The 72,089-nt window shown below is 35.5% G+C and overlaps 1 non-coding gene across 1 annotated transcript; it reads right to left on the bottom strand.

Moving 5' to 3' along the window:
- Window positions 1–28,865: 28,865 nt before the first annotated feature.
- Window positions 28,866–28,937, bottom strand: TRNAF-GAA (transfer RNA phenylalanine (anticodon GAA)). The gene has a single exon. It is a non-coding gene; the product is annotated as a tRNA-Phe (tRNA).
- Between the last annotated feature and the right edge of the window lie 43,152 nt (window positions 28,938–72,089).

The following is a 72,089-nucleotide window of genomic DNA, read 5'->3' as shown; positions in this document are numbered from 1 at the left end:
TAGAAATACTGGGAAAAAGGTAATGAAACCTTACAATGCTTGAATCAGTGAAGGAGGTTTAATTAAATTTTCGTGGAATTCTAGAATATCGTTTATTATATATATTTCGCAGACGATCAATCGTATAGCTGTATATGATGGTACGATGATAAAGAAATTAATAAAAGTTCAAGGATGAAATTAATTAATGAAGAGGGTAAGACAGCAATGTTCTTCATCATCATCGCCTACAATTCTTAGAATTTACACTAATGCAGCTACTACTGAATGGCAAACTCAGTTAAGATCACAGTTTAAATTGGGAAAAATGAATGTAGATAGATGCTTTTTGCAGATGAGCAGGCGATATTTGCAGCAACAGAAGGTGAGTCACAATTGGAAATATCATACAATGAGATTATAACGATATAATTTAGATATCACCGAATGAAACATAATACAGCGTTCTATGAAAGCATTAAATTGCCTGTTTACAAGCAAATCATATTAAGTTCAAAATATTACTTCAGAGAAAAAGGCGTTTGAAAGTTCTTCCTATACCTGAATCTCCATAATTTTATATATTATTTTAATGTACCGAAGTACATATGATATTTCCATGCAGATATTCTGCGTCATCATACGATGAAAGAGTAATGGATCGGAGAAAAATTCTCTCCGGCGCCGGGATTTGAACCCGGGGTTTCAGCTCTTCGTGCTGATGCTTTATCCACTAAGCCACATCACAAATAATATATATATGATATGCGTAAAGCACTTCGTGATTTAAGACGGCGCTTATTCCCTCGGATCCCGGCCAACTAGTCACTCATAACGAGTGCACCTCAGCACATGTATGGACTTCGGTCCTACGTTCATAGACATCTATGACGTAGTGCAGAGGGCGGCCACTAGAGGGAACTCAAGAGTTGGAGCTTAATCTGAAACGATTCTGTCCGACGCCGGGGTGGTATCCGGTGTGGGTTAGTGGATAAAGCATCAGCACGTAGAGCTGAAAACCCGGGTTCAAATCCCGGCGCCGAAGAGAATTTTTCTCCGTTCCATTGCTCTTTCATCGTATGATGACGCAGAATATCTGCATGGAAATATCATATGTACTTCGGTACATTAAAATAATATATATGATATGCGTAAATCACTTTGTGATTTAAGACGGCGCTTATTCCGTCGGATACCGGCCAACTAGTCAATCATAACGAGTGCACCTCAGCACATGTATAGACTTCGGTCCTACGTTCATAGACATCTATGACGTAGTGCAGAGGGCGGCCACTAGAGGGAACCCAAGAGTTGGAACTTAATCTGAGACGATTCTGTCCGACGACGGGATGGTATTCGGTGTGGCTTAGTGGATAAAGCATCAGCATGTAGAGCTGAAAACCCGGGTTCAAATCCCGGCGCTGGAGAGAATTTTTCTCCGTTCTATTACTCTTTCATCGTATGATGACGCAGAATATCTGCATGGAACTATCATATGTACTTCGGTACATTAAAATAATATATGATATGCGTAAATCACTTCGTGATTTAAGACGGCGCTTATTCCGTCGGATCCCAGCCTACTAGTCACTCATAACGAGTGCACCTCAGCACATGTATAGACTTCGGTCCTACGTTCATACACATCTATGACGTAGTGCAGAGGGCGGCCACTAGAGAGAACCCAAGAGTTGGAACTTAATCTGAGACGATTCTGTCCGACGCCGGGGTAGTATCCGGTGTGGCTTAGTGGATAAAGCATCAGCACGTAGAGCTGAAAACCCGGGTTCAAATCCCGGCGCTGGAGAGAATTTTTCTCCGTTCCATTACTCTTTCATCTCCATAATTTTGTTTTTAGTAAGTTATTTTTTATGTTTATTTTATTTTCCAATTCTAAGTTCATACAGGTCCATTATACTAGAGCCATCTTCAGTTACAAGCCGGAGCATGGGTAGGTTTGGCAACGCTGAATGGAGGCGGACGGAGGCGAAATAAAGGCATGACTTTTGACGTTTTAGTGCTTTGATTTCGTTGTCACATGTAATTACATTTTCGACATTAAGTGATACAAAAATAAGTGCATATGATCAAGATTCAGTGTGTTGATGTACGTAATTTATTACAGAATCCGAAATGGTATTTTGAGTTTCAGACAAAAAAACCTCAGAAAAACCCCAACCAGGGAACTTGTCCCGACCAGGATTTTAACCCGGGCCCACTCGTTTGACGGCTAAGAAGACTAACCGTTACTCCACAGCGGTGTTCGATAAAGTGGCTAAACCTATTATATTTAATGTGTGTTAACAAGAATAACAAGAAAGAAGAGAAGAAATAAATAATAAAATCTCGACATTTCACTTCCCATAACTAAATATCATAATCTGTGTCACTACATAATTTTATTAAAATTAAAGTAGGCCTAGTTTATAAAACAATTGAGAACACAGTAATATTAACAGCGATATAAACAGAAAGGGAAGTGACACGTGACCATGACTCCATGGCTAGAACAACGCACGTGACCACACGCATAGAAACGTGCTAAATTGGTTCGCCTTCCAAGTGACGGACACAATAGCAACAGACAAAACCATTATCTACTCGGCATCACAATCAAACTATGTCAACAGTGTAATTATATGAATAAAGCAAAGTTCAGATGTAAATAATATCTACCAGTTACACGCGTAAAATAGAGAAAGTGACGCACAAACATGTAGACGTACAGTACTTTAAGGGGTCACTCCACTGAAAATGAGAACTTTTTTCCTAGTAATTTTTTTTTCAACCAAATTTTGAGACCATGTTCACTATGTAAAGGACTAACAAAATCCAAATTTTGAACTCCCAAATGTTTTTGGCTTTTGATTTTTTATTTTTACTTTATTTTTTTATATATATTTTAAAATCCGACTTTTTAGTAGAAGATATTAATTTCTCAAATTTATTTTTCTTTGTTTACATACACAAGACATAGAGAAACATTTCTATGCATTCATTTTATGAAATATTTCGTTTATAGGCATTCAAAAAACTGTTTGAACTTTTAAAAATGTTATTTTTTAATAATTCATGACAAAAAAAAATTAATAAAATAAACGAGCTGAATTTCTTACAAAATAAATGCATACAAAGAAGCAGCTACTTCACATATACTTGCCATACAAATTTAATCCAGACTGATTCATATATGGCATAAAAAAGTTGGTATTGAATCAAGAAAACTAAACTTACGGAAAAATAGATTTGAAATTAAAATGAATACATTTATGTAACACATATCTATTAAAGTTCTCCTCCGTTACATTAATTTAGTAACTTCAGGGAGCCAACTTTAGAACAAAAAGTTACTAGATTTGTAATCAGTAATTTGTAATTTTGACAAGTCTTCTTCCTGAATTAAAAGAAAAATTAAACATATTTGTAATCAGAATTGAACTAAATCCATTTGAAAATGTACATTCTAAAGAAGTGAAATTGTCAATAAAAATATTTTGGAAAATTTTCATTATCTTCAGTGGAGTCTTTCCTTAAAAGAAAAAGTAGTCAATGTTAAAAAACGTGCAACGGATTGCAAATGTACGAAACGGCTATGGACGATCATCTTTGTGGCTGCTATAAAAGGTTGATGTTACACGGTTAGCGTATTTACACCGAAAAAACGTCATAGAGCAAAATAGGCATTAAAACTTCCCAAACTATAAGCCAAATGGCAGGTCATCACATGAACAATCATTACATCATATCCGTACTATCAATATCATATCAACAGCCATGGCCTGCTCATGGAATTCGCTGCCGCTGGAAATCAGGGGTAGTCTTAGTCCTCAGTTGTTTAAAATTAGGTTGTTTAGAAATATTTTAAATGCACAGAACTAGTTTTTAGGTATAATTTTTATTTATTGTTATTATTATTATTATTATTATTATTATTATTATTATTCCAGTTGTATTAAGTTGTATCTTTACCGGTTGTTCTGTATGGTTGTGAAACTTGGACTCTCACTCTGAGAGAGGAACATAGGTTAAGGGTGTTTGAGAATAAGGTGCTTAGGAAAGTATTTGGGGCTAAGAGGGATGACGTTACAGGAGAATGGAGAAAGTTACACAACACAGAACTGCACGCATTGTATTCTTCACCTGACATAATTAGGAACATAAAATCCATACGTTTGAGATGGGCAGGGCATGTAGCACGTATGGGCGAATCGAGAAATGCATATAGAGTGTTAGTTGGGAAACAGGAGGGAAAAAGACCTTTGGGGAGGCCGAGACGTAGATGGGAAGATAATATTAAAATGGATTTGAGGGAGGTAGGATATGATGATAGAGACTGGATTAATCTTGAACAGGATAGGGACCGATGGCGTGCTTATGTGAGGGCGGCAATGAACCTGCGGGTTCCTTAAAAGCCATTTGTAAGTAAGTAAGTAAGTATGGTAATGCAGAATTCCTGCATGGAAATATCATATGTACTTCTGCACATCATTGTAATATATTCATAATTTTTTATTAATATTGCGGTATCCCCTCTGTAATATTTATAACATTTTTACAATTTACATCTGATAATTTGTAAATATATCAAGTCTCACAAAACTTTTTTTTTCTCTCCAAACTACAATTTCGTGTCTTGGGTCCTTATGTGACTAGACGGCTCAATTGTATAACTATTTTCTAATGATAAGTTAAATTAATTACTCATTAGTAGACCCCGGAGAAAGTATTGCTTACAGGGAAACGCGTGATGTAGTATAGCTAATGTCTATGAACAGAGGACTCTTGCACGCATCACTGTGCAGGTAGGAGTAGTGCCGACGTAGCTTAGTACAACGCAGTCAAAAGCAGTCGACACGGGTCTTCAGAATGTCGAGACCAAAAGTACGCAAGTTAGAAGCAATAAGGAAATATGTTCCCCAATATGTAGAAAATGTGTTTTCCATCCTTGGTAATGAACTGTTTTGTATGACAATTTTGAATCTGTAAAGAACGTGATTCAGTCATTTCCTTCCAGCGATGCCGCAGCAATCAAGGTTTCTCAAGAACTCTTTAATAATACAGACATTGAACATGATCTAAAGTATATTACGTCAACTTTTGGGTTTTTGCCAGCTGCTATTGAAGCTTTAGAAGAATCTGGTGCAGAACTCTTGACTCAAATACACTTGGTAACAAATACAGGGACATCATTTTATTTTTACTTCAATTTTTATTGTACCTGAGTTTTTGAATGTACTTCACTCCCACCCCTTCTACTAAGGAAGTTCCAACTCCACACAGAACCAAGACCGCAGATAGTAAGCAGTACTGAGTTACTGAGTATAGTACGTTCCAGAAATATGTTCGCGTTTTCCAGTGACGAAAGAGCTTTCAATATTGAATCATATTTTCGCACAGGTACTGTCCGTTTGCCTACGTCGCATCCCGATTTCCCCCACCTGCTTCTCCTCGCCCCTCTGTAAAAGCTGGGCTGTCTTAGCTCTTTTCTGAAAACATTAATTTCTCTTAGGAATTGGATGTTTACGTAATATTATACAGCTGTTTAATTTAACTTAAATAAAAGGGCCTCGTTAAGTAATTAACTCTCACGTGATTTCCTCCCTTTCTACAATCCTGCGGCATAACCACTTGGACGGACAGTAGATAGCATGTCTGAGTAATTTTATATTTTCGGGTCGGGCAGAAGTGAAGATTGAATTCACAGTACATAGAGTAGGTACAGAATTATTTCAACATGAGTTACTAGTACGAAGGACGAAACTGGCAATTGGAATTAGATGCAATAGTCTATAGTGCGATAATATGCACATAAGAACTGAAGCCTTTATCGAAATGAACGGCCACCATTTTCAAAATTGTGTTTAAATATTCATATTATGATTATTTTTCAATTTAACTTCTTTCTCTATATTGTACGCTAATGTGCTGTAGACAGTATAATATACACTGCATAATGAATACGTTCGCATGGATAACTCACTTCGTGAGTAAAAACACTTATTCTTAATACAGTACTGTACTTGCATTAAAGAAAAACCTAATGAAAATTATCAAACTCAAAATCGCGATATTTCCTAGTTTACGTAAATGGATGAACTACTTTTCTTCCATCCTATACCTAGTAGAGTGATTTGTGTTTTACGCCAGTATCATCGAACTCCAGTCTTGGAGGGGGGAGCAAGCGGTGTTTCCGGTTCTCTAAAGGTATAGACAGGTTAATATTAAAAATGTTAGTAAAAATAAAATGATGTCCCTGTATTATTAGTAACTTGAATCACGTTGAAAATGATGTTGGGAAACGTGTATCTGCAAAGATGAAGACAATGTTGGACGCAAATTATGGATACCAGACCCTTAGTAAAATTACTGATGTTTTGTCAAATTTTCTTCTAGTAGTGTTAATATAAGCTGTAGTGATATGAAATATTTTTAATATGCTCCGGTTGTATCTGCAGATGTGGAGCGTACATTTTCTACGTATGGAACGTTGCTGTCAGATAACAGAAAGGGATTTTCTTTCAGAAATTTGAAAATGATATTGGTAGTTCGTTGCAACGCTTCAATATGTAAATAATATTACTACCAGTATGTCAAGTGCAATGAAATATTTAGCCTAGGTCACTTAATGAGATTAAATTAGAATTGCACTTTGTAAGCTTCATAGCTAATCACTGGAAACTAGCCAAAAGGACGCACAAATAATGAAACTTTCATGTATTACTTCATTTTTCATGAACCAAACTGTACTACTGACAGCGTCACGCTGTCTATCGTTATTTACCCCAACCCTCTCAAAGCAGGTATGCTATGTTGCATACTAAGCTGATAGCAATACCAGCGAATAGGGATTATAAAGAATGGACACTTCGCGTCGGTACCTTTGATGTAGCCGGACCGATTTCAATGACCTTCAAGCCAGCTAGAGCGTCAGATTCTGCTTTCTCCCTAGAGTTGGCGCTGACATCACACCAGCTAGCAGTCGACACAGCGGAAATATAACACATATAATTAATAGATCTAGGTACATTATGTACTCAAATAAAATAAATTGGATCCATAAAATAATAAATCCTTCATTAACTGTAATGTCTAGACTCTAGAGTTCCTTTATAATGAGAGTTCAGACATTGACCCCAACAACAATTAAAATATGTAATGATTTGATAGCGCTGAAAATGGAAAAACAAAACTCTTACGAGAAGTAAAACCATATACCTATATTATATTATATACAAATATTAAACGAATTCGATACCTAATTTTATAATGTATTATATTTTTTTATAATATAATTTATGATATCTGAAATATAAAATATTATTATTACAACTAGTTTGAATAATTTCGAATAATTTCAAGGGAAAAGTTGTTCCGGGGCCGGGTATCGATCCCGGGACCTCTGGTTGAACGTTAACAGAAAACCACAATTCCAAGTCACACAGAGATTGTGTGCACTCGTTGTGGGTCTCTGGCGTTTTGTCAGCCCACGCGAGTCGTGTGGACATAAAAGGGAAGAGTTGAGACGGTGTCGGGTGGAGTTCCCGGGTAGCTCAGTGGTAGAGCGCTGGTACGTTCAACCAGAGGTCCCGGGATCGATACCCGGCCCCGGAACAACTTTTCCCTTGAAATTATTCAAATCTGCTTTACAGGGAGCTTCACCTGAAAGACTAGATTTGCATACAACTAGTTTGTCACTGACTGTACTGTTAACTTTAATTTATTTGAAGCAAAGCGTTACTGGATTATGCAATAAGGTAGGCGATGTTTGGATCCTGTGCCTTAACTCTATTCTCAATTATCTTAGCGTATGCTCGATTACACTACCTCTAGCGCTTGAAAGTGGAACTAGCCGCTGGCGCACAGAGAAACAAAACACAAGAAAATTCGCTCAGTGTCCACTCTTTATAATCCTTAATCGCTGGCAATACTTTTCCCGGGGCCTACTCATTAGATGTGTATGTGTTGAAATTTGCTTTACAATATTGCGGCTTTGATTGTTAGGAGGTTCTATGTATAATTTCTTGTATTTGTTTCTATAATAAACAAGTGTGTGAACAGTAAATTCAAATAAAAATTATAAAAAAAGAAAGCGGAAAATGTTGCTGTTGCTGCTACAATTACATGAGAAAATTTTTCCTTGTGAAAGATATTTTTAATCACCCTGTATATATCGATCTATCCGGGTGTAATACAATTGGAATATAAAAAGTTCACTTAGAAGAGGAAAGGAGGTCATTTGAAGAAGTGGCGCAAAATCACGATCATTCAAATCCTTCCTAAACGGTTTCTTTTCTATTTCCTCTGACGTAAGATAGTGGCGACTGTCCCGTATTCTAGTAAAACTCGCGGGCGAACTGGCTCATAAGGAAATGGCCGCTCTGCGAGCGGGTCTGATCGATCGGCGTGTGGATTGTGGTATCAGCGCTGCGCCGAGGTACACAATGTTGCCCTGCGGCGGGAATTGTGGCCGGTGAAATTGCACAGGAGACGATTCTGTCTGGATCATCCTGTTTGTGCTCACGGTCGCATCAACGGGCGTTCCTTCGAGGCTCTAAATAGATTTCCCCTGCTGATATAATTCTATTCACAGAGTTCATTCTGGCTTTCTCTCAATACGACCAATTCACTATCAGACAGAAACAGTTTTCAGAAAAGCACGTGATTTTCGAAATTTCTGAAACTGGACATCGTAACAATTTCAAGTATTTAGACTGAAATCTATACTAATAATAAATCTGTAGCCGAAATTTTTCTGGTAATTTTCGATTTTCCAAAAATAATTGGTCCTATAATATATAATTAACCACACTGAAACCGAAAATCGCTTTTTTTTTTAATTTTTGTTTGTACGTCTGTCTGTCTGTATGTTTGTTACCTTTTCAAGCGATAATGGCTGAACCGATTTATATAAAAATTGTAATATAAATTAAGTTCTTTGGAACTTAGATTTTAGGCTATATGGCATTCAAAATACATTATTTAAAAGGGGGGTTATAAGGAGGCCTGAATTAAATAAATCGAAATATCTCGCTTATTATTGATTTTTGTGAGAAATGTTGCATAACAAACGATTCTTTAAAAATGATTTCCGATAAGTTTTATTCTTTACAACATTTTGATAGGACTGATATTTAATGAGATAAATGAGTTTTAAAATTAAAATAACTGCCATCTAAGGCCTTATAATGAAATAAAAAACACATGACTTCGTCTATAAGGGGCCTTGGACAGCAACAATCGAAAGCTGTGAAAGATAGCCTACAGAGAATGTTTCTGTGTTTGTATGAAGTAATATCGGAAGCTAAATTAACAGATTTGTATAATTTATTATTATTTCACAATTGGAAAGTGTAGTTTCTCTAGATGGACATATTGCTATAATGTTATTACAGTAACTTCTGATATAATATAATATAATATAATATAATATAATATAATATAATATAATATAATATAATACAATATAATATAATATAATATAATATATGTAATGTAACATTATATAATATAATTTAAGTTATTCGAAGGGTTCAGAACCATAGTGGACCAAACGCCATTTACTGAATACGTAGAAGACAAGGGTTAAAATTAAGTTATTACCATAATTCGATGGAAACCTATAACAAGTAAAATAAAGTACACATATTAAATCTAAATGATGTCAATGTTCATTAAACTGTGGTTGCATGTAATAAAAATTAGAAACATGTTAAAGGAATTGTCATTGCACCAATGAGTGGTCTCTGGACCAAAATGATCGCATTTTAATTGAATCGGTGAGTTGGAAAAGGGGTCAAGTCCATCATTTTTCATACTGGCATTTATTGGTGATACCTGACTGCTATGTCTGTACGCATCGTTTAGTATAACTAGGAGTCATGTCCCGTCCACAGTAGTGTGCATTAGATTAGTATTGAGTTGGAGAAGGGGTCATGTCCAGAGTTTTTTGTCTCTCCTGAACAATTTACTTTTCAGGACATGGCCCCTTTTCCAACTCAACGATTCAATTATTTGGATGCAATTTAAATTAAGTAACATATTAAACGATTTATCCTTCTATCAAACACGAATGTTCCCTGGATCAAACGTCCTATTTTAATTATGTAATTACTTTATATTTATTTCTAACGGGTGCAGCGGAGCGCACGGGTACGTCTAGTCTGTCATATAACCACACTAACGACGTAGATGCAACTTATATTTAAGGGAAGTGGGTGAAATTTTGCTAATTTTCAGTCAAAAAACCGCATTTCCCTTTTCTTGTAAAAAAATGAATTAGCAATGTATTACAGTAGGACCGCGATTATCCGTCACCCTATTAACCGATTGGCGGATTATCCGATTGTCTATTTCTCGCTCTTTTTTCTTTAGAAATAACTTGTATGAAGTACTGTTTTGTACATCATATTAGTAGGTTCTACATATGTTTTTGCTACAGAGTGTTATTACAAGCCTTTATCGTCACACAGCATTGTCTACTGTTCGATTGCCATTGTATAATGTAATATAAATTGTATATAAAATGTCTTCCACGGGTGTTAACAGAAAACGTATTCTGTTAAGTATCGAAATAGTAATATGCGTTACAAGAGCGGTATGTTGAAGTTTTCATGTTCGAGGAAAAGATTGAAAAAACGAAACGTAGTTGAGCTTTTTTAATTTCCGAGAATTGAAAGAAAACATACCCCTCGTGTATCGTACATTATTTTGTGCGAAGATCGTTTATTACATACCTGAAAGAGGAATTTCTAATTAGTTGCAATGAAATCTCCATCTTGGTTTCTGTTCAATGACGGCAAATTTGCAAAACAAAAATATCTATCTTCAACATTGTTGCTTTAAAATGTTTTCTGTGTTTACTATACTCCAGCAGGCCGTGATATACGTCTGTCTTCCCCCCCTCCCACCCAGTCTATGGAATCTTGTTGATTTTTTCACGGCTTCCTTAATGTTACTTGCATCACGAATGCAGTAACTTTAGTGGAGTTGTAGAGTTTACTCAATTTTTGCAAATATTTAAAAACAATAATTAACAGTGAAATTCAGGTGAAATTGCAGTGGTAAGTTTCCAATTTATAATTATTACTATATCGAACGTCTCTAAAAATAATATGTTAAAAGCTAAAGCAGTAAAATCAATAAGTCACTTAAGCGGTAAGAAGAGGGAAATTGTTATGTGTGTTAGGTTGGAAATACTGAATGTGGAATTTTAGACTTTCCGCGGAAACCAAGAAAATACGCACGATCTCGCACAAAAAAATGAAAATAATTTAATGGTTTGAGAAAGAGGAACTGTGGCTCATCTCGCATCAGAATACGAGATTGGAGTTACAACTGTGCGATTTAATAAAAAAAAGAATAAAGTGTAAAAAAGTATGTAAATCTACAACATGAGACCTCCTTTATTCCTATCTTTCCTAAGACAGTCATTACAAAGGGCTTCCTTTTCTCTTAAAAACCCTTCGTTCACAATCAGACTTAAATTAGTGTACTTCTGATCCAATACCTAGCGAGTTAAATACAAGACCATGGAGGAAATTACAAAATCTTTAATAGTATGGATTATCCGATTTTTCTATCAACTGTTCAGTCCATCCCCTTCATTACCCCTGATAATTAGTGGTTCTACAGTATTTATATGTTGAGCAAGTTTCAACGCTCTACAGCGCTCGAAAGCATAAAAATTACGCGATATATAAATGGGTGCACCCTTGAACTTCAATTCCATGCAAATTTTACAAGCTTTTTTCTCACATTTTGTTTCAGCACATTTCGTCAAGTTTGAAGTGTAAAGGCTCTTACAATTTTGATGATAGGAACATGAAATTTTTACTGCATGTCCTATATACTGTGGTTAACAAAATAGAACATTCCCTTCCCACATACTTCACTATCTTGCCATTTTCCTCATCCATGTAGTGGTCCCTCATTCAGTATATTACTTCAATTCTCGGCAGCACATGTTTTCCACTTCCGTGCTGTGATCATTCAAGAAGGATCTTAGGTATATAATTTCCTCCTCCAATCTTTTCACAAGTCCATTGGTGAGTTCGTAACTGTATATTTGTTTAACCACCAACACTTCCAGGTTCTTCAACACACATATTACATTTTTCTCCTTTCTAGCCTAAACACCCTGGCCCCTATTCTTACCCCATCCATTTCCACTGCTTGGGTCCTAGATTTCTGACATTCAACAAGAATCCATTCCTCCGCCCCATATGTCAATCAATTTTATACTTTAATAATGACTATATAGTTTGGGCGGATAGAGGAGACGGCCTCCAGATATGGAGGGTAGCTGCGAATATATTGAATAAGCAGTCGTGGACAGCCGATAAGGGGTGGTCCTCCAGCTTGGGGGTTGGGTGAAGGGTTAATAACACATCACCGTAAAAAATACAGCTTGTTACGAAACCTTACAATAAGGCCGGAGGGAAAAATACCTTTGGGTAAGCCGAGACGTAGATGGGAGGATAATATTAAAATGGATTTGAGGGAGGTGGGATGTGGTGATGGAGACTGGATTAATCTTGCACAGGATAGGGACCGATGACGGGCTTATGTGAAGGCGGCAATGAACCTGCCGGTTCCTTAAAAGCTTTAGTAAGTAAGTAAGTAAGTAAGTAAAATTTGTGCATTTATAGTTGAATTAGATGCATTACACATCTTCCAAAATTGTTTGTTGTTCATGTCTACTTTTTCGACACTCCTTCACACGTTCTTTTGCACCCCATTTTGAAAGTTTTGATTTCACCGGTTCATCATTTTACCTACAATTTAAGGGGATAGTTACAGCTTAACACCTAAAAAAATCGATTTTTCAAGTTTTAAAATGTGCCCTAACTATTCTACTTTTCGAGGACATAATTATTTCTATATCTGCATTACTTTAGAAGTTATGAATTTCGTTCTGCAAAGGAATTTTCCAATGTTACATATGTTCAGATCAAATTTCTGCACATCTAAAAGGCAAAACAAAAAAAATTTCACTCATTCATTTGCTATCATAACACACTGTTCTCTTGAATTTACTGAGCATATTGGGAATTAAACCAATGGATTACCCAGAACACGCTATGAAAGGTTTCATATAGGGTCTGGATGGGGAAGGAAACAACTCACAGAAAGTGGGAAAAAAATAACAGATGTATTGTGATCAGTGAACTGGTAGTTCCTGGCTTTTTCATTGATTATATGATTGTAGAAGGGTCTATACCCATACATTTATAATTTGTTTCGTCTGTATACGTTTTCAAATAAGATTGTGTATTTTCAAAGAAAAACATTTGAGAAACAAAAAAAAATTATCTAAGGATTGTTGGCAAGAGTGAAACATTATTTGTGTTTAAATTTATGACCCATGAAACTATTCTTGCGATAGTTAAACAGGAAAAGCACATGTTTTCGTTTTGTTTCTCCTGCAGTTGTTATTGTTTTCCCCACATATTGAGAAACAAAAGAAGAGTGTCTTATTTTCGTATATACGCCCATACCATTGTTTCTATGCATTATATATTAAAGAAAATTGAAATATTTAAGTTCATATTTGTTCATATTTTCCAACCACAATAGCAGGGTAAACATTGGTAATTTCGTGATAATTTCATGAAAACTAATTGAAAATGCGAATGTATAAATATATCCTTATTCCAATTTTTTCATCTAAAAGACGATATTTTCCTGTACAAATCTGGAGACATAAAAGATTGGACACGTTCTTGAATATGTGCCAAAAACCACTTTTACACCTTACGCTGAAAGGTTGGTTATTTCGTGATAACCTTGGTAATTTCGTGCTATTGCATTGATAATATCGTGAGAGGTAGAAGAATTGTGGAAAAATTCATTAAAGTCAAATGAAATTCTCATTTATTGTTACAAGACTTCAAACATAGTAATTTCGTCTAATATTCATAGCAAGAAAACATAGAAATACATATCAACACATAATAAGAATGAAATCAAAGTAAAAATTGATATTGAAAAGGGATCTTCTTTGCCCTGAAAGGGTGAACACTTTTATTACGGACTTTACTATAGCCTATATTACTAGGGTAACTCCAAAAGTAATGCATAACGTTTGTTTCAAAATTACATTTTTATCCTACAGCTTTGCTATTTTCACAGAATGTAATGCAGCCTTAAGGAACAAAATGTCACTTCTCCACATAATCCCTGTCCCTTTCAACTGCCTTACGTAACCTAGGAACGAGGGCCTGTAGACCAGCACGGTAAAAGTCTGGACCAACACGTCTGAGCCACTATTTAGCAGCGTGCACAAGGGAGTCATCTTCTAACCTCGTTCCGCGAAGGATCCTTCAGTTTACCAAAGAGATGGTAATCGCACGGTGCCATTTCAGGACTGTAAGGCGGCTGTTTCAGTGTTGTTTATCTGAATTTTCTGATGTGGTCTGTGGTCTTGTGACTGACATATGGCTGTGCGTTGTCGTGCAATAGCAGAACATCCTGCTTCTCCTGATGTCGTCGAACACGACTCAGTCGAACTTGAAGTTTGTTGAGAGTTGCAACATACCCGTCAGAATTAATGGTGGTTCCGTGTGGCATGATGTCCACAAGCAAGAGTCCTTCTGAATCGAAAAACACAGTAGCCATAACGTTTCCTGCCGAAGGTGTACTTTTGAATCTCTATTTCTTTGGTGAATTTGCATGATGCCACTCCATTGTCTGCCTCTGTCTCCGGTCCAAACTGGTGGAACTATGTTCCATCTTCTGTCACAATTCTTGCAAGTCATCTAGCACTTATCATTGAAACTTAGCATGATAACAAATCAAACAGAAGCTACACTGAACCCATTGCGTCTCCGTTTTCTTTTTTATTATCACATCTTGTCTTCAGATTTCTAAAATTCCTATTGTAATAGTCTACATTTTATACTATTTTAAAAATTGTAACACTTAATGCTCAACAAAATTTCGCCTCAAACAGCTAAGTTTTCTATCAGTAAATCTAAGCATATATGGCGACTACAGATGTATCTAAAATTCCAAAAACATTTCCTAAAATTTCATGAAGATACAATAAATTTTTGTACCAAATATCATATGCTTGCCTTTAGTAATAAGCCTGTAATGTAATTACAAACATCCACAAAATGTGTACGCCTGAGAAGTCGACGCAAACTTGCTCTCTCCAAACATAAAAGCTCACTGAAGCAACTACAATAGTCACACAAAGCTTAGCTGTATGTTTCTGGAAACCGGACAACATATGCAATCCCTTGGCGGAAATTTGAATCTCGTAACACCATTGGATAGTTCACAAAAGAGCAAAGAAAAAGTATCACGAAATAACCACTGCCACAAATTACCAATGTTTACCCTACTTCAACTTTATATCAAAATTTGAGTTCTGTTATTATCTTCGAAAAGGAAGCAAAAGCGAACAAAACTGCATAAACTTTTTTGTATGAAATATCTCAAAGATTAACCCCTTGAAATTAATGACATTACTTACTGTTCAACCTGTATTATATATATAAGTCCGCCATCGGTCCCTATACTGAGCAAGGTTAATCCAGTCCCTAGCACCATATCCTAAATCTGTCAAATCCATTTTAATATCGGCCTGCCCAAAGGTCTTTTTCCTCATGTCTTCCAACTAACATTCTATATGGATTTTTTTGGATTCACTCATACGTGCTACAAGTCCTCCTCATCTCAAAAGTCTGGTTTAATAATAATAATAATAATAATAATAATAATAATAAACCAATCATCACAGAAGACGGATCCGTCTTCTGGAAATTATGTTTCTTACACCCTTTGTTTCCGAAGACCCGACAGAAGTGGAGGCGTTAGTGTTTTGTTTTGGAACATGCAGATGTGTATGAGAGGGAGCAACAGTTATATCACCTCCCCTTCCAACTGAGTTAGTTTCGATTCCCGCCGCTGGCAATCCCGCAACAAAACAGCTGCACAGTGAGAGCGTAATACCCACGGATCAGAGGCGTGGACATTGACTGAACATCAAATAAAACCCAGAGGAGCGTCTGAAATGAAGCTGTTTAGGCCATTTACTGGACACACTTTACTTGATAAACCTGCGGAAAAACTAAATTGGATAATATTGTAACTGGAATTAACGTGCATCAAGAGAACTGATTGGAGTACTAAAATGAAGCAAACAATAAAATTCCGTGCATATGATACAGATTCTTATATACCGAACCCGATAGAATAACCTCTAAGTGGAAACTACAATACGTAATCCTATCAAACCACTTTTAAAATCAAGCGACCTAATGTCATGTACTGCACATCAACAGATGACAATAATAATAATAATAATAATAATAATAATAATAATAATAATAATAATAATAATAATAATAATAATAACGACAATAACAGTCCACAAACAATTATTGAAAAATCAAAGACAATAAAGATGGCGTACTCCAGTAAATAATGTGAGTTTATTGTGTGTTGTTAATGGGCGCAGGTTCTTTCCTTGAAATCACACGTTAATTGAAGGTTGAAAGAGTAATGGAACGGAGAAAAACTAAGTGGATAAAGCATCAGCACGTAGAGCTGAAAACCCGGATTCAAATCCCCGCGCCGGAGAGAGTTTTTCTCCGTTCCATTACTCTTTCATCGTATGATGACGCAGAATATCTGCATGGAAATATCATATGTACTTCGGTACATTAAATAATATATATAGTTAATTGAAGGGCTTCCTGCAAAATGTAGTTCACTTTTACAAAGTTGTGGAAAATAACAAAAACATTCTAAAAATTCAAATTTTAACTGAGCTTTTCTCCTTATTCAGAGTATGTCCTAGGTACCTCGGAATTTCATTTTATCACTCACTCATTTATTACAATCAGCAATTCATGGGGGGTAAATACAGGATGTTAAAAATATCCAATATTTTAGGAGGCGATAGTATGCATCAAAACAAGAAAAAAAAGTCTAATAAACATGGGTCCTACAACACATACTTTCTGAGACATGAACACTTGTTCATAGGAGATGCTCAATGTGACGTCCATTCATGCCAATGCATTTTTCTGTCCTAGAATATAGCAGACAACCAGATAATCATACAGTAGTTGATGGAATACTGATACGTCGCAAGGAATACTGAAAACAAAAGTTTGGTTGCGGATATGAGCGGGGTTCAGCAGAGATGGTGTTGTGAATTTTCGTAATCAGCATGTGTGGGCTGATGAAAATCCCCATGCAGTTGAAGAAATAAGATATCAGCACAGATTCTCAATCAACGTATGGGCAGGAGTTCTTGGTGATAGATTAATAGGGCCATACGTGCTACCACAGAGATTAACTGGGGATCGTTATCAGGACTTTCTTATTAACGTATTACCTACCTTGCTGGAGTATGTGCCATGTCAGCAAAGACTACAGATGTGGCCCATGCATGATGGCACACCAGCACATTTTCTCCGCAATGTGCGTGAACACCTGACGCTGACGTTTCAGGACCGCTGGATTGATTTGGGAGGACTGCTCGTTCCCCAGACGTAAATCCCCTAGACTTTTGGTTATCAACAACAACCAGGTCAATTTCAAAGAGTGCGTGATTCCTTACGCCGAAGGCAGAGAAATGCATTTCCATGAATGGATGTCACATTGAGCACCTCCTACGAAACAAGTGTTCAGATCTCAGAAAGTATGTGTTGTAGGACCCATGTTTATTAGACATTATTTTCTTGTTTTGATGCATACTATCATCATCATCATCATCATCATCTTCTTCTTCTTCTTCTTCTACTTCTTCAAGGTTTAGGCCTTTCGGCCTCTTCCGCCTCCATTAAAATTGATCTCGCCAACGTTTCACTGGTCTTCCTAATGATCTTCCTAATGGATTATAATTCATGGCTGCTCTCGATATACTTGTTGTTGGCATTCTATTTACATGTTCTTTCCAATTATGTTGATATTCTTTAATAAGTTGAATTTTACTATCTATTTTTAATGCTTTTCTAATATCTTCATTTCTTTTTTTGTCCAATAGTGTATAACCCGACACATATCTAAGAAATTTCATTTCACTTGCTTCAATTCTTCTTTCTTCGTTTTTCTTTAGAATCCAAGATTCGCAGCCGTATAGAAGGGACGGAATTGCCATTACTTTGTAATATTTGATTAATGTTTCCTTTCTCACTTTCTTCCCCAGTGTTCTACGTATTGTTCCACAGAAATAGTTGAAGCGTGCATTTCCATAACGTTGTAAGTGCCGAAACCGGGAGAATCTATTTTTTCACATATATGAGTTGTAGGTGCCCTGTTTGACAATATTACGAATTTTGACAATGTTACGAATTCAGTGGTGTTGTAATTCCGCAAGAACAATGTTGTAAATACCTAGGAGTGTATTTAAACTCCAAACTTTCTTGGGGAGAGCATGTTGATAATGTTACAGGTAAAGCATGGAGGGCACTTCACTTTATTATGAGAATCTTGAGAAAGGCTAGCCCCAAATCGAGGGAAATAGCATATCTAACGTTAGTGCGACCGTTAATGGAATACGGAACTACATGTTGGGATCCCTATAGAATATATCAGAAAAAATCCTTAGAAAGAATCCAGTATAGGGCAGCTAAATTTGTTAAAGGTAAAAGAGAAGATGGGAACGATACGATAAAAGAACTTAAATGGGAAACTTTGGAAAACAGACGTAGGAAAACTAGAATAACATCATTGTATAGAGCACATCTAGGTCAGAAAGCATGGGTAGACATAACGGCTCGGTTAGAAAAGCCAACGTACTATGGTAGGAACGATCATGATTTTAAAATCAAATGTAGGAAACAGAAAACGGATGTAGGTAAATTCTCATTTTTAAATAGAACTATAAATGATTGGAATGACCTACCTGCAGCGGTCTTTGAGGGCTGTCCTTCCTTAAGGAGATTCAAGAATAATTTAAAAAGTTGTGTACAAAGTGCAAATTAAAATTAAGGTGACATTTAACATTTAATTTTTTAAGGTGACATGTATTTATTTAGCCTGACGAGTTACTTCCTTGGTTTGAATTGTAAATTATTTAAAAATGGCGTGTAAGAGGATCTTAGGCTAGAAATGTTTAGTTTAAATCTAGTTCTGCTTATAAGTACAGTATGCATAAGGGTGTAATTATTTGAACTGTTGTATCAGTGAAGAGAGGTGAGTCCGTGAAGTTATGGTTTTACAGTGCAGTGAACAGTTCCGATCAGTGATAATTTATAGCGTCAATGAAATGTGTTCTATAGTGTCAGTGAAATGTGTTACAGAGTGTCAGTGAAATGTGTGCTAAAGTGTCAGTGAAATGCGTCATAGTGCCACTACAGGGAATGAGATGAGAGTAAAGTGAAAGACTATTGAAACTTATGTAGGACCTATACATAATTATGTAGGTTGTGTTGTAAAATTAGGTGATTTATTTTATGTTTTTTATTATTATTGTGTTAAATTGTATTGTGTATTCTTATTGTATTGTGTATAAAATTGTATATGTGTTGTAAATTGTATTATGTATTGTAAATTTTATTGTGTATTGCTTATCATTTTATTGTGTATTGTTAATATTGTATATACCACTGCCACCGGATGCTTGCCCACTTGCAGTGTAAATAAATACATACATACATTACGAAAGGTTATAAAGAAAGTGCTGTTCCAGGTAATAAAGTAATGCACTTTCAGGTTACGAAAGTTACAGCGTTGTATGTACTGTATAGAACTATTTTTGTTCCTACTGTAAACTTTACAAATTGGCACTTACAACGTTCTGGAAATCCACACTTCAGTTGAATTTATTTAATTTTTCCTCGATTTCACATTTTTGCCATATGTTATTGAACATCCTAAGTATGTAAAAGTGTTGATTTGTTCTATTATTTTGTTCTTTATAACCAATTGATGCATACTAGCACCTCCTAAAATATTGGATACTTTTTTTAACACCCTGTATAAACAAGTAAAGCAGCTACTCCTTTTTTTGAAATAAAATTGGATATAATTAGCCACATTTTGCACTGAACACACAGTATATTGTGCGAATATCATAAACTATAGCACAAGATATAGCATATATATTAGCATATACAGAAAGAACTACACGTAATGTCATTAGTTTAATACAATTTTGCTCGTTTTTGCTGCCCTTTCGAGACAAAAATTGTTTTAATTTTATGAAACATTACATAGCTTGTTCTGGGAAAGCCATTGATTTAATTGTCCAATATGCTGAGTCAATTTAAGAGAGCAGTGTATTATGATAATAATTTTAGTTTTGTCCTAAGGGGAGAGGACGATATTTTTTTTACCTTTTTTCCTATTTGGTGTGAAATATTAATTTTTTGTATGTAGAGAGCTCATACCTGTAGAAACTCAACCAAAAATAAATATTTTGAAAAAAAAAATTATTTGGGGGCCCAGATTTGAAAAAAAAAATACCCAATGCAGGATTTTACTAAAACCGATATATCTAAACCATTTTAAATGTAGATTGATCCAGTTTTTTGCAATGTACTTGCAAAACATGTTCTACAAACTTTCTGTAATATAATTTTGATATTAATCCCTACGTTTGTAAAATAAACAATTAAAATTTAATAACACTTTTCTAAATTCCTTTCTTGCAAACAAACGGACGTAGTTTTAAAATGAAATCAATTAACAAAATTCTGTTACAGAGAAATGTTTCCTAATAGTCTAAAGAATGTGTGTTCTAAATTTCGTGCATGTATCTTTAATAGTTCAGAAATTATATCCATTTTTGTCTGGCAATGTAGCAAAAAAATGAAGTTACCGTAAACCGATAAAAAGGGGCGAGTGATTTAAAAATCCATAGCGTAGGAAGTTTATAAATGGCGTCTCATCATCCAATAAGGGGACAAATACCCACTAAATGTTATGCAATGCACTACACACATATCAAAGAGTATTTTAAAGAAAAAAAAAATTGAAAATTAAATTTACCGAAAACAACAATAAAAGGGGTCGAGTGATTTAAAAATCCATAACGCAGGAAGTTAAAAAATGGCGTCTGAACATCTGATAAGGGCACAAATACCCACAAAATATTATGCTATGCATTCCACACATATCACACAGCATTTTAAAGAATTTTGTTTTGAAAATTTAGTCATTTTTCACCAAAAAAATGCCATCCTCTCCCCTTAAATGTGAAGAAATTTGATGCGAACAAAAGTAACATTGTAAAATTCCTTTGCAGAACGAAAAGTTACATTTATTGGAATCACATTTCCACACATTAGAGGACTAAACTGATTTGTTTTCAATAATTTTTAATTACCTATGATATAGGTAATTGTGTACAGAGACCCTCGCCACCATGCATCAGTGCGTTCCTAACTTGATGGTATTCTCAGGGCCGATTGTATAAACCATTTAATCTTAGATCAGAGCTTAAATTTATCCTCGTTATAGCTGAACTTGGAATTTTATGTTGTATAAAGTCTAATCTGAGGTTAATTTGTCTTAAACTAAACTCAACTTTGACTGAAGAAATTTCTCCGATTAAGTTAGATGATCCAAGTTGAGTTATTTCTTTTCTGTTTGAAATATACGAGTGACAGATTGTGCAAATAAAATATCCATTATTATTATTATTATTATTATTATTATTATTATTAATATTAATATTAATATTAATATTAATATTAATATTAATATTAATATTAATATCAATATTAATATTAATATTAATATTAATATCAATATTAATATTAATAGGTATGGTAGGTACATTTATATATATATATATTTTTTTTTTTTCAATTTCTTGCCTTAATACACAAACAATCTTATATTTTATAAGGCTCTATCGTATTCAGCAGTTTCAAATAACATAACCTATAATTATATTATGTTTATAACAACCATTAATTATTAATGGATATGATAGGGACATTCATAAATTTTCAATTAACTGTATTACTAAACGAAAATTGTCGTTTTATAAAGCTTTATTATGTTTAACAATATCAAACACCATAACATGATAACAATTTGGAGAACAGTCAACCTTTTCCTTATTGTCCGCCATTGCACATTGCACAAAACAAACCAGTGTCTCCAACAGAGTGGACGGAAAGTCGCCAAGAAGTAGTTGTAAAGTCGCTAGATTTCTCATTATCAACAAAGAAAGGTTAAATTTCGTCACTATGGGGTGTTAAAAAGGTCTCTAAATTCCTATTCAAGCAATATAGAAGTTAAAAGAAATTGATGTTGAAAAAGAGTTAAAGTCGCTTGATTGGCAACACTGAACAAACCTGTACAACATGGTCCGCGCATCACATATTTCATCTGTTTATGCGATATTGCCAAATCCTTTTCACGTGAACTTAGATTGCAAAGGTAATTTGATCGCAGAAAAGTTTTATACAATAGAAGAAGTGTTTGAACTCGGTTTACTTTTCGATCTTCGATCAAAGTTGATCTTTAGTCAGGGAATTTTATACAATTGGGCCTTAGTATACTAAATCTGCCTGTTAATTCAGAAACTGAAAATACTCAACCTGCAGCGTGGTGTTTCGCTATACTCTGTACACAGCTAATTTGTTTCCAGTGCGTTGGTGACCAAACGCTGGACTCTAATTATAACTTAACAACAATGGTGGCGTGGGGATAGTGTTCATACCTAACACACATGAGAAACTTGAGAAATCCAAAAAAAAATTACAACTGCGTCCGAAAACAGTGTCACTCATGAATTTCCGTAAAAAGTATGAAATTTAAAAAGAGGAAGTATACGCTTTCTTCATCGGCCGATTATAAAATGTGTCTTACTTAGCACTGAATAATTATATTGGAAAAGCGTTTAAATAAACCTGAGTATTATGTCAGAAATGAAAATTTTCTTGGTCGCCCCAAATAATAATAATGCATTTTCTAGCTACGAGAAAAAGGAACGTTTGATCTTAGCTCGTCAAAACTATTTCCCAGGGGTATTTGCTATCTTCCGAGGCTTATTTCATTAGGGAAAACACAGGAATTTTACTGGAAGCAAGTAAAGAGATACGTTTGGAAGGAAATCCCGAAGAGACAAAGTCTATGAATATGTCTCGTGACCAGAATATTGTACGAAATGGAAATATAAAAATTGGAAATTTAACTTTTGAAGAGGTGGAGAAGTTCAAACATCTTGGAGCAACAGTAATGAATATAAATGGTACTCGGGAGAAAATTAAACACAGAATAAATATGGGAAATGCCTGTTATTATTCGGTTGAGAAGCTTTTATCATCCAGTCTGCTGTCGAAAAATCTGAAAGTTAGAATTTATAAAACAGTTATATTACCGGTTGTTCTTTATGGTTGTCAAACTTGGACTCTCACTTTGAGAGAGGAACATAGGTTAAGGGTGTTTGAGAACAAGGTGCTTAGGAAAATATTTGGGGCTAAGAGGGATGAAGTTACAGGAGAATGGAGCAAGTTACACAACACAGAACTGCACGCATTGTATTGTTCACCTGACATAATTAGGAACATTAAATGCAGACGTTTGAGATGGGCATGGCATGTAGCACGTATGGGCGAATCCAGAAATGCATATAGAGTGTTAGTTGGGAGGCCTGAGGGAAAAATACCTTTGGGGAGGCCGAGACGTAGATGGGAGGATAATATTAAAATGGATTTGAGGGAGGTGGGATATGATGATAGAGAATGGATTAATCTTCCTCAGGATAGGGACCGATGGCGGGCTTATGTGAGGGCGGCAATGAACCTCCGGGTTCCTTAAAAGCCAGTAAGTAAGTAAGTAGGTAAGTAAGTAAGTATATGCTATCTTCACCGACCGATTACAAAATGTGTCTTACTTTGCATTGAATAATTATATTGGAAAAGCGTTTAAATAAACCTGAGTATTATGTCAGAAATGAAAATTTTCTTGGTCACCCCAAATAATAATAATGCATTTTCTAGCTACGAGAAAAAGGAACGTTTGATCTCAGCTCGTTAAAACTATTTCCCGGGGGTATTTTCCCTTGCGGGGGAAACTCTCCATGGCTCAGCCTTGAATTCATCACTGACCACTAAGCAGGTGGATGGACGAGATCAAACAACATAAATCGTGAAGAAGGAACAGGCCTAAAGCATTATGCGTGTTGTTATTGGTGAGGTTGCATTGCTGGAGAGGCTTTGTTTTCCTGAAATTAGTTGAAGGCTTGTACATTTATTAAATTTCTCGATTATCCCTCTTTGATGTTGGGGAATATGAAGAGATCTGTGTATGTTCCATTAATAAAATTAAATTCGAGGCCATTTCCAAATAATATGTAATTTACAGCTAACATTTGCATTAATATATCTACCATTATGTAGGCCTAATACGTATTTCCAGTTTAAAAAGTGTAACATCAGCTTTTAGCTAAAAAAAAAAAAAAAAAAAAAAAAAAAAAAAAAAAAAAAAAAGCAATGCTCAAAACATGTAAATTTCAGGGATTGGATTAAGAAACTGAAATCTACGACGGAGAGTCAAAAAGTAACCTTAATAATTGTTTTATTAATTGAATATGTACAGTAAAACTACAAACACTTCATCACTTTCATCATAGTATAAAAGGAACACTTGCATTGAACGTATTTGGGACTATGTTAAGAAGTGATGAAGTGTTGGTAGTCTTATTGTACATATTCAATTAATAAAACAATTATTAAGGTTACATTTTGACTCTCCTTCGTATTTAGTGAAGTACAAATTGGAAGTTAATCTCCTAGCAGAAATGATATAACTCTAGTTTTTGGAGAAAGCCTAAATGTTTAATTAATCATCGCTTTTTAGAGTTGAGTTATTTGAACAAGTTACGAAGTATCCAGAAAGTACACTGCTCCGTCGATTTAGTAGAATCCGTTTGAGTCTAAAGAAAGCAACAAAACAGTAGAACGTGGTCTGTTGTTGTGACGAGAATACAAGCCCCGCATACGGGTAAGGAATTATGTCACAAACACTTTCACACCTGAGTATTTCGGACAAAGTAAATATTATTCAACATCTTGAAAACGACACAAATATTAGGCCTAAAGATATATCCGGAGAGAGTAAGGTAATATTTATTTATTTTTATTTTTTACTCACTTTATTTAATACTTTCCTTATTTAATCCTTTATTTATTGACTTATTTCCATCCATCCACCCACTCACCCACCCACCCACCCACCTATTTACTTATTTATTTATTTATTTACTTATTTATTTATTTAGGCCCATCTATCTATCTATCTATCTATCTATCTATCTGTCTGTCTGTCTGTCTGTCTGTCTGTCTGTCTGTCTGTCTGTCTGTCTGTCTGTCTGTCTGTCTGTCTGTCTGTCTGTCTGTCTGTCTGTCTGTCTGTCTGTCCGTCCGTCCGTCCGTCCGTCCGTCCGTCCGTCCGTCCGTCCGTCCGTCCGTCCGTCCGTCCGTCCGTCCGTCCGTCCGTCCGTCCGTCCGTCCGTCTATCTATCTATCTATCTATCTATCTATCTATCTATCTATCTATCTATCTATCTATCTATCTATCTATCTATCTATCTACCTACCTACCTATTTATTTATTACATAAACATAGAGGATAGAAGTGAAATAGCCCTGCAGATTTCCAGAGCGAATAGGTCATGTTATATGTAACAAAAAACTATAATATCATATTTGTGGAAAGTTCATAGTTTTTTTTCTTCAGAAAAAATGTTTCTTCCCCAAATGTTTAACAATCTCTTATTCGGTAAATATTTCAAGTAGAAAATTGTATAATCTCGCAATAAACCATTTTTGAACTTGAAGAATAATATTTTGAGAGAAGCGTATTTTAAAAATTAATAGACTGTTCTTTCCAATAGGCTTAACATTCATATTACTGTACATTCAAGATGTGATAATATAGATATAATTTAGCAATAACACATATTCTGACATGGACAATATTTGAAAGACATATTTTAGAATTAATAAACTGTTATTTTCAGTGAGCTTACGAAGAACCAAAGTATATGATTATGTGACCAGAACATAGTAGTCTCGAATCCCCTACGTGGTGACGCTTTATCCAAGTTCCGATGCCGGATCGAATCCCCTCAGTTTAAGTTCTACCTCTCAGTTCTCCCTTTGGTGGCCTACACCCATGTACTGTGTCACAGAATTTGTGACAGTGGCACAATGTCCAACGCACTAGAGCGTCAGCACGTAGAGCTGAAAACCCGAGTTCGAGTCCCGGTGACGGAGAGAATTTTTCTCTGTTCTAGCCATCCTTCAACATTGTGAAAGTTTAGGTTTCACGAGATTCTCAAAAATGAAAACTTGAATAATAATTACAAATTTCAACTGATTCTTCTAATTCCTTAAAAAAAAGTGTTAAATTCATGCAAATCTAGTCTTTCAGGTGAAGCTCCCTGTAAAGCAGATTTGAATAATTTCAAGGGAAAAATTGTTCCGGGGCCGGGTATCGATCCCGGGACCTCTGGTTGAACGTACCAGCGCTCTACCACTGAGCTACCCGGGAACTCCACCCGACATCGTCCCAATTTTTCCCTTGAAATTGTTCAAATCTGCTTTACAGGGAGCTTCACCTGAAAGACTAGATTTGCATAATATATACGTTATGTGTACGTTAACAGAAAACCACAATTCCAAGTCACACAGAGATTGTGTGCACTCGTTGTGGGTCTCTGGCGTTTCGTCAGCCCACGCGAGTTGTATGGATATAAAGGAAGAAGTTGGGACGGTGTCGGGTGGAGTTCCCGGGTAGCTCAGTGGTAGAGCGCTGGTACGTTCAACCAGAGGTCCAGGGATCGATACCGGCCCCGGAACAATTTTTCCCTTGAAATTATTCAAATCTGCTTCACAGGGAGCTTCACCTGAAAGACTAGATTTGCATAATATATACGTTATGTGTACGTTAACAGAAAACCACAATTCCAAGTCACACAGAGATTGTGTGCACTCGTTGTGGGTCTCTGGCGTTTCGTCAGCCCACGCGAGTTGTGTGGATATAAAGGAAGAAGTTGGGACGGTGTCGGGTGGAGTTCCCGGGTAGCTCAGTGGTAGAGCGCTGGTACGTTCAACCAGAGGTCCCGGGATCGATACCCGGCCCCGGAACAATTTTTCCCTTGAAATTATGTTAAATTCATGTTTCTGCACATATTTAAGAAAAAAAAATATACCACCATTGTGACAAAATTTGTGATATTCATCTACGTAATGTTAAAAGTATTCCACTAAAATGCCATAAAGAGGTATGGAAGCCATGGAGGTAGAATTCCGCGCTTTTCTGACCTCGGCACTAGAATGAAGTGGTGTATTCGGCACTACATTCCGACTGCCTTTTACTCCCAAGAAGTCGCGGTACACAATTTAACAGCTGAGTGAACTTCAGATTAGGTCTGGAAGTTTTGGAAACGAAAAAAAATCCCTTCGCCGTCGACTCAACTCAGGATCTTCTAGTCCATATTCAATTTCTCTACCAACTTATGTGCTCGACCGCCGTTCATCTACGAGTCTAAGTATGCCGTAAAACAAATCATAACGCGTAATATCATTTCAGATATTTAAAAAAAAAAAAAAACGGATTGTTATGAAAGTTTAAGAGGTGTAACGGGAAGGTATTTGTTATTTGCATGACACTGATTATTTTGACCTTGTTACGATTGGGAATTCAATTTTAAATTCGTAACTTTTATTGAAATTTAATTAGACTACTCTGGAAGTCTTTGTAATTTTCATATGACAACCAGAATATTGAAATAAGAAAAAATGCGCATCGTGATGATGAAAATATATTGGCCATGGGTAGAATAAATATCAACTCCGCTGCGGTAATTAGAGTCCATTGTTAATAATACAAAGAAGGGGAGGAACTCGAACCTGTCCGCAGAATAATCACATTACTTTCTGCCTCACCTGCGCTATCCCGTCACATAAACCGCTTACTGAGGAAAAGGGACTTTCCGTACATGCTGAGCCGTTGTCATGACGTTCTGTACAGGAGCTGTTCGCAAATGGATATTTGAGTCCTAACAGGTCGTGAATTTCCACACAAGCAAACCTTTAACTTCATACCCCTACCATATTATGCGAATGAAGACATTAAAAAAAGTAAAGTAACGGCTCAAGATAAATCTGTATTTCTTCAGTTATTTACAGGAATTATTGTTAATGAAGGTAAATATCATAGGTCCTTCAATAACTGTCTATTTTTAATCTAATGCGTAATACAAAAAATTTTTACATTAGGTTATACACATAAGAATATATATATATATATATACGACTAGAGCTTTCGCTATTAAGATAGCATCTTAAGGTCTGGTTAGCATATTATGAAGCTTTTTACATAAAGACATAGATGGAATGCAACATAATGAAATGTAATAAAATACAAGACGTGAGAAAAATTACAATATTAAAAATAACTGTGCATACAAAAGGCAAAGTAAACATAATGACTTGAAAAACAGGCAAATGGTTGTAATAATTCAAGCCTCTGTAAAGTCTAGATATTAAGTTATAAAAACTATGCCTTGAGATAAAGGTCTGCAAAACATGTGTGCAGCTTATAAAATAGACAGTTATTGAAGGACCTATGATATTTATCTTCATTTACTTGTTAACTTGTCGGACCAACATGTCTTTCAAATTTAGAAATTATTGTTGATAATATTAATGTAAAGTGTTAACTGATGAAGTGACAACATTCCAGGAAAAAAAAAAAAAAATATATATATATATATATATATATATATATATATATATTTCCACTTCTTATTCTCTCAGTAAAAAGAAATTGGAATGTGTTTCAAGATTAATTATCAGTTTCACCAAGCTTCAGTAAATCAAATATTATTATGATTACATGATATTTCCGTGCAGATATTCTGCGTCATGATATGATGAAAGATGAGTGGAAAGGAGAAAAATCCTCTCCGGCACCGGGATTTGAACCCGGGTTTTCAGCTCTTCGTGCTGATGCTCTATCCACTAAGCCACACCGGATTTCCATCCCGATATAGTCTCGGATGTACTTCGGTAGCCTACATGATAATAATATATATGATATGCAAATAATGACGTAGTGATTTAAGACGGCGCTTATTCCGTCGGAACCCGGCCACTTAGTCACTCATAACGAGTGCACCTCTGCACATGTGTGTGGACATGGTCCCACTATCATACATCTATGACGCAGTGCATGAGGATAGGCCACTAGAGGGAACCCAAGAGGTGGAACTTAAACTGAGAGCATTCGATCCGACATCGGGATGGGAATCCGGTGTGGCTTAGTGGATAGAGCCTCGGCACGTAGAGCTGAAAACCCGAGTTCAAATCCCGGTGCCGGAGAGAATTTTTCTCCGCTGCAATCATCTTTCATCATTCAGTAGGCCTAAATCAATCCAAATTAAACATTAACCATGAACATTAAAACATTTAACAACTCACTAAAATGCCAACTGTTCACCAACCAAATTTTCTTGGGTTGATTTCCTGGTTGGTTTTTTTTCCGAGATTTTCCCCAACCGTAAGGCAAATGTCAGATAATCCTTGTGCGAATCCTCGGTCTCATCTCGCCAAATATCATCTCGCTATCACCAATCCCATCGACGCTAAATAACCTCGTAGTTGATACAGCGTCGTTAAATAACTAAGTAAAATAAATAAATACACAGAAGAATTTTACAATATAGTCTACTAGTGCAATACAAAAGTTTAGTATCAATAGGCTACTTAATACAAGACAGAAATATTCATCAAGCGTTGTTGAATGTCATGAATTCACCTACAGAATAGAAGACGTGAGAAATTGGGTATTTCTTGAATTTGGACCTAAGTAATCTTGTGTTTTGAGTTTGATTTTTTATATCCATAGGGATGCTATTAAAAATTTTTACTGCCTTATAACGCACTCCTTTTTGATAGCATGATAAGCTTGCCGATGGAGTATGAAAGTCATTTTTAACGCGTATTTATGCTGAGAATTGTTGAATTGGTTACAAAGGTTTCACGGTTACATACTACGAAATTTATTAATGCAAAAATATACTGACAAGCCATGGGCATTATTTGTGTTTTTTTTTTTAATGATCCTACAGATTCCCTAGATTTGGCAGCTATTATTTAAGGTATCTTTCATAAAATGTTGTATCATTTAAATTTTCACAGTGATCGTTCCTTAAATGATTAATATTGTCTCCTTCTGGCTCTTAATTTTCGAGCAGTTCTAAATGTAATAATTCTGCGTCGAAACGTTCCGCCATTTTGTACTGCAACTAATGAACTATTAAAAATTTAAAGACGAAAATTTCTATCACTAAACTAATGATAGCTTTACTGGTTCATTAAGGCTAAAAATGCTTCAGTCAAAGTGAGAGTCCAAGTTTCACAACCATTCAGAACAACCGATAATACAACTGAACCCTAGAGAATACCAAAGATAACGTTGAAAGGTTTTCCATGAATTCGGGACAGCCCTAATTTATGAAATACAGAAGAATAATAGGAAGAAACTTTTTAGTACATTATGCAACGAGCCTATAATGGTAGTAATTAAGACGCGAGTATGTTTGTTTATGAAACGAGCGCAAGCGAGTTTCATAATTTTCATACGAGCGCCTTAATTACCATTATAGGCAAGTTTCATACGCAAGTTTCATACGATTTTTTATGCTCAACCATATTTCTAACTTGAAATTATTCATCAGTATTCATGTTATGGTTATGTAAGTGAGGAGGGGAACTGACCTTCTAAATTGTGAGATGTGCGCAGACGCGAAAGTATTGATTTTTTCCGAGGAACGAATTTCATTGACCTTGATATAATCTAGAGAATAACATGAACATTAGTCTTCATAAACCTGGAAATTGATTTAGAATTGAAAAACGAGATGACAAATTGAATTTATTTGAATATTATTTACAATTAACGCTAATTATTATAGTAACAGAACATAAGCTTCTGCGACAGTATTGGATTTCCAGCCTCCGTGACTTTTCTCTAGTTGTCTTTCGATTGCATATCCGAGAATAATCGATACTTGCGCTTTTATAATGGTACAATGGTGATTTCTCATTGGCTGAACAAATGAAATATAATGAATAGGTGTACTTTAATGAGGTGCATTAAAAGGCTACTACCAGGTGTATAATTACTACATCTCGGCATGGTCGAGCATAAAATAATTATTTGTTTATACAGGGTGTTTCAAAATACGGGGCATAATTTTAGGTATGTATTTCCCACATGTAGACAATCAAAATAGTTCATTACAACATGTGTCCGGAAATGCTTCATTTCCGAGTTATGGCCTTCACAACATTGAAATTCACCGGAACGTTTTTCTTTCCGCAGGTCGTTGTCATTACAGAAAATGTTCAAAATGTCCACCTCCTGCTTGAATACAGACCTCACATCGATGTCTCATTGACCTGCGAACACGATCCCAAACTCCAGGAGTATTGCGTATGTCCTCAGAACATGCCACAATTCGATTCTGAAGGGATTCCAAATCAGGCACCGGAGACGAATAAACCAATGATTTTAAATGGCCCCACAAGTAGAAATCGAGAGGGTTCAGATCAGGTGAGCGTGGAGGCCAAGCAATTGGGCCACCTCTACCTATCCATCGATCAGGAAACCTTCGATCCAAGTACCGGCGAGCCGTACGACTGAAGTGTGCAGGAGCGCCATCATGGAAGAAGTGAATATGTTGACGATTGATCAGTGGAGTGTCTTCTAAAACATGAGGCATGGTGTTTTCCAAGAAGTTTGTGTACGCCTGCCCCGTAAGTCTGTTTGATTTGAATACATGTCGCACAGTCTAACGCCTACACAACACTGAATGTAACCTTCGCCACGGAATGAACTGTCAGAGTGCCCTCCTAATGTCTCCTTTGACGGCAACGACCTGCAGAAAGAAAAACGGTGAATTTCAATGTTGCGAAGGCCATAACTCGGAAATAAAGCATTTCCGGACACTTGTTGTAATGAACTATTTTGATTGTCTGCATGTGGGAAATACATACCTGAAATTATGCAACGTATTTTTGAAACACCCTGCATACACTTTTATAACACAGAAAATGTAAAGAAAAATTTTGTGATGCAGCAAAAATTATGTTTCCGATTTTTACAGAAGCACACGTTTACATGAACCGGACACCGGAAAAGTGGAGTTTTCATGACGTCTTTTTGCGTATCTTTGTATAGCTATTTATTCTAAAGAATTGAAGATATATTGGCCATATTCACTATTTACTACCGAAATCAACCTAGAAATATGCATATGAATCATAAACATTTCCTGCTGAAAAATATAGGTATAGGCTTATGTTTACAGAATCCTTCAGGGAAACTACAACTTCAACATGGTGATTTCACCTGTTATCATGTGTAACATTACTATTCAATCCAGTTATAATTGCACAGTGGACAGGTCAACAACGTGCTGTCGCTGGTAAAGCATTCTACAAAATTAACGACATCTAGAGGCTGCTAGGCATGCTGTTTTGCCCTGAACTGAATTTAGGTCGCCATGATCCTGTCCAATGGCGTGCATTAAAGAACTATTACACAATGTTAATTATTCTACTCCCTCCGTTCCAAAATATGGTATAGTAACAAACAAAACAAGTTTCATTATTGCGCATGCGCACACGAAACGTTCGCGGTGTGGTATTCTGTTCAGTAGTGTAGGGACTATCAGACAATGCAGTTGTGAATGTTTCTAGTCTTCTGTAGTGCATCAAACTATAATATTTAAATAGTTCATTATGAACAGAAATAAGTGGGCAAATGCTGTGGTGTTCCTATTGCAGAAAATGTAACACCAACCCAGTCAATTTTGAGTAGAACATCTAAAGCTCAACAGTCGTACAAAAACGGGTTGTAATTTATTGCAGTTTTTATGTTAATTTGCCTCTCTCAAAACAATTTTTCTTCTTTTCTTTATTAATTTGACATCAATATAGAATGAAATGTACCTAATTTTTATGTTTTTCTTATGTTAATTTATCAGTCAAATAAAAATGTAGAGAGAATAATTTTCTAAAAAATAGCCGCCCTAAATATGGGTTCGATAGATAGATTATGTGACAATTTGAAAGAAAAAAACATTAAGATAAGTTAAATGATAAGAAAACATAGGAAATAATTTACAATAAAAGTTTATTGGGTACAAATGATTACTAATTAGTAATAAAGCTAGGATTCGTATGTAGTAAAAGCTAATATTTTCAGTCAGTATACATAGTTTATAAACATGCAAGCCATGCCCCCCACTCCTTATACTTGTAATTCTTATCATTCAGTACTTTTATTAGTTAGCGCTAAAGGTCTTTAATCCTCTTAACCATCACTTACAAAACAGCGGGGGGTTTAAAAGCTGCATTGTCTAGTCCTTGTGACTTTTCTTGCATTTCGAGTCTTGTCAACCAGGCTTAAAACCTTCTTAACCGGCATCATATCGACTCAACTATACTAGGCGTCATTCTTAACTATTACTACATATAAATCTTGGCTCTAATTACTAATTATAGCTAAGGATGATTTTAACACATGCGAACCTATGGCATCAATCGTTGCATCAGAAATGTTAAATTGTTTAAGTTGATTTAAAGTTTCTCGTGGGATCGTGCCACGGGCACCGAACATGAGCCCAAAAACTGTCCAATGTGTGCTGTGGTATTGTGCTCCAAGATGCTGACAACAAGGCTCATATATGACTTGTTTTTCACGACACACCTCTTGTGGCTGTTGCTCGTGCATCTCAAAACGGATTGTGGGATCAAGAATGACACCCTTATCCTTCTGCCGATCAATTATGATGATATCAGCACGTCTAGTAGAGCCATCAGAAGAGACGCAACCAACCTCCTCATAAACCTCATAGGAAGCATTCTGACGGATTGAATATGCGATGAGAGAACGAACCCTATTATGTCTGTTGGTTCGAAGCAATTCTCCATTATATTACTGAGAATTTTAACAAATGTATACCATATTTTGGAATAGAATTAATGACATCTTTCTATTCCATATTTTGGAATAGAGGGAGTATCATACTTTAACTTTTCAATAATACTAAGATTTTACTTTATCCATAATTTATACTGTATAAAATTGTCTTGCTATCTGTCACAGATGCTGCAACCTACACGAACACATCGGAAAGCAGAGAGAGTCTGTGCTTGTCTGTTAGACACGTATCCCACGAGATAGAGTGTAGACAGTACAGAGCTCCCTTCGTGTGGATTATACTCGTTTCTATTTCTCCGAATTGGATAACTTCTTTGTTTATTTTATAGGGTAATTCAGAAGTGGAGATACATTGTATTGTATTTATTTACATTCTGTGGTATTCGTACATCGCTTCACAGTTAGAATATGGAACACGCCAAACAAAAAAAAATTTAATAGTACTACAAAGTGTTAATTATATTCACAGTCTAATTGAAATATACACAGAAGAGTTTGACAATATAGTCTACTAGTACAACACAAAGTTTTAGTATCGATACTTAACAGAACACAGAAATATTAATGAAGCGTTGTTGAATATCATGAATTCACCTACAGAATAGAAGGCATGAGAAATTAAGTACTGATTTAATTTGGTCTTAAATAATCTTAAGTTTTGAGTTTCATTTTTTATATCCATAGGGAGGCTATTAAAAAATTTTACTGCCTTATAACGCACTCCTTTTGATAGCACGATAGAACTGTCGATGGGTATAAAAGTCATTTTTGACGCGTATTTTTGCTATGAACTGTTGTTTTAGTTTTCACGATTACATACGAGGAAGTTTATTAAAGAAAATATAAATACTGACAAGCTATGGACATTATTTATAGTTTTTTTAAAATGGTCCTACACGATTCTCTAGATTTGGCACATACTATTATTTTAGTTACTCTTTTTTGTATTAAGAATATACTGTTACTATCTGTAGAATTTCCCCAAAATATTATTCCAGAACTCATCGATTGGAAGTATGCAAAGTACATTGTTCTTAAGGTATTGATATTGCTTTCTCTTAGATAGATCTAATAGAAAAACAAGCTGAATTTAGTTTGGGAGTAATTTCTTTCATATGATTTTTCCAATTTACCACATTATCGATTTGTAAACCAAGAAATTTTATTGTTGTTTCTATTAGGGACCTCTTGTTAATTATTGCCCTTGAAATTTGCGAGGTTGAATTTAGGCAGAATTTAAATTGAATTGTCAGTTTTGTTACAATTTAATACTAATTTATTGGCAAATAATCACATATTTTGAATAGAATTGCATCTGTTGAAGATTGAATGTGTTGTGCATTACATAAGTGCAAATTTCATCATTGTAAGTGCATATTTTGCGGGTTTTTAGTGTATATAATTCTCAATTATTGTGATGATAATGGAGAAGAACGAAGAAATGGTTGAATGATCGGAGGTGAAAACAGAATATGTAGCAAATATCTCATACTTCTCCTTCGTCCTCCACAAATTAAATTTCGATTCTCCTGGAATTGAACTCGGACCTCCGCCATTAAAAGCTGACACTACATCCGCTCGGCTAACAGTAAGTTTTCACAGTATGGTTTAACTGATTAGGGGGAATTTGAATGTACACGAGCGGGCACAGGAAATTATGAACTTTAGTATCTGTATTAATTTCCGACGTGATGTCATACATTTTGAGTAAGCAACGCGGTTCAACAGGTAACGCTTTTGGTTTTGATGCGGCTGGATGAAACGATGCAGTTTAGAGGAAGAATGGTTTCCAGAACTCGTAAAAAAAAGATTATCCTAAAGTGTTCAAACTGGAAGCTGTTCTTCTTCCCGCAAGAAAAAATTTTCACTTCCCGCATCGAGCCGAGGAGTAACTACATGTCGCGGCAAAATGCTATTATATTGGTTGGGAAATTGCTTAGGCACGCGTTTCTATGACAACACTAAGCTCGTAGAGTTTAGCCACAAAGGATTATTGCTGCCATAACGCACACAAACCATGACGACACATAAAGGGCATAACGTCTCAGTTACAACGCTTTGCACTGGATTAGAAGCTCTTGGGTTCAAATGTGTCCTGCGGAAAATTTGAAGTTCAGAGCGGATTTTGTATTCTTACGGGATGCTACTTTCTCTGGACATCCCAAAAGGTTTAGGTATTGTGATCGAAACGAAGTGCGTACAAGAAGAATGTTTCTTCAAGAAATATGTTTTTCAATACAACAAATAGTTTACTGACAATTGTAGAATGTGAATAATTTCGAGGGAAAAATTGTTCCGGGGCCGGGTATCGAACCCGGGACCTTTGGTTAAACGTACCAACGCTCTCCCAACTGAGCTACCCGGGAACTCTACCAGACACCGTTCCAATTTTTCCCTCTATATCCACAGACCTCAAAGTGGGCTGACAACCGTCAAGCAACCAACATTGAGTGCACACTAACTCTGTGTATCTTAAATTGTGGTTTTCTGTTACGTACAGTGACGTGTATTATGCAAATCAAGCTTTCATGTATCTGTTATCTTGGACTTTCCTAATGGCATATTCTAGAACAAAGAGAGTGTTTTTATTTGAACGGGTTACATCAACCCCTTCTTTATGCGGATGACGTGAATACGTTAGGAGAAAATTCACAAATTATACCTGAAAGCTTGATTTGCGAATTGTAGAATGTATTTCAATTTTTAAACTAACTTACACGAACGTTTCATCCTTTTCGCGGCGGAATGAACTCAAGTTAAAAACGACTGGCCCTCAATGAGACCGAAGTTTGGGTCTACAATTTGTAAAAATAAGTATCTGAAAGTAGACACATACTTTCTCATTATTCGTTTTATGTATTTCGGAAAAATGCATGGTAACCCATTAAATAAACTGTTCGGAATTTTTTACGATGGCAGAAACATGGACATTACGACGAAGTGAAGAGAAGCGACTAGAAACACTTGAAATATGGTTATGAAGAAAAATGAAGCTTGTGAAATGGACAGACAGAATAAGAAACGAAGCTGTGTTGGAAAGAGTGAGTGAAGAAAGAATGATGCTGAAACTGATCAGGAAAAGGAAAGCGAATTGTCTGGGTCAGTGGCTGAGAAGAAATTGTCTACTGAAAGATGCACTGGAAGGAATGAAGAACGGGAGAAAAGTTCGGGACGAAGAAGATATCACATAATAGACGACATTAATAAAGCCTATATGGATCATGTGCGGAGACTAAGAGGAAGACAGAAAATAGGAAAGACTGGAGAATGTTCGGTTTGCAGTGAAAGATTTGTCCTATGAATGAATGTAGAATGATTGATGTCTCTGTAGGTGTGATTGACATAACAAAATTACAAAACACCTCCACATATGCAGAACGCATTACAAATGCCAACCACACCTACAGAGACATCAACACAGACATGGAAATACTGCACATCCAACCAAAAAGCCAGAAACTCAACACACTAGAACAATATGAAGTATACAGACACACGAAAACACATCCCAACGATATTCTCAACACACAACTCAATTTCAAAACACATACACTCTTTGACTCTACACTACGAACGCACCCACACAGGAAACAAGAGGCGCCAAGACCAACAACGACCAGTTCCGAAGATGACCGAAAATAGATCGAAACATGTTAACAAGGTACGTTAAAATTTAACACAAGAAAGTTCTTATCATACACATTCCGAAGTGATACAGTGTTAAAAGTTGTGTAATCAATATGTATGTATGCATTTAGTTAGTTTTTCTTGTCACTTGTCATTTTTTACTTTCATTTATAGTATAGACCGATTATTTAGTCCTGACAGCTCAGCGACGCGAAAGAGGGGAAGTAATAGGAGTAGTGGGGAGAGTTCCGGAATAGAGATAAGGGCGAGCGGTCAGTAAAGGAATGTAGTACAGCTTAACTGTACTGGAAACACAATGCTATACCGCATGCAGGACATCCGATCGCTCTGACTGCAGGCAACAGACTAACCTCAACATCTCTTGGCGTAACTTAATGACTCGCCTGACCCAGGCGCACATTGCCGGCGACTCTCAGGACTAAATAATCGTACTGTATGTTCTGGAACGGAAAACTATATGTCTGTAATTACGTATTTGCTACTCTCATCTGCATTGCATTTTAGGAACTGATTTCTCTTCTTACCTGCTACTTTAATTTGTAATGTCTTTAAGAATAAGAAAATCGCGTGTTCTTCCTTAGTTTCTCTTATTATTTTTTGACATCAGTTTAAGGAACAGACTCTGTGTTGTCTTACATCCTACTTTCCTATGAATTATCGTTTGGTTAGAAGACGTCTGTCTTTGAATCCATCTATTGAAGTCACGTCATGTCATACGACTGTCTACAACCATTTAAGGTGTATAACGATGACCGCTGTCTTGATTTCTGTCTGCATTTCTGTTCCTGGTTCCATATTCGGACGTCCAAGCTGACGCTTAGAATTTTTCTTCCATATGTGTACACTAACCAGTATTATTTATCTATTTCCTCGTGTTAATTTCCGCATTCACACGCCTGAATCATTTTATACAATGTTTAACGTAACACAGGCATCTAACCTAAGCGGCAATTATTTGATTTATAAGTTGTTTATTTAATGTCCAGCTTTTTGAACCATAGAATTATATTTGCATATGTAATGTTCACAAGATTTTAATAGAGTTATATTAACTACAGGGCCCATTAATGCTCAGTTTTATTTCTATATAGATATAGTCAGTTTTTATTTATTTTTACTAGCCGTACCCGTGCGCTCCGCTGAACCCGTTAGAAATAAATATAAAGTAATTACATAATTAAAATAGGACATTTGATCCAGGGAACATTCGTGTTTGATTGAAGGATAAATCGTTTAATATGTTACTTAATTTAAATTGTATTTAAAATATTAAAATGCGATCATTTTGATCCAGAGACCACTCATTTGGTGCAATGACAATTCCTTTAACATGTTTCTTAATTGTTATTACCAATTATTTTTGGAAAAGCGAAAATTAACAGAAAAATGTTGGCTACAGATTTATTATTATGTTTATATTATGTTTATATTATGTTTATATTATATTATATTATATTATATTATATTATATTATATTATATTATATTATATTATTTAAAAAGTGTGTTGATAACGGATGTACTCGAATTAGAAAGTTTTTAATTTGTTGTGGGAGCTCTTGAATCTCAGGAGGAACAACTTTTACAACAGCGCAACATAATCTGCTTGGCTCATTACCCAATTTTTTTGCATTGCATTTATTGCATATATATTTTATGTATTTTAACACGATTCAATTGAGCACAGTTAAAATTTGAATTATGAAATAATGGATTGCTAAGCTAACGTACTATTACTGCATACTAAAACAATACACTCTCGTTGTTCGTTAATTCTCTGAGATAAAAATGAATATGTTCATAAACATTATTTTAAGAAATACAGGAAATGAATATACAGAATAACCTATCAAGTTTTCTGTGCATAAGAAGCTATTTTAATCTTACCTGTCCTCAATTCACTCACAAGTTACTGTAATAACATTATAGCATTATGTCCATCCAGAGAAACTACACTTTCCAATGATGAAATATTAATTAATTATACAAATCGGTTAATTTAGCTTCCGATATTACTTCATACAAACACAGAAACATTGTCTGTAGGCTATGTTTCATAGCTTTCGATTGTTGTGTCCAAGGCCCCTTATAGACGAAGTCATTTGTTTTTTATTTCCATACACCGCCTTAGATGGCAGTTATTTCAATTTTAAAACTCATTTATCTCATTAAATATCAGTCCTATCAAAGTTTTTCAAGGAATAAAACTTATCGCAAATTATTTAAAAAAACTGTTGTTATGTAATATTTTTCACAAAAATCAATAATAAGCGAGATATTTCGATTTATTTAATTCAGGCCCCCTTATAACCCCCCTTTTAAGTAATGTATTTTGAATGTCATATAGTCTAAAATCTAAGTTACAACGAACTTAATTTACATTCCCATTTTCATCTAAATCTGTTCAGCCATTATCGCGTGAAAAGGTAACAAACATACATACAGACAGACAGACGTACAAACAAAAACTTCAAAAAAGCGATTTTCGGTTTCAGGGTGGTTAATTATATATGTTAGGACCAATTATTTTTGGAAAATCGAAAATTATCAGAAAAATTTCGTCTACAGATTTATTATTAGTATAGATTAATTGTCGTCATGATATGTACATTATGTACAACTCTCAACCAGGTAAATTTTGAGAAGATTAGACTGAAAATGTAATTGTAGGTGCAGTGTAATTATCAAAGTTGTGTCATGTAATTAAGTTGATATGTAATTAATTAAGATATGTAATTTAGTTGATATGTAAATAAATTAAGGCGATATGTAATTAATTAAGATTATATGTAATTAAGTTGGTATGTAATTAATTAAGGTGATATGTAATTACTTAAATTGGTAATAGTTGGGTGAAATAGAAGTACTTATAAGTTAAGTTCACTTTTGCTTATTGTAGGCGTTATTATAGAATAGTTTTTATTTATAGCCTAGGTTTATTGCATCTATTTATTTATAGCTAGAAATAAATTCAGGTTTATTTTATTTTATTTTATTTCTTTTATTTTTCTTTTATTGCTGAAATTATGTATAATTGTAATGGTAGTATTGTATATTACATATCACTGCCACAGGGTGTTTACCCAATTGTAGTGTTAATACATACATACATACATACATACATACATACATACATACATACATACATACATACATACATACATACATACATACATACATACATTATGAGGCATTGTATCTCACTTTACGATATGCGTAAGTGAAAGATCAAAAATGTTAATTTTGCAGGAGGAGGGAAAAAATTGTCTTCACACTGGTTTATGTCGATTTGATTTTCTTCTGTATGAATTATTGTAATGGGAGAAATACTTATGTCTCTTTTCCCAAGCGAGCAGATGTTCCGTAAGTTGTCACTGAATTAATAAAAAATGTTTGTGAAAACTGACTTATGCCACTTTTCCCAAGCACTGCAGAATTATTTGTATAGATCTGAAATCTGATTAGTATAATAAATGTTACTATTCAGTAGGGCTAGGATTTTGATGACCCATAAATCATGAAAAAAATGTCCTAAAAACAATGCATTTATGGCCTAAAAATCTTTCAAAAATGCTCTTAAAATGCCCTAAAATTGATCTTACATAATTACCTTAGTAGGAAAAGAGGTTTTGTACTACTTAATATTTAGAGTAGTAATTAAATTAAATTTTACATAATTTTTTCTAAGTAGTACAGTTTAATTATTTTATCTGATGTAGTTTCCATGTATGATCGTTCACCTCTGCGTCGGCATGTGGACGTGAGGTCAGCAGTCGGCTGGTCGGTCTTGGCCCTTCATGAGCTGTAGCACCATGGATTACTTTACTTTTAGTTTCCGTGTAGTCTACCACAAGGCCACTCTTATCTGGAATTAGCAGGTATAGACGAGTCTATATTTAAGGGGTGGTTGGACTGATCCATTACGTGGGGTGTACTACGTTAAAAAGGCAATATTTGTGTAGAAAATCGATTAAAATATTATACACAATAAAGAGTATTAATGGAAAAAATATATAAAGAAAATATAAAAGGAAATAGACATTATTTTACATTAGTAATGGGGATTTATGGCCAATGACCGAAGAAAACAAAAGATGCTCTTATGAGTTGAAACAGGCAAAAATGCAAAAAAATGCCCTAACAAATATGTCTTAAAACACTCAGTTTATCACGTAACATATAAATACTAAAGCAGCTATATTTCTGGCTTACTAGAAAAAAGATGCAATTTCATCAAAATCCTAGCCCTACAGTAATCAGCGATGTATGCAATGGAGGGGGGGGAGAGGAACTGACCAACCTACCCCATTATGATGGAAGAGTGGAACAGAGAAAAATTCTGTCCGGCACCGGGATTTGAACCCGGGTTTTCAGCTCTACGTGCTGACGCTCTATCCACTAAGCCACACCGGATCCCCATCCCGATGTCGGATCGAATCCTCTCATGTCTTGACTCATGAGTGGTGCCTTAATGGTATCACTTACGAGGTTCAAACCTGTCTTCGTACAGTTGACTAAACAGCAACAACAATATTGTCGTCGTAGTCAAATTCTCAGAGACTGGGAAACTTAAATGTTTTATTTCATCTGTAACTTTGTCTTATAGAACTTATTACCAAATCTGTGTTTTTCTACTGAAAGAAAAATGTAAGTCAAATGTCTCGGATGAAAGGAAGAATATGAAGAGAGGGAGATTTCCGGCTGCAAGTAAAGGTACTTTCTTTTTAAAAGAATATCCCGAAAATTGCTGTTCTATAATGCTATATATTACAATCACACGACAGCGAAAACATGTTTCAAGGCTATTATACAGTATCTTCCATTTATTCAACAAGATTTCGGCCTCTTAACATCAAATAAAACTTGTTAGTTGTAGGTTAAGATGTCGGTCGAAACTTTTGTAGTCTTATAAGTTTGAAGAACGTACATAATTAATCTGGAAGACTAAGTTCTTCCATTCATAAGTTTTCACACGAGTTGAAATTTATACGTTTATTTTTTTCCGATAAATGAAAAGTTTTAAGTTTTATATTAACAACTGATATTTTGACATTTTTAAATTTTGTATCGAGAGAGTATTTTTTGCTAAAGTTTTCGTAAAAATCACTTCAAGCGAATATATATTTTTAGTTGGTTATTTAACGATGCTGTATCAACTACGAGGTTATTTAGTGTCGATGATTTTGGTGATAGCGAGATAGTATTTGGCAATATGAGTCCGAGGATTCGACATAGATCACCTGTCATTCACTTTACGATTGGGGAAAACCTCGGAAAAACCAAACCAGGTAATCAGCCCAAGCGGGGATCGAACCCGCGCCCGAGCGCAACTTCGGACCGGCAGACAAGCGCCTTAACCGACTGAGCCACGTCGGTGGCTTCAAGCGAATATATTTTGGGAGAAATCTTTTTCTAAAAATTAATATATATATATGTATATATATATATATATATATATATATATATATATATATATATAAGTGTATGTTTATAAGGTAGAGAATATAAAACATTTATTAAAGAAGTTCACATTTCTCAGTTTTGCACAGGACAAAATCCTTAATTACATTCGATCCAACTAGAAAACAGAGAACTGAATATGGCACAATGGGAGTGTATCGTACTCCAACACGAAATAAGCGGTTGAAAAAAGTATTTAAAGCTTGTTTTTAACCTGTGCGTGACATCATAATTTGTGTAGACATAAATATGGATTATTTAACAGAAAGCACAAACCCTTGTCAATTGCATGCAATTTTAACAACTTTCAATACGACAAATGTAGAGAACATTTTTTTTCACAAGGATAAACAGGGCATATTCAATTGCAACAGACAATATTTTTATAAATGATAGATTATATTCTTTTGCTGTGGTGACCGTGATAAATTGGCATTCTGATCATAATGTACTAGGATTTTATTTAAGAAATGTATGTTTATATTGTACTAATGTCAATAAATTTCAACGGATGTAGAGATTTGTTAACTAGCCGTACCCGTGCGCTCCGCTGCACCCGTTAGAAATAAATATAAAGTAATTACATAATTAAAATAGGACGTTTGATCCAGGGAACATTCGTGTTTGATAGAAGGATAAATCGTTTAGTATGTTACTTGATTTAAATTGTATTTAAATAATTAAAATGCGGTCATTTTGGTCCAGAGAGCGACCATTTGGTGCAATGACAATTCCTTTAACATGTTTCTTAATTGTTATTACATGCAACTATAGTTTAATGAAGATTAACATATAATTTAGTTTTAATGTGTATACTTTATATTACTTGCTATATGTTTCAGAAGTTACTGTAATAACATTGTAGAATTGTGTCCATCTAGAGAAACTACACTTTCCAATGATGAAATAATAATTACACAATTAATTAGCTTCCGATATTACTTAATACAAACACAGAAATATTCTCTGTAGGCAATGTTTAATAGCTTTCGATTGTTGTTGTCCAAGGCCCCGTATAGACGAAGTCATTTGTTTTTATTTCAGTACAATGCCTTAGTTGGGAGACCGGAGAGAAAACGACCTTTGGGGAGGCCGAGACGTAGATGGGAGGATAATATTAAAATGGATTTGAGGGAGGTGGGATATGATGATAGAGACTGGATTGATTTTGCACAGGATAGGGACCGATGGCGGGCTTATGTGAGGGCGGCAATGAACCTTCGGGTTCCTTAAAAGCCATTTGTAAGTAAGTAAGTAACAGCGCCTTAGATGGCGTTGTTATTGTAATTTTAAAATTCATTTATCTCATTAAATATCAGTCCTATCAAAATTTTGTGTAGAAGAAAACGTATCGGAAATTATGTTTAAAGAAACTTTTGTTATGTAACATTTTTCATGAGAATCAATAATAAGCGAGATATTTCGATTTATTTAATTCAGGCCCCCTTATAACCCCCCTTTTAAATAAAGGATTTTGAATGCCATATATCCTAAAATCTAAGTTACAACGAACTTAATTTATATTCCAATTTTCATATAAATCGGTTCAGCCATTATCGCGTGAAAAGGTATCAAACAGACAGACAGACGTACAAACAAAAATTTCAAAAAAGCGATTTTCGGTTTCAGGTTGGTTAATTGTACATGTTAACACCAATTATTTTTGGAAAATCGAAAATTACCAGAAAAATTTTGGCTACAGATTTATTATTAGTATAGATGAAATAGCATCTTTCGTCCATCCTCTTGAAAATGAGTTGTGGAATTCAGTCTATAATACCGCTGATATGAACGACAAATTTAGACTTTTTTTAATGTCACCCTTTATTTAGAAAATAACTTATAATATATACTATGGATAGACTTAGAAAGTCACTGTTTCTGTTCCAGCAATATTCAAAGTTATAACAGCAGATAAAATCAAACATTACCAATACTAATATGCAGTTTATAAAAATAAAATTGAAAGAAGAATATCTGAGAAGATCCTGGCAAAACTTCCTATGTCGAAGAAATCTGTTGGACGTTCAATTAAGAGATGACATGCTTGACTAGAAGATGAGTATATACTTATTTACTTCTTAGTAAAATACCTTTTTCTTTATTTTTACGGATAAAAAAAACATTTCAAATAGAGAATGAACTATTCAGAAGTGTCATTTCTTTAATTGTCTAGTATTCTGACGCTAAAAATGTGTTTTTAATTGCTTTGAACATTTTTTATTTTTCATTTCTTAAGTAAAAATTACATCATTCTTACGCATTTATCACAAAATTGTTACAAATCATACGACTTTAGTAACTTAATTTTTACAGTTTAATTATGCATCCTAATGTACAGTCTTAAAGAATTTTGGCGTGATTTGTAACAATTGTTGTGATAAATGAGTAAGCAAATGTAATTTTGTAGTTAAAAATCGAAAGAAAGAAAAAATCTGTACGAAGAAAGCATGGTATTCACAACACATTTCAGCTTCAAAATAATAGCTAATTAAAGAAATGATACTCCTCAGTAGTTCATTCTTTATGTGTAATATTCTTTTACCCTTAAAACTCAAGAATAATTGTATTTTACAAACAACTAGTGTAATTCTGAAAATATTGAGATTAGGACAAATTTTTATACAATATTTTTTGCTTAGAATGTCTTCAGAAATAAGCTACGTAAGGAATAGTAAATCCTCGTGGATCACACTGTACATCACGCGTCATTTTGGAATTGAACGGGTTACATCAGCTGCTTGTCTATGCAGATGACGTGAATATGTTAGGAGAAAAGCCACAAACGATTAGGGAAAATACGGGAATTTTACTTGAAGCAAGTAAAGAGATAGGTTTGGAAGTAAATCCCAAAAAGACGAAGTATATGATTATGTCTCGTGACTAGAATATTATACGAAATGGAATTATAGAAATTGTAAATTTATCCTTTGAAGAGATGGAAAAATTCAAATACCTGAGAGCAACAGTAACAAATATAAATGATACTCGGGAGGAAATTAAACACAGAATAAATATGGGAAATGCCTGTTATTATTCAGTTGAGAAGCTTTTATCATCCAGTCTGCTGTCAAAAAATGTGGAAGTTAGAATTTATAAAACAGTTAGCCTATATTTATGGTTGTGAAACTTGGACTCTCACTTTGAGAGAGGAACAAAGGATAAGGGTGTTTGAGAACAAGGTGCTTAGGAAAATATTTGGGGCTAAGAGGGATGAAGTTACAGGAGGATGGATAAAGTTACACAACACAGAACTGCAAGCATTGTATTCTTCACCTGACATAATTAGGAACATTAAATCCAGACGTTTGAGATGGGAAGGGCAAGTAGCAGGTATGGGCGAATCCAGAAATGCATATAGAGTGTTAGTTGGGAGACCGGAGGGATAAAGACCTTTGGGGAGGCCGAGACATAGATGGGAAGGTAATATTAGAATTGATTTGAGGGAGGTGGGATATGATGGTAGAGACTGGAGTAATCTTGCTCAGGATAGGGACCAATGGCAGCTTATGTGAGGACGGCAATGAAACTCTGGGTTCCTTAAAAGCCAGTATGTAAGTAAGTAAGTAATAATAATAATAATAGCAATAAATAATGATAATAATAATAATTAATAATGATAATAATAATAATAATAAATCACCTTTCTTTCATAGTGCGTATTATAGTCATGATTCTCGTGAACAAAGCTGCCACAGAGCACCAAATCGTACGCTTCCTCTTCATTTCGGTTAGAAGCTAATTTCAAAGGTTAGTTAAAAGGCAACTATATGCACTAAAGCAACGTCACTTGTGTGGAAATTGAACTTCCTCGCCAGGTATGTTACACAGGCTCGATCTGAGCTCCTTCCGCGGCACCCAAGTGTTCCGAGGCGGAAGATGCAGCGCGGTATCTGCTCGTCGTTTATTAGGCGATGCAAGGATTTCCGTGCAAGAATCAAACCCCGCCTCCACACATAAACACTGCGTCATTTATCACCGCCACTCTATCTAGCATCAGATCCGCGCGCCTGTGTGCTAGGCAACCCGCTACTTCCGTGTTCTAATGAGTCAATCCTACAGCAGCCCGTGTTGCGGAGCCGCTCAGTACCACCGACGTGGCCACGATGTGGAGTGTAACTAGGACAGAGGTTGGGAAAACCTGAGTTTGGCAATCACTCATATATCTGAGTATCATTTTAAGGAGATATAAATACTGTATAATTTTATTATGCTGGTAAATGGTCTGCTCAATAATGTATAAATTTTACGTTAAGAAATACTAATACACATTTCTTGGCATCGTATTACTACAGTATTTATTTTACACTATCCATTCTAATTCCATTTCCTATCACGTGAACAAAATGGTAGAAGAGTTAAAAGTCATGAATTCTTGTATTGAGTGCGAAACCGGAAACTGAACACTAAGTGAGAGTTTCACTCAGGGACTCGTTTCTGCGTTCCATCGAATCGAAGAATCGTCATCCTTTTCTATCGAATCGGAGAATCGCCATTCTTCTCCAACAAATCGGAGAATCGTCATCCTTTCCTATCGAATGGGAGAATCGCCATTCTTTCCTATCGAATCGCAGAATCGTCATCCTTTCCTATCGAATCGGAGAATCGTCATCCTTTTCTATCGAATCGCAGAATCGTCATCTTTTTCTATCTAATCGCAGAATCGGTATTCTTTCCTATCGAATCTCAGAATCGTCATCCTTTCCTATCGAATCGGTGAATCGTCATCCTATTCTATCGAATCGCAGAATCGTCATCCTTTTCTATCTAATCGGAGAATCGATATTCTTTCCCATCGAATCGGAGAATCGTCATCCTTTTCTATCGAATCGCAGAATCGTCATCTTTTTCTATCGAATCGGAGAATCGGTGTTCTTTCCTGTCGAATCGGAGAATTGTATCCTTTTCTATCGAATCGCAGAATCGTCATCCTTTTCTATCGAATCGGAGAATCGTCATCCTTTCTATCGAATCGGAGAATCACCATTCTTCTCCATCGAATCGGAGAATCGTTATCCTTTCTATCGAATCGGAGAATCGCCATTCTTCTCCATCGAATCGGAGAATCGTCATCCTTTTTATCGAATCGGAGAATTACCATTCTTCTACATCGAATCGCAGAATCTTCATCCTTTTCTACCGAATCGATGAATCGTCATTCCTTTCTACCCAATCGGAAAATCGTCATCCTTTTCCATCGAATTGGGGAAATGTCGAATCTCTCCTTCGAATCGAAGAGTCGTCATCCTTTTCCATCAAATGGGAGAGTCGTCACCCTTTTCCATCAAATGGGAGAGTCGTCATCGTTTTCCATTAAATGGGAGAGTCGTCATACTTTTCCATCAAATGGAAGAGTCGTCATCCTTTTCCATCAAATGGGAGAGTCGTCATCCTTTTCCGTCAAATGGGAGAGTCGTCATCCTTTTCCATCAAATGGGAGAGTCGTCATCCTTTTCCATCAAATGGGAAAGTCTTCATTATTTTCCATCAAATGGGAGAATCGTCGTCCTTTTCCATCGAACTGAAGTTTCTTCATCCCTTTCCGTCAAATAAAAGAATATTCATTCTGTTAAATGAACTGGAGACTCATCTTTATCATCGAATCTGAAACTGGCTATTCCCATCCGTTGATTCAGAAACTCATTATTTTCCTTGTAATTGGCTTCATTCTTTTCCATGCAATGGGGGACTTTTTTCCCATCGTACTGGTAACTTCTTATTTTTCATTAAATAGAAGACTATGCACTCTTTTCTATAGATCGGAGATTGCCCATTTTTTTCCCAAATCGTCATTTTTTTCTTTCCAATCGGAAGTTACACTTTTTCCATCGATTCAGGATCTTGCTGTTTCTCCATCGAATTGAGGGATAATTATTTTCCATGGAATCAGGGACTCGTCATTCTTTCCCACTGAATCGAAAATTCGTGTAATCTTTACCAACAAGTGGGAGCAATTTATAGAACATAGAAAGTTCTTACTGCTTATTTCCAATATTTTATACTATATTTCACGAAACGAACCGACTTTGAATAAAGCATACCACGTGAAAACAACTGAGGTGCTGGGTGCAATAACAGCTTAAGTTAAAACTCCGTGATTCGAGAAAAAACAATGTCAAAGTTTAAAACAATGTAGAAATTTTAATAGTAGGCTACATATACTTCCATCATTTGTTTTGTATAACGTTTTAGATTGTATATATTATTCAAATCCAATTTCAGCTATAATTTAAACACAACCGATTTTTAAATATTTGTAAATAAAGTATGGAAAACTTAAGTCGTTATTGTGTAGAAAGTCTGAGACTTCTTAAATTAGAGTACCTAGAAATTAAAACCACTAGAAAAATGTTATTTCACTAACATACACGAACTTTATTGAATGAATAATAAGAAATAATATTACTTTAAGATTTAAGCTTATCAAAATAACACACAATAAGAATTTTAGCCGATAAGCCCTTACATTTTTATGGAAATATACTGTACAAACAAAATAACGTTTTAAATTTCTTGTAAGAAAAACAAAAGATGTGGCCTATTAAGAAAATCAGTTCCCAGTCAGACTGGAAACTTATGACTAAGGTTCGGATAAAGTAGCTGTATCAGAATAGGCTGTATAAGGCCTTGACTTGCTTCAGACTAAGTAAACACCACCCCTTTCTACTAGCTAAAACTCCACCTGCTGGGAAGGGCGCTCCCCACCCCCTAATTAAACATCAGTGAATGGACAGATAGGAACTTAATATACGTCGTCACTACTGTCGGCTGGGGAACACTAGTTAATGTCTGTAAATAAACACACGGACCAAGGATGTCTATCCTGATACAGCTACTTCATCCAAACCTTACATAATATGACTTCAGTCAAAATCTTTAGATATATTTTTTTACAACATGACAACACATTGTCCTCATACTTCCTACACTGACAAGGTAATCATGCATTTGTGACTTAGCACATTATTGCTGGAATACTTATTTCCATATTCATACCTATAGAGGCCATTCCAAGCAAATATTCACCGGAAATTAAAACATTCCAACACACATTTCCTCTGAATAATTCGCCATTGATTTCTCTGCTATTTAGAACGATATTGACAAATAATTTTTCATTGTGTTTCCAGGAGTATTGAAGGTTCTTCGTTGGAGAAAAAGAACTAAGGTAACATTTTATAAGTTACGGCATATCTTTTGTGCGTCTATGTGAGTGAGTGAGTGAGTGAGTGAGTGAGTGTGTGTGTGTGTGTGTGTGTGTGTGTGTGAGCACGCGCGGTGCGTCCAGAAGGTCGGATTAATGCACATCCGTGTTTAGGCCATTCGAAGAGTGATTGATATTATGGGCGATTTTCAACTTCAAGGACGTCAGACACACTAAAACACAACCTAATCAAATTCTCAACACACAGATCAATTTCAGAACACACACACTATTTGACACAACTCTTCATCACACGAACGCACCCACACAACAGGCAGCGAAGTTGAGATGGCGCCGAGACACAGAAGGCTCTGAGGATGGTGTCAAGTAGCACCGAAACAGCTGTAAGCCGTACATGCTTAAGTAATTAACACGAGTAAGATCGCCATTAAATAAATTATTTATATTCAAGTATTAAAAGGAGGTACCTATACGAAATATTCAACATTTATTTATTTATTTATTTATTTATTTATTTATTTATTTATTTATTTATTCTGGTGTAGTTAAGGCCATCAGGCCTTCCCTTCCACACCACCAGAAATACAAATACAATGACAGAAATAAAAAGGAAAAAAAAAAACACTATAAACAAAGTAAATTCACACAAAAATATACTACACAGGTTGCAGTCACACAAACTTTAAATGAGTGATTAGGTATAATTAATTGTATCTTAACTAATTAACTGACATAAACAAGAAACTTGCGATTTTAATCTAGAGTAAAAAAACACAAATCAACACTTCTAGCAATACCTAAAAAGCATTAAACAAGACAAAATTTTCCAATTTAATTTTGAATTGTGATAAAGTCCGGCAGTCCCTGACGTCATTAGGTAACGAATTCCAGAGACGTGGTATTTCTACAGTGTACGAGGATGAGTATAGAGACGTTCTATGATGAGGGATAGAAAGAAGTGCTTGATGCCGGTTTCGAAGAGTTGTAAGAAATTGAAAGCGCGATAACAGATAATTCGGAGTAGAAGTATGCATGATTCTAAATAGAAGAGACAGTGAATGTATTGTTCTTCGTTCCCTCAGACGCACCCATGAAAGTAACTGAAGGGAAGGTGTTATATGGTCAAATTTACGAGTATTGCAGATGAATCGTATGCTCACATAACACGTTGTAGTCTCTCAGCTAAGAGTGAACTTACATTAGTTAGTAAGGAATCGCAATAATCAAAATGGGGCATTACATGGAGTATTTTATGAAATTAAATGAAGGAATGAACACATTTAAAAGTAGAGTACTTGTGGGATGAAATTTAAGAGGCGCATCCAGAAAGTAAGTTTCCCTATTAAAAAAAAAAAGAAACACACTTTCAGGAAAACATTTATTGGCAACAGGTACAGTAATGTTTCAGCTATTTTTCAACATAGCCACCATCAGAATTGAGACACTTGTATCGTGAGATCAACTTTTGTATCCCTCTGTCGTAGAACTCTGCCGCCTGTGATTGGAACCAGCGTGTGACAGACGTCTTCAGCTCTTCGTCGTTGCCAAAACGCTCACCGGAGGACAGGAATTTCTTGAGGTGCAAGAAAGAGAGAGAGAGAGAGAGAGAGGGAGAGGGAGAGATAGAGAGGGAGCGAGAGAGATGTTCGGCCCATAGACCTGACAGAGCTGCCGATGAATTAAAGAACTTTATCACCGACCGAACCTCGCAGGCGGCGGGAAAAGGAATAAGAGCTTCCAGTTCGGACCACTGCTGCCACGCTACTGGTACCAGGCGGGACCTGTCCGGCTGGCATATGATTGATACGTCATAGATCTGTCACGCATGCGCAATTGACAAGGCTAATTCGCGGGTGCTCGTGTAAAGGGGGTTAAGTCAAATTGTAAGGTATGTAAACTTCTCTCATTTGGTAATGAACAAAACCCCTTAGTCACAAAATATGGAGTAGCCTACTGTAACTGCATCATGGATGAAAGAATGATCTAATCTCTTTAACACAACTTACAACTTACAAATGGCTTTTAAGGAACCCGAAGGTTCATTGCCGCCCTCACATAAGCCCGCCAGCGGTCCCTATCCTGTGCAAGATTAATCCAGTCTCTATCATCATATCCCACCTCCCTCAAATCCATTTTAATATTATCCTCCCATCTACGTCTCGGCCTCCCTAAAGATCTTTTTCCCTCCGATCTCCCAACTAACACTCTATATGCATTTCTGGATTCGCCCATACGTGCTACATGCCCTGCCCATCTCAAACGTCTGGATTTAATGTTCCTAATTATGTCAGGTGAAGAATACAATGCGTGCAGTTCTGTGTTGTGTAACTTTATCCATTCTCCTGTAACTTCATCCCTCTTAGCCCCAAATATTTTCCTAAGCACCTTATTCTCAAACACCCTTAACCTATGTTCCTCTCCCAGGGTGAGAGTCCAAGTTTCACAACCATAAAGAACAACCGGTAATATAACTGTTTTATAAATTCTAACTTTCAGAGTTTTGGACAGCAGACTGGATGATAAGAGCTTCTCAACCGAATAATAACAGGCATTTCCCATATTTATTCTGCGTTTAATTTCCTCCCGAGTGTCATTTATATTTGACCTCTTTAACACAAGAAAAAGTAATTGTGCAGAGTTGAAATCTGTACTTATCTCAGTTTAGTGAAATCATACTTAACCCCCTTTACACGAGCACCCGCGAATTACGTTTAATTTCAAGGGGAAAAAATCGGGAAACTTACTTTCTGGATGCGCCTCGTACATTACAGAGAAAACGAGAGAATACTAAACAAAGAACCTGACCCTTCAATTTTGTCCACTACATTCAGAACCGAAGAATGAACCCGAATTCGGGAAAGAATAAACCCGCACTACAGCACGAGACAACATGTGTGGTCGTCACTGCAGGAATTCCTACCACCGACATAGTTAATCACATCTACATGGAAAAGTCCGCTTTCGCAGTAACAGATTAAAATACATAAAATCATTAAATCGATCATTTGTAAAACATCACACAGAACACAGAGCGCAGCGTAAATAAAATGTACGGCCGGAATGATAAACACAACATTCGTTTTAGCCGAGGCAGCTCGGATCTTGTCCGTGTTGTACCAGGGCATTAATAGCTCGCTTACAATTTACATTCCACGGGAAGAGGCTTCAGCCCGAATATATTGTAAATGAGCGAGGGCAACAATAAACACTGACCTCACTCGGTGAGGGTCGCTGAAACAGATGCCGCACAAACAACCACCTGGCTGAATGCTAACCAGGCCCTCAAATGTTTCAGAGTTAACACAACCTTCTGTCCTCTTCTGTATGTTAAAGGTGAGCAACATATTTCGTATGACGTCACAAGTTGTGAATGGCGTACTGTTGCTACAATGGCTGGAGGTCTGCATTCAAATCGTTGAACTCTCAGAGGTGGAAAAGTAAATAAATATTCTTAACATTAAAATTAATTCATTAATTCATAATTTAAGAGTTCGCGGGAAAAACGATGAATGTCACATTTTTGTTAAGGTTGATGTCATTATCTAATTCAATGGATCGCTGCGAAATTTAATGTTGTTCTTATGAAAAGTGGTAGAAAGGAGAATTATCACCACGAATACAGTAATCCTTTCCTTTATTTTCTATAGAAACAGCACTACATCTTGCAGTTATCGACTGAATTAGATCATTATCTAATCCTTAACAGCAATGGTGGGCATTCCTGCGGCATTGCCGCAGTGATGTCAGACATCACCTTCCCCCACTCCATGAAAATACTGCGCGTGTACGTGGCGGATTATAGTGGATTGATTTACTTCGCAGCTTCATTAGTGATACAATGTCGTTCGTAGAATCATATGAATCGAGAGGATATCACACTTACAAGAAAGGCGGTTCTTTCATTTCTCATGTTTAGGATCAGTTACAAATATTCAGGACGCGAACTTAAATAAGTACATTCTTAAAATAGATCACCTGTTATACGAGTTCAAAGAACAAAGATTCAGTGATTTTCAAAGAATGGAGAAAGATTTCAATATTTTTGCCACTCCTTTTCATGTTTAAATTGAAAATGTTATCCCAGAATTGCTGTTAGAAATACTGGATTTGCAGAATGACGGCTTCTTGAAAGGAGAATGTGAAGGTCTACTGGGGGCTAAAAATTTTTAAAAGATATCCAGTACTACATATTCACTGCTTAGGCAGTTCGCTTCAGAAATAATGAGTACCGTCATTTCCCATAACTATCTTTTCTATTTTCTGCCTTCCTTTTGGTCACTACATACGATCTATGTATCTTAATATCATCAATCATCTGACATCATCTTCTGCCCCGAACTCTTCTCCCGTTCACCACTTCTTCCAGTACATCCTTCAGTAGGTAGTTTCTTTTCAGCCAGTGATCCAGCCATTTTCCTTTCTCTTCCTGATCACTTTCAGTATTATTCTCTCTTCATCCACTCTTTTCAACACAGCTTCGTTTCTTATTCTGTCTGTCCATTTCACACGCTCCATTCTTCTCCATATCCACAATTCAAACGCTTCCAGTCGCTTCTCTTTACTTCGTCGTAAAGTCCATGTTTCTGCACCATACAATGCCATACTCCACACAAAGCACTTCAATAGTCTCTTCCGTAGTTATTTTTCTAGACGTCCGCAAAAGATGCTCGTTTTTCTACTAAAAGCTTCCTTTGCCATTGCTATCCTCCTTTTCACTTCCTGGCAGCAGTTCATGTTACTTCTTATAGTACAACCAATATATTTGAAGATGTCCACTTGTTCTACTACCTCATTTTAAATTCGTAAGTTTACATTCTTTAATTTTTTTTCGATAACCATGGTCTTCGTCTTGTGTGCACTTATCTTCATCTCTTACTGCTCCAGCTGTCATTTAGTCCAGTAACAAATTCCTTAGTATTATCTCACCTTCTGCTAACAACGCCATATCATCAGCAAATCTTATGCACTTCATTCTTCCTCCTACTATCACTTCTCCCATGTTTTGAAAACAGTTCTTCATTAAGTCCCCCAAGATGATGTTGAACAGTGTAGGTGATAAAGGGCATCTTTGTCGTACTCCTCTCTCTATTTCACTTCCCTCTGACATTTCTTCTCTTATCCTCTCTTTGACTCGTTTTTTCACAATATATAAAGATTCCTGAACAGCCTCCGCTCTTTCCACACCAATTTTCTTCAGGATCTTCATAATAAACTGCAACCATTTAAATAATGAACATAAAATACTTAAGTTTTTTTAATGACTGGTGTAATTTTGAATGTTTACTTAAGGAAATATCCCACAGTTTCAAATTTATTGCAGGCATAAATAACTCCTTACCTTTGTAACTTAGTTTGTAAGTACATTGAATTAAATCAACACAAAATAAGCTGAGGAAAACGACCTACAATTCTTTAACATAAAACATAAGATATTCTACACGTCTGAGTAAAAAAGGGGAAAAGCAAAAGTCGAGACATTCGAGTCTTTCAAAGAAAATATCAAACATCGTTAAAATAATATCATGACTGGAAGATTTCTTGGTTTAACTCCTGTTATACACAATTTTGGTGGTGATGGTGGTGGTGGTGGTGGTGGGGGTGGTGGTGATGGTCATGGTTATGGTGGTGATCTTCAATTGAATTTAACGCATCATACGCTCAAACTCAAATATCACAATATGTGGTCTACCTCACAGAAAGTTAAAAGAGCTACTTCGACGTGAAATTTCTGAGAAGGCAGGGACACAAAGAGGACCCATCCCAAAGCATTCATCTACTTCTGACACACTATCATTAGATTGTTTGCTAATTACCGGGTATCGGAATTGATGAGTTGAAAAACAAGCTCAAGGATGCAATTGCGTCTGTTCATGCTGAAGTACTAACTTCTGAGAACGTAGGAAAAGATCAGTAAAGTATAAAGGAACAGTAGTCCATACAGAACCACTAAATGTACTAATATTAAAAGTCACTTGCTCGTTTGAAGTTAGAATCTGGAATACACATTATGGGATTATTATATTTCTTACTAAAATAATTAAAAATAAAATCCAGGATAAAGCCGAATAAAATTGAATACTTGATTTATGTTAATGGGCACAAATTCTTTGAATCAATATAAAAATCTTATTTGCTAAACAAAATTCTGTCTCCTGAAAAATATGAAACACACATTAAAGTTACAAAAACTAGGTAGCCTATTTTTTAAAACTAAAATCTGTTAATAAGTTTACACAATTCTTCAAGAAAATGGAAAGTAATATGGTTTAGAGACAGTTTACAATAACGTTCATTCAATCTAAGTTCCTTAAATTGTGGCTTATTTGCAATGATTTTAATAAAATAGATGCAGTTGAGATACCTTTTTCTGCATACAAGATGATTCTATCAGATAAACAGGAAAGTTAAGTCCTTAAAATTAAAAAATAAATTATTGTTGTGTACTGCAATTCTAACTATTAAAGTGCAAAAAAAAAAAAAAGATTTCAAAAACGTAAACAATTGCTTTCCAGATGGAAAATCGAAATATGTAGTAACAGTTAATGGGATGTTAATTTTAGAGGCATATGGCATATATTTTGCAAATAATTACAATGTTCAATATTTGTTTCCTGAATTCATGCTCTTCATGTTGTTAATCATAGTAATTTAGTTTATACTGAAATATTGTGATATCTATATACGTATATTTTTATGTGTAAAATTAAATATTCGTGTCTAAAAGCAGCATTTCAGAGCCTATTTTAACATATTTTATGTGTTTAAAATCACAGTTCTTTCAGCCTAAAAATCCGAGGTCTATTTATTACATTTCATTCCCGAGACCTTCAATTATTGTGGAAAACATTTACCAATTAAAAAAAATTCAGTTTTACTAAAATTGATCAATTGTCCGTCGTAGTAAGTTATATGTTTTATAAAGCCTATTCAAAGTAAATTATAAATCTAATTCATCTTGGACAATGACAGCTTGATGTAAAAACCTTAGCGAGTGTTGACAGACGTTCATTGTAGGCTATTCACATTTCTATTTTTATTGAGTTATTTAACGACGCTGAATCAACTGCTGGGTCATTTAATATCGATGGGATTGGTGATAGTGAGACCGAGCATTTACCATAGATTATCTATTATTCGCCTTACGGTTGGCGAAAACCTTGGAACAAAACTCATGCAGGTAATCAGCCTATGTGGGAATCGAACGCAACTCCGGCTCAGCAGACAAACGCGCTACCGCCTGAGCTACGCCGGTGGCTTCTCATTATTGGCAGCTGTTCCGACATTCTTTAAGGATGCATTCTAGAGAGATGTTAATAATAATAATAATGATAATAATAATAATAATAATAATAATAATAATAATAATAATAATAATACATGGTGATCGTTTTGGGAAGACATAAAATAAAAACTTAATAAATGAGAACTGTTGCTACTTATTGTTAAATATAAGCGAAACAAGTGCGGGGAATAGAAGAGGAAGTAGTGAGTGTGTAAAGCGTGCCAGGAGTGAGAAAAGAGGGGGCAATAGTGGACAAAAACCTGTCTATAATCTGAGGAAATGGTGCATCAGTGGGTTGAAATAATAGTAGGTTAGCTAGGAATGGTAAATGGAGGTGAACTGTAGTTCTTTTGTTCCAGTGTTAAATTGTGTTAAAATAAAGTGAAAACAATGTTGCCAGGATACGAGCGCTAATGTGTGGCGGAGAAGTGTTTAGTCAGTGAATATATTATTAGTTCAAGTTTGTAGTGAAATAGTCAACAAGGGTTAGGTCTTTTATATTAAATAAGTTATGTGCATTGTTATTTAAAAATATGAAATTAGTTTGGAGGGAAGAAATATTAATTAATTTTAGAAATTATTTTTAGAATTTTTTAAGGGAACTGAGAAGAAGAGAAGGGAAGTAGAATAATAGAGGATAAAGTAAAATGATGGTCAAGTGAAAATGAAGGGACATCAAAGACATGGCAAGAACAGGCTTCAAGGATCAATACACGTCTTGTTTAAAATTGTAAATAGTGCAAGTAAGGGAATGCTGGCCCGAATACAGAAATGTGAAGGGCCAGCAGGACCGTTGATTTTTTTTTTTAGAAATATATATCAATATCAATATCAATATTGTTAAATAATTTGTACTTGCATTCTAGAAGAAAGGGTTTTGTCCAAATTAGACCTCAACGTGTCCACAATTGCGAATACGACACAGTTTATATCCTGAGGCTAATTTCTCCCACGTGTGGTCTAACATCTCAGGGGTAACTTTCTCAAAAGCTGAGAAAATCTTTGCTCTGAGATCATGAATATCCCTGGGTCGCTGTGCATACAGATCATTCTTCACGAAACCCCAGAGAAAGAAATCGGGTGGTGTCAAGTCTGGGGAATTTGGAGGCCACATAATTAGTCCTTCTCGACCATACCAGTTGTTACCAGATGTATCATCCAAATAATCAATGCTTGAAATTAAGACTTGATCCATTACTGCTCGGTAAAGATCCAACTTCAGATAAACAGAAAATGAATTAAACTCAATTTATGAAAATTTATGACTTGATTCACTTTAGTTCTCAACGCCTCTTGTGAGAGATGTGAATTTTCACGTCCCCATATGATTGCACTATGGATATTTACTGACATGGAAGGTTACTTCGTCAGAAAATATCCATCTATTCAAGACGCGTCCACACCTGTGGAGTAACTGTCAGCGCGTCTGGCCGCGAAACCAGGTGGCCAGGGTTCGATTCCCGGTCGGGGCAAGTTATCTGGTTGAGGTTTTTTCCGGGGTTTTCCCTCAACCCAAGATGAGCAAATGCTGGGTAATTTTCGGTGCTGGACCCAGGACTCATTTCACCGGCATTATCACCTTCATCTCATTCAGACGCTAAATAACCTAAGCTGTTGATAAAGCGTCGTAAAATAACCTACTAAAAAAATAAATTCAAGACGCATTTTGTTTATTCGATCGTTGCTGAGTAACTTCTTTTGTTTCTTATGCGGTAACAATGATGATCCAAACTCCCGTGTTTCAGAATCGCATTCGAACTGAAATTAATTCTACAGCGCCCTCATTATAAATGTTATAGTAATTTTATTGTTTGTTTTTCCAAACGGATCAGACTGTATATCTGATAGAATTTCTGTTTCAATACATTTGTGGGTATAATGCGAATTGATGTTATTTTATCCGTTTTCACGAATGCTAATTCACTTCACAGTCAATAAAAATTTGTCAAAATCCAAACAGGTAACCAAGCCAAGCTGGATTCGAACACATACCAGAATGCGTCCATCGTATTGACCAATATAACAATAATCTCAAGGTGAACATTTACACATGCAAACAGGGTATTCCCCTCCTCCGATCCAGTAATCTGTCAACACGATCGCAACTATAATTTCCTATTATTAATATATAATTTTGCAGGCAATTAACATCTTGAATATCGCTGAAGGTCATATGTTTAGTCTAGCTTGAAGTAATCAAGGTATATATCATGTCTTCAAGTTATATGGTTACGATATATATATACAACATTTCTAGTATTTGTTGCTATGTTTTATAACACGTGAATATTTCTTAGTACGCCATCTTAGCTTAGTGAATAGCGTACGTTCTTCTCATACAAATAATTCGTGATTCAATTCCCAGAATCAGTAATGAAGAGTTTCATCTTCTGTCTACGGTAATTAGTGTTTTCTCACTACCACTTCGTGTCCTGTGTTGTCTCTGCGGTTTCTCTGTCCCATGCTGACCACACACAGCTAAGGAATTCTTTGTGTTTCAATGAGAATAAAAATTTTGACACCGAACATTAAAAATCTAACGAAGAATAAAGTTTCGGAAAGGTATTATTTATCTTTCTTGTATTAAATTTCATATTACCTCGTTAACATGTTTCGGCCTGCTATCGGCCATCTTCAGAACTGGTTTTTGCTGGTCTTGGCGCCTTTTGTTTGTGTTTCCTGTGTGGGTTCGTTTGTGTAGTGTAATGTGGAGTCAAAGAGTGTGTGTGTTCTGAAATTGAGTTATGTGTTCAGAATTTCATTTGGGTGTGTTTTTGTGTGTCTGTATATTCCGTATTGTTCTAGTGTGTTTAGTTTCCGGTTTTTTTGGTTGGATGTGTAGAATTTCCATGTCTGTTTTGATGTCTCTGTAGGTGTGGTTAGCATTTGTGATGTGTTCTGCATATATGGAAGTGTTTTGTAATTTTGTTATGGCTGTGATGTGTTCTTTGTAACGTGTTTGAAATGATCTGCCTGTCTGTCCTATGTAGAAGTTGTTGCAGGTGTTACATTTGAGTTTGTATACGCCTGTGTGGTTGTATTTGTTTGTGTTGTTTGTGTGTTGAGATGTTTTTGTAGAGTATTATTTGTTCTGCATACGATGTTGTAATTTAATTTCTTCAATGAGGTTGCTATCTTGTGTGTGTTTTTGTTTTGGTATGTTAGTGTGATGTATTTTTTGTATTCTTGTGTTTGAGTTGTATTCTTATGTTTTTTGTGATTATGTTTCGTCTTTCTTATTATGTTGGGGTTGTATCCGTTTTCTTGTGCTATGTATTTGATTGTGTTTAGTTGTTATTTGTAGTCATGTTGGTTCATTGGTATGTTGAGTAGTATTTAACACAAGAAAGACAAATACAATAATACGTTTTCCGAAGTGATATAGTGTTAAAAGTTGTGTAATCAAGATGAAGAATAGAGATGTTTGTTACACTTTCTAAATGAGATTTCCTTCTTTATTTTTTACTGCCTCGGTACTTCAATCTTTGTCATGTTTTCGCCGTTCTCCATGGGTTGCTGTTTGGTAGGGAGTAATTCAGGCAGCATAGAAAGGCTTCTCACTTGGTGCATCTAAGAGAATATTACAGTATCGGAAGCCTTCTAAACTGAGAGCAGCTACATTTTGATTAAACTTGTGCATGAATTCAGACCGCATGTTGAAATTCAACACCTGCTTGATGTCCTAAAGAAACAAGGCAATTAACGTTCACTTAACTGCTTAAATTTTATATTTGATCATTATTTACAGATAGAGCTCAATGGACACAATGAAAAGATTAATTTATAAAAGCAGAATCTCCAAAGAAATCAGGTTCACGTAGAAAATTCTGAGTCATAAAGCTGAGTAACATTAGCTGTACTTACAAATTCACAGCTCAAAGCGAATTTCACATAATTTCTCATTTTACAAACTAGCGCGTACTCCGTCCTTACGGAGTCGATTTAATAGAATGAGTTTGAGGCTAAAGAAAGCAGAAAACTGTACAACGTGGTCTATTGTGACGAGAATCCAAGGCTCCGCATACCGGTAAGGCATCATGTCACATCATGGTGTGTGATAATTAAAAAAGTGTTTGACTATAATTATGTGTGTGTATTCCGCCTTTGCTTATCATACAATTAAATGAATGAATTAATTAGTCATATTTTCTCATTAACGTTTTCGGTACGTAAATTGTACCATCTTCAGATGTATGTATATGATGCTAATTGTTAACCAAGCCTATGGGTACATGTATCGTGGACTTGGCTTGGTTAACAATTAGCATCATATACATACATCTGAAGATGGTACAATTTACGTGCCGAAAACGTTAATGAGAAAATATGACTAATTAATTCATTCATTTAATTGTATGATAAGCAAAGGCGGAATACACACACATAATTATAGTCAAATTGTGATAGCTTATCGGTATATCTTCAACATGAAATTCATTAAAAAAGTGTTATTTTAAATAGTAAAATTGAACATAACCATGGTGCGGACTTACACATTGATATACAAAGTGTATCGAACAGTGTTAAAAGAAAAGGTACGGAAGACATTTATGTGAGACCCAAGAAACTCGTTTGAATATGTCAGTTAATAAAGTACTGCCAATTTCATGGTGTTCATTTTTACGGTAGGCTATCGATAATCACTCCATAAACAATAGAAAAACAGTTAATAAAGTACTGTCAACTTCAAGGTGTTCATTTTAAGGCATCGCTAATATATATGTAATTCTAAATTATAGACATCAGCTCAAAGAATTTGAGTGACCACAAGGGTCCTGAATACAATGAACATGTACAATATAATGTGATGTGATACATTAAAGAAAAAAAAAAGAAAGTTAATTGTTTAAGGCAAATATAAGTGGATTAATTGAAATAGAGATGATGATGTAGTATTTGAAGAGAATCCTTGATAATATTTATAAGGATAGACATTACATAATCAAAGGGAATGTGAAGTTCCTTGAGATAATTCCATGTGAATTTGGAAATAGAACCTCTACTGCCAAACAGCAAACCAATGACAGACCATTGTTTAAAAGGGACGTTGTACTTTTGAGAAAGATAACGCAGACAAGGTTCATATATGAACTTCTTCTCAATATCAACTTCGGTGGCCTGATTTAGGTTTCTTTCGAAACGGATAGTAAGGTCAAGAACAAGAGCCCGTTTTAAGCGTCCGTTAATAGCAATAATGTCTGCCCGTCTGAAAGAACCATCTGATGATACACAATGTACTTCCTCATGATTCTCCCAATTTAAAGTTTTTACATCGAATAAGAAATCAATAAGGTTGGTTGATTTCGAGTTCGAGTTCTCCTGATTCTTTTTCTCTACGTATTTCATCGGGGCGCAACTACGCCATGTCCATTCTGCTACCTGATTTCTTCGGGGCGCAACTATACCTACAAAACAGCGACCCTTTTTTAACTGCTGCATCTTATCTGACCGTGGGGCGCAACCATGCCCTGCCCGACTTTCTGCTATATGAAAAAAATATGTTTACGATTAAAAAAATTATTTCTTTTCCTTTTTCAAAATTCATAATGGTGGCAGTTTACTGTGAAGTGATGAAGCTTTTCCCGCATAACTCATAAACTTGTTAACTTTTCATTTTCTCTCTCTCTCTTTTATTTTCTTGCTAAAACTCATGTTTACAATGTCATGCTCTTTCAACTACATTCCTTAATAAATAATATATTTTTTTAATTTTGTGTTTGAAGAAAATACTGATATTTGACCATTTTTTAAATGAATTTATTTTTTATCAGACAATATATCAAAGGTAAAGAAGTGATCTTGCATCATATTGTAGATATTGCATGCATAAATACACACAAAAAATTTCATCACAGAATGCTGGATAGTTTTTGAGGTATGTGGGAAACGCTTCATCACTGCACAGTGAAATAAATTTTGAAAAAAAAAAAAAAAGTAAAATAAATAAATAAATTTTTTAATCATAAAAATATTTTTTTCATATAACAGAAGTAGGCTACAGTGTTTTACACCTACTAATTTTCATTATTGTATAAGATACAGTAATCGAGGAAAAAAATGTTGAATATTTCCAAAATTTTACTGCTGTAAGCTATACCTAACCCCTTAATACTAAAGAAAGCATCCATTATTTTAATACAACATATAAACCTTATTCTATGTGCATAACTTTCTCGGAAGAATTCATTCTTAGATATAGTTAAGAGAGATATATGTATGTATTTATTTACACTGCAAGTGGGCAAGCACCCGGTGGCAGTGGTATACACAATATAAACAATACGCAATAAAATGATAAGCAATACACAATAAAATTTACAATACACAATACACAATACAATTTTATACACAATACAATTTAACACAATAATAATAAAACATAAATAAAATAATTACCTAATGTTACAATACAACCTACATAATTATGTATAGGCCCTACATAAGTTTCAATAGTCTTTCACTTTACTCACTGTAGTGGCACTATGACGCATTTCACTGACACTTTAGCACACATTTCACTGACAATCTATAACACAATTCACTGACACTATAGAACACATCTCATTGACGCTATAAATTATCACTGATCGGAACTGTTCACTGCACTGTAAAACCATAACTTCACTGACTCACCTCGCTTCACTGATACAACAGTTCAAATAAGTCAAATAATTACACCCTTATGCATACTTTATAAACAGAACTACATTTAAACTAAACGTTTCTAGTCTAAGGCCCTCTTACACGCAATTTTTAAATAATTTACAATTCAAACCAAGGAAGTAACTCGTCAGGCTAAATAAATACATGTCACCTTAAAAAATTAGTTGAAGAAACTCCATTCAATAGTGTGTGAGAAATTAAGTTCGCACACAGGTTGAAAACGACATGTTGAAGACTAGCTTGTCGGTTATGTTTTTCTTTAACTTGCACTTATATTCGTGAATCTATTTATATGGTAGCACTACATTTCGTATTTTTTATACTGTGTGCAATGATAGTAACATTTGTGCACTACGTTATTGTGTGTAGCATTGGAAGAGAATGTAACTTGTCCACGATAGGAGTTAATTCCAAAGGCAATGAATTAGTAGGCATTAATGTGCAACATAAAAAACGTTGACCCAATTACCTTAAGGAATTAGACAATATACGTTATATTATCAATTAATCTGTCAACACTGTGCGTGATGGGCAATGACAGCTTAACAGACAAGGTTGAAGAGAAAATAATTACCGCTATTACTGGCCGTCAGCTACGAAGGCTGTCCGATTCAGATCGCCTCTGCGTATAGAAAATCAAGTAATCTCGCGAACCAATCTGCTTTTGCCAGTCGATCAACACTGACGCAATAGCATCGGTTGTATCAAGCGTGTGAAAACATTGTGCTTAGTTTCTATGAATTTATAGTCAAGAATATCAGTTTATTGTTGATTTTGGGTAACTTAATCTTCATATAAATTCATAATTGAAAGTAGATTTTAAATAAAAAAATTCAAAGCAGAATAAATTTGATGCAAATATTTTAGTACCCAGCATGTGAATGAAGATAACTGGCTGACAAGATCACATGCGCAGAAATTTTCTAAACTGGCAACCTTAATATTTGACTGCCACTATACTGTAGATCCGGCCTGGCCAACTTTTTTATGGTGTGATCTACCTTTTCTCGTTAAGACCTGCCGCGAGCTACTAAGTTTTATATATATATATATATATATATATATATATATATATATATATATATGAACCCCATCTCAGCACCGCAAATACAAAATTTTACATAAAGTATCAAAGTAGATAATTCTTCAATTCCAAAACTCTCTACATCCATTCTTAACATTTTCAGGAAACGCCAAAAACTGATAAATTTTTTCCTAATTGTTTGCAGTGTTCGTCATATTTGAAGCTTATTTATGGAAGGAAAGAGGGAATTTAGGCATAACATTCATTAGAAAATTGCTAGAGACATTTAGGTAGATGACGAAACCGCCATCATCTCAATTTTTTTTTAAATGGATTTATACAGTTTTGGAATTGGACGCACAAAATAACGCACTATTTCAAGTTACTTTATCTTGTTAATGAGAAAATTATGGTTTCATGTTATCTACAGGCTTTCAAAATCAGACGTAAACTGTGACAGGTCCAGTTTCAAGGAACTTTCCAGATGCAGATTGGTTAAACTGGAACGACAGTCTATTATATACAGTCACGAAGCTTGAGTTGTGAGGGTACTAGGAACAATAGACTGTGCAGGTACTATTTCGCATTGTCTGTTAAGAGGCGATAGTGGTTAGCAACTATACATATTTACTACGTATTGAGCTTCGTGATGTATATACTAGACTGTGATGGAACGCTGTTTTGTCTTCGTTTGTTTCAAGTATGAAAATGCAGACTCACATAAATATGTTGATCCGAAGCAAGAATGCAACATTTCACTGCATTTCCTAATATTGCTGTATTTTTTTCGGGAAACATATTTTCAAAAATTCTCCTTCTGATGACCGTTCCTTTAAGAACATAATCACGCTGAAGAGTTATAATTTCATTTTCAAGAGATACATTATCCATAGAGATCATACTGATTTTTCCTGCGATGTTCTTTCAATCTAAGTCTTTTCTCAAAGAGCAAGAAAGATACGCCTATTGAATAATATCTTCGATTTTTTTAAGTCCTTGAATCTAGATTCAAAGTCCTGAATAACTTTAACAATTTCATCAACAAAATTTCTCGGTTTCAATCTCAAAATCAGTATATTTGTTCTTGTGATCTTACAAGTTTGGGAAATGCTCGAAATTCTTTTGTTGAAGGTCATTTGTCATTTCATTTGATAAGCAGAAATCAGGCCAATCATGCAGCAGCAGCAGCAGTAGTAGTAGTAGTAGTAGTAGTAGTAGTAGTAGTAGTAGCAGTAGTAGTAGTAGTAGTAGTAGTAGTAGTAGTAGTAGTAGCATTAGTAGTAGTATTAGTAGTAGTAGTAGTTCGTAGTAATAGTAGTAACAGTAGTTGCAGTAGTAGCAGTAGCAGTAGTAGTAGTTAGTAGTACTTACTTACTTACTGGCTTTTAAGGAACCCGGAAGTTCATTGCCGCCCTCAAATAAGCCCGCCATTGGTCCCTATCCTGAGCAAGATTAATCCATTCTCTATCATCATATCCCACCTCCCTCAAATCCATTTTAATATTATCTTCCCATCTACGTCTCGGCCTCCCCAAAGGTCTTTTTCCCTCCGGCCTCCCAACTAACACTCTATATGCATTTCTGGATTCGCCCATACGTGCTACATGCTCTGCTCATCTCAAACGCCTGGATTTAATGTTCCTAATTATGTCAGGTGAAGAATATAATGTGTGCAGTTCTGTGTTGTGTAACTTTCTCCATTGTCCTGTAACTTCATCCCAGTAGTTAGTAGTAGTCAGTAGTAATAGTAGTAAGGTGTAGTAGCAGCAGTAGTAGTAACAGCACTAGCAGTAGCAGTAGTAGCAGTAGTAGTAGTAATTACTAGTAGCAGTGATTGGTAGTAGTAGTAGCAGCAGCAGCATCAATAGTAGTAGTAATAGTGGTGGTGGTAGTAGTAGCAGTAGTAGCAGCAGTATTAGTAGTAGTAGTAGTAGTTAGTAGTAGGTGTAGTAGTAGTAGTATCAGTAGTAGTAGTAGTAGCAGTAGTAGTAGTAGTAGTAGTAGTAGTAGTAGTGAAACTTGGATGAACCCCATTGTCTTTCTTCCTTTCCAATAGACCATGGGTGTCCAAACGTCTATAGAACCAGGAGATATTGCACGTCAAGCATGCTCTGCTAAGGTCACTAACTTTCCATGTAAAGGAGGAAAAACGACCTTAAAGAATATGCGCTGCGGGTTGCTTACGCCAGGGGTTACCTCGTACGAGTTACTGTACAATTGGACGTCTATGCAATAGAGTTTTGATGTTCAATCCCGATGAAATGAAGTTAAAGACGGAACATTTGTGTAGATGACCTATTGTCACTATGGAGATTTTATGTTGATGTGTTGCCAAGCAATCGTGTTCTGTTAATGTGAGAAACGTAACTGCTTTATGTCTCGGTGAAACCTGAAGTCAGGTATTATTATAGCACAACCCAAAGTAGACTGCATTCAAAAGAACGCTTGCTGCCACTTGCATCCCATCCTAATGGTTGACTTGAATATAATTTCACTTCTTCATCCGTTTCATGAACTGATAGGGCTAGGTTGGCGGTTTCCAAGTAATTCACATACAGGGTGAATCGGAATAACATCGAACATTTTCCACAAATGATTCAAGGAAAATATTCGAGTACCTATTTTGAGACAGAGATGTTGCATCCACTGACGCCTGTTTTTATGTTGTAGAACAGGGAATATAATTATGCCTCCGGCATATTAGTTGAAATTCTATTGGAATCATCATGTATGTACATCACCCTACATTATCAGCTGACATGTGCAATTTGGTACAGTAAATTAATACACTAAAAATTAATCGTAATTGAATCTGTAATTAACTAGTAGGCCTATATAAATTGAATTCGCTAGGACAGGCAAAATGTTCACAGAAGCTGCTCAAAATAGCGACGTCTCACTTCAGAGTACAGGCGATAGCGCCGTTTTAATGACTGGCAAGTTCTTTAAAATATATCCGGCACATCTCGAATATAAATAAGCGTAGCAATAATTGTGTGCATTAACTATGGATTGGAGTCTCTTATACGAGATTTTAGACGTGTCTTCACATAAAAAAACCCATGAAGATTAAATCCATAGATGTTAACGTAAGGGCTATAGTGCAGAACCTCATTTACCAATCCAGCGACCAGGACATATTGTATTTATAAAAATATTTACCTCACGATTATAGTGTTCTAAAGTCCTATAGCCCTAAGACCACATTTTCTGACATACTGGCAGTGAAAAATCCTACAGAAGTGCAGGTAAACTATGTCCTAAACTGAAGGTCTGTGTTCATGAGAGATGAAATTTCAAAAAAATTTGACAGCGACATAAACATCAGCATGAAAATAAGACGTCAGTGATATAGCCTACATTCCCTATCTAAAAATAATATTATAGTTTTCATGCGCAATTAATGAACATATTTCCGACTCACCCTGTAGAAAACATTTATAGAGCTTAATGTGAAACTAACGTAACTACAACCGATGTTTTATTCACAATAAAATTCTTAGCTGGCAATACGCTTATTTAATATGAACTATACCATCATGTTTTTTAGTTACGAATTGTATTTATACAGGGTGTTTCCGAGGTGGTGTTACAAACTTTCAGGGATGATGGCGAAGGGCACATGTATCAATTTGAGATAAGGAACCCTGGTCCAGAAATGACCGAGTCGAAAGTTACAAGCAAAAATAGTTGTGTGGAAATGAAATAATTTTCTTCCTCTGTACACCTTATTTATGTGTATTTATCTGTACATCTTACACATACTGTATTCATCTGACGTTGTTTACGTTGTCTACTTACAGTATTCCATTCTGTCTGAGGGATGGGGACATGAAACTACACTAAAGCAATGCAGATAGCGTAATGTGTAACGGACATGGTCGGTCCTGATATGCACGTCTGTAGACAGCAGTTTATGTGTACAAGTTGCAGTGTCCAGTCGATCAGTCCTAGTGAAATGGAGAAGTACACAAGAACGGAATAAGCAGACCTGATTTTCGAATACGGATGAGCCAAAGGGAATAGTAGACAAGCTCACAGATTGTATCGGGACAAGTACCCACGTAGAAGACATCCGACCAATACCATTTTTCCACGACTGTTCCAAAAGTTAAGGGAAGGAGGGCACCTGGTGCCAAATTACAATTCCATTTCCACACAACTATTTTTGCTTATAACTTTCGACTCAGTCATTTCCGGACCATGGTTCCTTATCTCAAATGAATACGTGCCCTTTCCCATCATCCCTGAAAGTTTGTAACACCACCTCGGAAACGTCCTGTATAAAAGACGGTTCGGAACTGATTTTTGAGACCAAGTAGAAGAATGAATTTGCTATCGATTTTGTACAAAAACCTAAAACTGACAATTCTCTTTTAGTTACATTAGTTTCACACTAAGCCCTCGATTTTTCTCACTTTAATTTTACATAAAAACAGGAATCTTAAGTAAATCAATATTTTTAATTCTTAGATAAAAGGGCACATCCTCACTTCATATTTGTACTTCATATTAAATAATTATGTCTCCTCTGTTCATTTGTGTCCGTGAAGATAGTTCTTTCAACAATATAAAAATAATATGACTACTGATCTAAATAGTCACGCAATTCTTTACGCTTTACGTCCCAAACACCACTACAGTATTATTTATAGTGTCTACCCAAGAGCAGATCTTTCACTACAAACTCAGCATTCTTCAATCTTTCCTATTTTCTGCCTTCATCTTAGTCTCCACAAAAGATCCATATATATTAATGCTGTCTATCATATTATATCTTTTTCTGCCCCGAACATTTTTCCCGTTAACCATTCCTTCTGAATACATCCTTCAGTATGAAGAAGTCAAGTTTGCTCAATTTATTCCTGATGACGTTGTCTATAATGTTTGGGAGATACACACTGTTACATTATTTCATAATTATCATTATATCATACGCTTCGACTTTTCAGAGGTATTAATTATTATACACAAATTTCTCAAATAATCTGTTTTATATGCGCAATTCATGAAAGAAGACCCCATTTTCTAGTAATTTCTTTTCAATAAATTTGTATTGTACACAAAACTTATCTCGTCTTCAAATTTCATAGGAATGCAGAGTGTTGGCTTGCTGATATTGCAATAGTAGGGCCTAATGGTTTCCTGTGAGGAAGCTGTCTCTGGGATTGGAATGCGGCTGTAGGTATAGATTCCGTTATCCTGTGATGTACAAAGGCAAATACCCTTGTGTTTGATGTCCTATCTTCCATGTACTAATTGGTAGCACTAGAAGATATGGAAATTCCTCAAAGTTTCTTAGTGATGTCTACAGATACATATTTCGAGTACCGACTACGCTTAGAACAGTTTTATACAGATCAATATTACGTCCATGACTATCAGAATTTTCGATGGACTAAAGCAAGAATGTAACCTTTCGCTCAATCATATTCATATTTATGTGTACAAAATGTTATAAAAATAGAAAATCGTACTAGTGGTGGTAGCAGTAGCAACAGTAGCAATAATACAATGGACAGGTATTTCACTGTAAACCCAGCATTCTACAATCTTTCCTGTTTTTCGCCTGCGATCCATACTTCTTAATGACGGCTATCAGCTGATATCTTCTTCTGCCCGGAACTTTTCTCCCAACCATAGGCGGAGTTATGGGGAGGGACATGGGGGGGGCAGTGCCCCCCCCTAAACTTGTCTGAACTCTTTTTCTTTTTCTATTAACATTAGAAAATATTGAATGCAAAAGACTTTTCTTGTTTTTGTTTATGATTAAGATTCTGTGCTTAAATTGACGAATTAATGTCTTCAGATCATGTGTCTGGACTGTAATCTTTATTTTAAATTTCGGAATGTATAAGAATTTCTATAACTCGTTTGAGGAATGGAAGCACTGCAATGTTTCTTTTGCAACAGCCTGTACTCCTGTGTTAGAAGTATGCAGCGGCCGTCTACTGAATTAGGTGTTAGTGAAAAAAAAAACACCATAGTCCCATGTTAAAGGAGTGAAAATTTTCAGTACTTTTCATAAAACAACCATAGTCCAAAGATTGTTTGTAAAAAGAGCCATTTTTGAGGAAGATGGTACGATGGTTACTTACTTACTTACTGGCTTTTAAGGAACCCGGAGGTTCATTGCCGCCCTCACATAAACCCGCCATTGGTCCCTATCCTGAGCAAGATTAATCCAGTCTCTATCATCATATCCCACCTCCCTCAAATCCATTTTAATATTATCCTCCCACCTACGTCTCGGTCTCCCTAAAGGTCTTTTTCCCTCCGGCCTCCCAACTAACACTCTATATGCATTTCTGGATTCGCCCATACGTGCTACATGCCCTGCCCATCTCAAACGTCTGGACTTAATGTTCCTAATTATGTCAGGTGAAGAATACAATGTGTGCAGTTCTGTGTTGTGTAACTTTCTCCATTCTCCTGTAACTTCATCCCTCTTAGCCCCAAATATTTTCCTAAGCACCTTATTCTCAAACACCCTTAACCTATGATCCTCTCTCAAAGTGAGAGTCAAAGTTTCACAACCATACAGAACAACCGGTAATATAACTGTTTTATAAATTCTAACTTTCAAATTTTTTGACAGCAGACTGGATGATAAAAGTTTCTCAACCGAATAATAACACGCATTTCCCATATTTATTCTGTGTTTAATTTCCTCCCGAGTATCATTTATATTTGTTATTGTTGCTCCCAGATATTTGAACTTGTCCACCTCTTCAAAAGATAAATTTCCAATTTTTATATTTCCATTTCGTACAATATTCTCGTCTTTTCGGGATTTACTTCCAAACCTATCGCTTTACTTGCTTCCAGTAAAATTCCCGTGTTTTCCCTAATCGTTTGTGGATTTTCTCCTAACATATTCACGTCAACCGCATAGACAAGCAGCTGATGTAACCCGTTCAATTCCAAACCCTCTGT

This window comes from Periplaneta americana, chromosome 16 (assembly GCF_040183065.1).
Source record: "Periplaneta americana isolate PAMFEO1 chromosome 16, P.americana_PAMFEO1_priV1, whole genome shotgun sequence".
Lineage (NCBI taxonomy): Eukaryota > Metazoa > Arthropoda > Insecta > Blattodea > Blattidae > Periplaneta > Periplaneta americana.
This window is presented reverse-complemented; position numbering and strand designations above follow the sequence as displayed.